The following is a 72,089-nucleotide window of genomic DNA, read 5'->3' as shown; positions in this document are numbered from 1 at the left end:
CTCTGGATTGGAGGCATTAACCAAGCAAGATGGTAAACACTTCACAATCTTACTGTACCCTTTTACTGCATTGTAAAGTGAGTATTGTGTTGGGGTAACTGCTATAGTGTTGAATGAGCATTGTGGGGCTTAATGTTCTCTTATTGTTAGGTGCTATTATAGGGCAAGCTTTGGATCCTTGTGTAACAGTGTTTAAGAATAGTGGACAAAAGATGCTTTAAGTACTTGTTTGTGTACCACTTTTCAAGGTACACCAATATTTGAGGGGTAGTTTATTGGCTTGGGCATAACTGTTGTAGGATTTCATTTTTTTTAATACCAGATTTACAGGTCATTTTAACAAGATGTTGACAACCACTGGGTTTAAATATGATTGATAAAGACCCATTTCATACTGATGATATTATCACAGTCAACCTGTACTTAATCTGCTCCCCATTCAAATAAAAAATGATGTTAATATTAATAATACCCTTTCATAATGCTTACTTCTATATTCTTCCATGCTTCTCTCCTACTTTTGCCCTCATTATCACATGCCCTATCAATACATGGCATAATATTTTCATTTATCATACAGGGATGTTTCTTATTGGCTGAATTTGAAAGTTATCGTGAGGTACAAATTGTGTCTTGACTGCCATTTCTTGATGCAAATTGAAAATTCTCCCATCTTTATTCAGATTTAAAAGGGAATGAAAGTGGTATATAGGTCGAATTAGACCCTGGGGGGGGGGGGGGGGGGGGGGGACGAAGGCTGGCTTTTCTCCCCACAAAGAAATTATGACAACTTAAATTAGGTGAGAGATCTTGAGACTCCTCTTTTATTGCTGAAATAGTTTGACTCCCCACCTTTGTCCACTTTCTTCATTGTTCCTGTACTCTTCTCCTATTCTCTGGGTCCCTTTCAATGTATTTCCCTAGATTCTCTTCCCCCCCCCCCCCCCTTTCCCTTTTGTCTCGTACATCCACTGCTCTTCTCTATTTAATTATTTATAAATTGCACTCTCCCCCTCCCTATCTCACTCCCTTCTCCCCTTCCCCTTGCTCCCTCACTCCCTCGTTCCCTTCTTCTCTCTCCCTTCCTCTCTCTCTCGCCACTTTATCTTTCTCTATTCTTTTTATATCCCTGACATCTACCTCTGTATCCATCCATCCATCCACCTTTATCTCTATCGCCATCTCCTATCCTATCTCTATTTAAAACAAAATTACTGTCTGTTTTTCTCCCTATCTCTCCAATGTTATGTCTCTCCCTCACTGTCCTCCCTCCATCCATGCACCCCCCCCCCTTCTCTCTCTCTCTCCCTCTCTCTCTCTCTCTCTCTCTCTCTCTCTCTCTTAGCCGATGAGTGATACTGTGATGGCATATAACAGTTGCTGTACAGTATACTGAGTCATATTTCACAGGGATTTAGATTTTCTTGTATTTTCTGCAAGTAATCAATTAGCTGATTTCCTGACAAACAATGCTTTATGCCATTGATTACGCCAATGTAGTAACAAAGTTGGCATGGTAACCAATCCAGTAACAGTTTTTCATGGAAATATCCAAGGTAACCCGATAAATATTTCTTATTTTGTTCATCATCATGGAAAGTGATGAATTGTTTGAAAGGTTTGATAATTACAATAATGATTTTGGGGAAACAACAACACAAAGATTCATGACAGCAAATTGTGATCTTTGAGTGATATAGTCTGCTGAGATCTATAGTGTGTTACATGATACATTCTAACACAGATGGAGTGCCCATGGTCACTTGATACTAATACTACTTGTGAGCCATGATTGGTCTATAGTTATCACGGGTGACTGCTATCATAGATGACCATGGTCACTTGATACTAATACTACTTGTGAGCCATGATTGGTCAATAGTTATCACAGGTGACCGCGGTCACTTGATACTAATACTACTTGTGAGCCATGATTGGTCAATAGTTATCACAGGTGACCGCGGTCACTTGATACTAATACTACTTGTGAGCCATGATTGGTCAATAGTTATCACAGGTGACTGTGGTCATTTGATATTAATACTACTTGTGAGCCATGATTGGTCAATAGTTATCACAGGTGACCGTGGTCACTTGATACTAATACTACTTGTGAGCCATGATTGGTCAATAGTTATCACAGGTGACCGTGGTCACTTGATACTAATACTACTTTTGAGCCATGATTGGTCAATAGTTATCACAGGTGACTGTGGTCATTTGATACTAATACTACTTGTGACCCATTATTGGTCAATAGTTATCACAGGTGACCACGGTCACTTGATACTAATACTACTTATGAGCCATGATTGGTCAATAGTTATAAGGGATGACCAATGGTCACAAGCTCATTGGTTAGTGCAAGCTGATAAATCCTATTGGAGGAGGTTCAGGTATCTGGGTATTTCTATCTTATTGAAATGTTATATAATTATTGAGATCTTTCACCTTTAATCAATTATGTAGATATTACAATTCTTTATGCTTTGTGATCAACAGAGTGATCAAATGTTCATATTTATTTACTATCAGATTCAAACAAATGTCCTCTCTCAATTCATCTATTCTTCCCATGCTTTCCTGTACATGCTCTGTCATAATTGTTCTGTTTTCTTATCATTCTTATCATTCCTTCTATCAGTGCTGTCATTTGAAACAAGCTTACTCTCCACATTGTTGAGGAGGACTCTCTCTCTCTCTCTTTCTCCCTATCTCTCTCTCTTTTTTTTCTCTCTCTCTCTATCTCTCTCTGTCTCTTTCTTTCTTTCTTTCTCTCTCTCTCTCTCTCTCTTTCTCTCTCTCTTCCCCTCTCTCCATATCAACCTCTTTCACATTCTCTCACTCTCTCCTTTCTTCCGTCCCCTCCTTCCCCTCTCTCACACGCTGTCTCTGTGTCAACTCTTTCCACTGTCACATCATCACTGTAATTACAAGAAACATTGCCTGCCATATATTTCATTTCCTTCACATGAAGAGTATATAGAATATTTAATAACAAAAGTTTTACATACAAAAGATTGCACAGCTGCCAAATGGTGAAGTAAAGACATCATGATTGTAAAGATACAATCAAGAAAACATTCATATACATGCTCAATAAATTATTCAACATTCAGAAAGAGATAATGAAATAATAAATAAGACACTCTTGCATAGAGAGAAAGACTATTTTCCTGTCCGTGAGTGAAGGTTGAAAGAGAAATTTGAATGTAAAATCTGCACACAAAAAAGTATATGAAACTTTAAATGGGTAGAAGCACTGACTTGGGAGCAAAAAGAAATTGTGTACAATATAAAGTTGTGTTTTTTCCTCTTGGTTAGTCATTATGAATTTTATATTATTTGTGTAGCACTCTTGAAGAAAACATTAGTATTTGCAATTGCATCAAAATAGACTTTAATGTCACAATCTTTTTTAAATTTTGAAGGGATGCGTTGTACATGCTATATATGACAACTATATCAAGTAATTTAATTATGTAATGATCATGTACACAATATAACAATCAACCTAGTTATCCTGGGTTATTTTGAAATAATATAAGTTTATTTTTCAGTTCTAGCACTTATTGCAGCATGTTTTGAACTGAGGTAAAAACCAATATTTACAAATCATAAAATCAAAGACCCTGTTTCGCAGCAATTTCCTTCAAAATAGTGAACATAATCTTGGTTTTTCACATTATTGAATACTGATAACTGTCTAAAATAATATTCTTTTTTTTCTTCAAAAATATTTTGCTAGGATTGGGGCAATCAATGACATTGCCCTTGATTAGTAATAAATACTTATTTTCTGAATACTTTGTGAATGTTCAGAGGTAGAAGTTTTTATATTGTCCAGTATAACAAACAATAATTTGACATAAATTCATATCATAAACAATAAACAAAAAAATTAAATAGAATGAAGTGAAATAAGATCATAGAACTATAAATACATAATTTTGAAGGTGGTAATTTTTACTAAAATGTATCATTAAATTTGACCAAAAAATATTACAGTGATAAAGATATATTTATCTCTGCCTGCAGGTATATCTCAATCACTGGAACCATTTCCTTTTAATCCAATGACTACTTAATTCTCATATAATATTAACCATTGTAAACAAATTCTTACATTTTATAGACAAGAATGTTGCAGTGAATGAGTCTACTCTAAGAATGAAAAGAGGACCATGGTTGCCACACACTTGATAAAAAAGTGAATACATCCAATAAAACCTTGACAATATCTAATCAAATAGGGCTGATAGCGCTGCTAAGATCTCCGGTGATTCAGTAGGAGGAACCTCATCTATGGTGTTAGGATCAACGGTTCGTACAGCCTCCAAGGCAGCTTCAGGCTCAAACTCTCTGACAGTGTCTCTTGAGTTGCAGGGTGGCATCTTCCTGGTGGCTTTCTTGCACTTGTACTTGAGTCTCCTAGGCGTGAGGTCCTTACATTGCTCAGGGCAGGTCCAGGCAGCGAGACCGATCTCTGCGAACTGCATCAGTTGCCAGTTGTACTCTCTCTGGCGGAAGCATTGCTCGTAGGCCTCTCCACCCTCCCATCCACAAACGCCATCTTTTTGATGGACGCAGTAGGCATGTTTGGTCTCGCACTCTTCGCTGCCATAAGTTACGGAAGCAAGAGGGTTATAGAAGCACTGTCGTTTGCTCCACAGTCCAGAGCTCATTTCGTCAATGATCTCGTCACCTCCATAGTAACGTTGGACTGCTGACCCAAAGACCTAATCAAGAAAGAGAACATAACAATTTGATTAGATATGTATGTACTTTACAATTGCTATTCACAAAGGTATATGATTATAGTTGAAGCGAAGGCTAAAAGTGAATTACATATTTATACTATATTGCTTATTCTAAAATCTAAAAACAACTTTTATGCAATATCGGAATCTACAATTTTGAAATGATTGATTAGGAATTTGAACACTTTTAAAAAACTGTGTCTTACTCTGTTTCCACCAATGCATCAACTTCCCCATCCAATAAGTTGCATAATTTCTCATTTTTGTATAAGATTTCCCTAAATAACAATATCTGTATGCAGAATAAATGTTTTATATTCATGCAATTTTGACAGGTATTCTTTATGGTTGCTTTTTGCTCTCTCCCTCCCCCCCCCCCCCTCTCTCTCTCTCTCTCTCTCTCTCTCTCTCTCTCTCTCTCTCTCTCTCTCTCTCTCTCTCTCTCTCTCTCTCTCTCTCTCTCCCTCTCCCTCTCTCTCTGTAAATTGTTAAGAATAAGAAGGAAATCAAGTTGTGCTCTTACCTTACAGCTGGAGCACTGTGACTGGTAGAAACCTCTCACTCCTCTCCTCTGTGATGGGGTGAGGTCAGACCACTTTTGAACAATTCCACAAGCTGTTACTTGTATAATCTCTCCTCGCATATCAGCTGTAAAGGAAAAGAAGAAAACAATATTTTGAATGTTTATGAAATACTATTTCTTTGTTGCATCAGTTTTAAAAGTCAGGCCAATGGGCAATGTTGTGAAATGTGGAATTTCATTTGTTCCTCATCTTATATAGCAGAATTAAGTATTTTGAAAATTTAAATTCTTTAAAGTCATCACTTAATCCGGCAATGTTTAATTTTGTTTTTCAGAATTTAAAGAAGTGCATTACTTGAATGTAGCTGTTATGTCGGTCTATATCATGCTTAATACTATACTTTCAACGTCTACTTTTACAAGGAAAAAGTCACACTCTTTTATTTCCTAGGTAAACATTATCCCATTTTTGTTCCTTTTCAGAATTTTCTATTATCTTTTGTTCTTTCTATTTACTGTATCAGAACTTATTATACTGCAATTTTGAAGGCAATGTCAACAAAAATTTTATCCAGTTGACCTTACAACAATTTAAATTAATAAAAAAGTGATATCTGTGAACTTACCACTGATGAGATATTTGATGCCCATCTCTAGCTTGTCAATGAGGCACAGGTTCTTGGGCGAGTGGAGAAAGATGATTGCCCCATCCTTTGCCAAACTTTCTTGCCCTTTAAAGACGTTCTCCACTTTGACTTTATACTGGACATCGTAGGCTTGTGATGCATAGAGTACAGGATTGCCCTCAATGTCAACATATTGCCATGAGATAGGTCTCACCTTGTAAACTGTAAAATGAGAGGAAAAAATCATTATAGTATTTAATACACATGATATAAATCTTTATATGAAAAGAAAATGATCAGAAATATATTGCCAGAACAAGATAACAGCTTTGGATTACTGTTATAAGGTGATATAATTGGACTTCGTTTCCAATTCAGGTAATTTACTTATTCAAAGAAACATTCAGAAAGTATTTCTTTCAAAAAATATTGTGCTGCTCTAAGTTTTACAAACAGGAATCATGATTGCAATAGATTATTATCTGTTTAAGAATTTGCTTCTTACTGCAGTGGAAAAGTTATAAATTGGTAGTATAGAAATCAGAATCAGCGAGAATAATAGCTTAATAAAAAAAAGTAATATACTATCAGCTAGACACAACAAGGGACATTGAAATTAATAAGTTTTGTTTGCTATGAATGTTTAGATTAAGGAAGATATAGGAATAGATCAACTCACCAAACTCAGCATTACAGAACTTCTGTTGAGGATGCGTGATGGGGCAAGAGGCACAACTTGCTTCAGACATATTGGCGATGTTCGCTACCTCTAAGAAGACGATCAAAGCACTCACAAGAAACACTGATGAGGATAAATAAGCCATGGCTTTAAAAATTGCTGAAAATACACCTGATCCAAGCTATGAAAAGTGAAAATATTGCAGGGAAATGAAGGCTGGTTGAAATAAGAATGGATATTGTCCACATAAGTATAGCAGAAGCTCTGTTGATGACAAGTTTAGAAATGGTCACTTGAGTTTGGCTGGCTGGAGTCAAGTTCTCTTCTTTCTCGCTCTCTCTCTCTCTCTCTCTCTCTGTGGTGCTCAGGTGTTATCTGGTTGGCTGCTAAGAGCTAACTGTTGACCAACGATAGCTCAGCTCTCCTATTTATGCACACATTTCTAGTCACACACTCACACCTCTCTGGCTCTTCTGCTCAGTGTGTTTACTCCCTTGTCAGGGCCGACACCTAAGGCTTGGCAATACGTCACCTGTTGCCCAAATTTTGGCTCCCACACTTCCTCCAGAGGGAGGAGTGCAGTAATTGACAGACAAAGCAGTGTGTGGGTTGCTCTCTGTTTAGACTGAAACCAGTGATACACACTGCTCTCAGCACTATCATAGTCTACCAGGCTATACTGAATGAAACTTCACAGAAAGTCATGCCTTTTATTCCTTCATGTTTACAACACAATTGGAAAGTCTTCCTGAAATTGTTTTGTGATGTAACTAATTTCTCATTATATAACACAATCACATTTATTCTCAATAACCTGTGATGAGAACAAAAAGTTGTAACTTCCGATTAAAGTATTTTAAGGTTTACTTTTTTAGACTAAGATACACCAGCATACTATTGGTCCAAGGGGGTTTCTGTCTACTTTCGGAAAGTCTCTAGTTGTATTTGCATTCTTCCTGTCACCAAGTCAACTCGCTTTTAGCAAGAAAAATAATTTGACCGGATCAAGCTAGGAGTAGGCTCTGTGATCAACTTTTATGGAATGCAATGCTTGTTTTAGTTCACTTACGTCTGGGTCGTATATTCATTAATTCTTTCATTTTGTACAGGCTAGCCATGTCTGAAACTTGACCTAGCCAAAGAGTTTATAGGTCAGAGTTATTGTCGTAAACTAACCTACCTCTACCCTTCTTCCCCTACAGCTCAAATTTTGTTATGAATTATCACAAGCTGCCAGTCACTTTCATCATCAACAGCATTCCAATTTGAGTCACCTTTTCAGCACCTTTTTTTAATGTGAAAATTTATTGTAGCTCAAATAGATTAGCTGATGAAAAACCTCTACACATTGACTCATGCTGTTTTCTATAAAGTTTTCTTATTCTCAAAGCAAAAAAAAATTAATATGTCCAAGAATTGGAAATGTAATGAGGTAAACATGATTCCAGGCTCCAGCTCTATAACTAAAGCCACAAAACTTTTATGGTGAATAAAAGATTATGTAGGGTCTACACATACATTCATTTTTGAGACATTTGAGCAATAATTTGTTTAACAAAAATTCAATTCATTTTGTCGTTGTGATTGCTGCCCCCTCTCTCTTTCTGTTTTTTTTTCCCCTTTTTTTCTCCCCTCTCCCCCCCCCCCCCCTTTCTCTCTTGCTCACTATTTTATTTTATTATTTGTTTCTTTGAGCTCTTTCATCATTATAAGGAATTCTCCCTTGCTGGACAAGCTTTTTAGTGGTTTATAATTATTGTCATCCATTTACAATTACAATTGATTATATTACAACTTTAAATAATTATCATATATAATCCATACCACATTAATGTTCATTCAAAGCATGAAAGCTCTAGGCTTATTACATTCAAAGCACCCCTACAGTACAGGTAGACAAGATTAATCTCATCTATGAATCAGCTGATCAGTGCTCTTCTTACTCATCTGTTTATGCTGAAAGTTCCATAGAAACTACAACAGAAAGTAATCAATTGTTTCCATAATTTCACCAACGGTGCTAAACCAAAGATACCACAGTGACAAATACAAAATCATGAGAGAATTTGTAGGGTCTTTTGGTTTGTTTTGAGGAGACGATTATCAAAAAGTCACATGACTTAAGCTGTATTTTCATTGAGAAAATAAGAGGTAATGTCAAGTTTAATCTGCAAGCCTAGGCCATTGACAAGTTGACAACTACATTAGCTTACACTTCTAAACCATTTAAAACAAAACTTAACCATTGAAATAATTGATTCTAAAAGGCATTTATAAAGTTGCGCAAGCTGCTATTATGTTCTTATAAAATCAAAGAAACTGGTAGTTTATCACATGAAATAATAAATATCTTAGATAACCACCGTCATGGTACTTTTGACATATATATTTTGTGTGTATATTGCATAGAGTTTAACTACAAACTTGCACTTTTTCTCAATTGATGCACCATCTTGCTATGGTTACTACAGCACTAGCTAGAATAGTTCATGGAGATAGACAGACACACAAATAGAGATAAATAGAGAGAGAGAGAGAGAGAGAGAGAGAGAGAGAGAGAGAGGGGGGGGGCAGAGGAGGTAATATTTGTGCTGAATGTTTACATATAAACATGTTCAGGATGTCATGCTTTTCCTATGTTTCCAGCACTTGTAACCACAGGATCCCTTGGCTTTCCTGTCCTATTCACATTCAGACCAGGCTAGCCAAACGTCTACTAAGGCAAGGCGTTGACTTATCGATCAGCTACCTCCCTGCTTCTACCATCAGGGAATGATGCCCACTCAAAATACTATTTTTAAGAATGCAACGAAAACTATATTTCCAAGATTTTGTAATCATTTCATGGGTTGGAAAATTGTTTTAACAGATATTCAGTCATGTTGATAATGAGTTTACCATCCATTTTCTGACTGTGGAGGCACATATCAAGCGATGTTCTCGGGCAAGATGCTGTGATTGGCCAATGATATCATAGCTTAGACTCCGCCTCTCTCAGCATGAGAAGGACCCTCCCACTATCAGAGGAATCACATCCCACTCCCTATTTCTGTTTATGATACTTTTTTTTACTTTCCTACATCTGTGGCTATTCTTATATCCTTTTGTCTGTAGTCGTTTCTCTCTGTCTGTTTTTCCGCCGTGTCTGTTTTTTTGTATGTTACCTACTAACTTTAGATTTGACTCATCCTCTTTACATGCTGCTGTCCACTTTCCTATTTCTGTGTGTGTCCCCCCCCCCCCCCCCCCCATCTGATTCTTTTTCTTTCTCCATATTTCCCTGACTTCCTCTCTTGCTTTTCCTTCTTTATCTAACTGTATCTTCTTCAACTATCTATCTATCTCTTGTACTCTCTTCCTTTCCTGTCCCCCCTTTCTCTCTCTCTCTCTCTCTCTCTCTCTCTCTCTCTCTCTCTCTCTATCTCACTCTCTCTCTCTCTATGTTTTCTGCTGTTATTTTCACTCCCCGCCTCTTTTTTTACTTTAATAAAATTTCTTTTTCAATTAAAATCTTTATTCAACCTTTAAAAAATTCTGCTTCTTGCTTTCATCCTTTTTTCTTTTTCTATAGATTAAAAAATCTGCTGACATGCGAACGATTGTTGGTTGATTTCTACCTCCACCCTCCTCCCTCTCTCTCTCTCTCTCTCTCTCTCTTTCTCTCTCCCCTTCTCTCTCTCTCTCTTTCTCTCCCTCAGTACATTTTCTATTCATCATCTTTGTTTTCATTCCTTCTTTTTTCCAGGCTCCAATTGTACCTTGTATGTTCTTCATGTTCCCTTCTTATATTTCTCTCCATCTTTTATATCTCACTCTTTGTTTCATTAAAGGGCAAGTCCATTCCAAAAAAAAGTTACTTTCAATAGAAGCAGAAAAATCAGACAAACCAATCAAAACAAGTTTGAGCAAAATCAGATGACTAGTGAATCTTCAATGACACAAAAAACTTTGGAAATCACAAGACAAAATGGCAACACACCCATGAGTCTGTAACGTCATTGCCTCACTATCCACCAATCGTTTTCTTTATATTGATAATATAAATTTCCCATGTTCCCCCTAAGAATCTTATTTCTTCACAACAGCATCCAAGTTATATTTATAGTAATATGTTTTTGTGTGGATGCACTATTTATAGAGCATTTTTTCATTTAAATCATGACAGATTTGAATTTTGATAAACTATTTATATAAAAATCAATAATTATGAATATACAATATATAGAAAATAGTATCAATCCTTTGATATTCATAAAATATTTTTTTAAATGTCATGCACAGAATATGATACAAATCATATAACCTGGGCAAAAGCCTGAGGAAATCAAGTTTTTGGGGATAAAAATGGAAATTAAGAGTGAGGCCATAACGTCACTAACTGAAAACCTAATTGGCAATTTCGTCGCTGTTTTCACGAAGTGACGGTAGTGAAAAAAAATTGCATTCACTTTGCGTGACGATTTTCCTCACTACCGTCACTTCGTGAAAATAGGGACGATTTGTGTAGTGATTTCCATTGTTCCATACTTTTTCATACTTTTTCAAAAATTCTAATATTGGAGCACTTTGAGCATCTTGCAGGGTGGATATGTGCGCTATGTAAATATCCAATATTATTATTAGTAGTAGTAGTTATCCAATTTTACTCTATTTGTTTTCTTTCTGTTTCTCTTGCTTTTTTGTAAAAGCAGATTGTTTTTGGAGTGGACTTGGCCTTTAATGGTTTTCATCTGTATATCTCCTCTCTCTATAAATATATATCTCTCTCTATTTCTTTCTATCACTCTCTCCTGATATACTCTTCTTTTACCTGTCTTTCTTTCATTTCCTTTTATATTTATCTCTCATCTCTCTTTCCCTCATCCTCTTTTCTCTCTCTCTCTCTCTCTCTCTCTCTCTCTGTTTTGTTCTTCAAGTTCTTATCTTCTATTGTATCATAATTCTTCGTGACCCCTCTGTCTTCCTCTTTTTTTTCCTTCTTTCTCTCTTTCTCTCTCTCTCTCTCTCTCTCTCTCTCTTTTCTCTCTTTTTTTTCTCTCTCTCTTTCTTTCTCTCTTTCACTTTGACATTGCTCATAATTTAGCCTTTCTATTTCTCGGCAAATTCAAGAGGTGTTTTCTCTGCAATTAGTTCACAGAATATATTGTCCCTAACTTTTGCAAATAAAGGAAAGCCCTGCACATAAATGATTTGCATTTCAAAACAAAAAAAATGTACATTTAATCACCTAATTGTATGATGGTTTTGTGAATTAAACCAACATATTACATACAGCTGCCAGTTGGTGAAGTCATAATGATCATAAATAGAACACAGATAAAGAAATATATGAAAAGTTCATGTCCAATGTTTCATTTGGTTAAGAATAACCAATATTTACAGTTTCACTCAAGTTTGAAAGAACACATTGTGTAAATAAACAAAGAAAGACACAAAGTATCGACCCTGAATATCATAGCTAGAGTTACAACATATCTTACAACATACCATTCTCAAACTGATACATATGACAAAGTCATGTGGTATTTGAATAGTGGTTATAACAACATATGAAGCATTCTAAAAATATACAGGTATCAGTGAAAAATCCTGTTTATCTAGTCTCCATTCTCAAAAGATTCATTCTTCCTTTTTTCTGCCATAACACTTTCAAAAGTCATTTAGATGTTAATGTAATATAAAAAAATTTAACAAATAATGTAAACAATTATAACAATTATATTATTTTGTATGCATAATTTTTCAATTTGTATAATATTATTGTTATAAATCCATTAAATATATATAATGTGCATTATAAAGTATCAATGGTGCACAAAATGGATAGATCATATTTACAGAGAGTAATCATTAAAAAATGCCTTGTTGCAGTTGTCCTGCTATTTCAGCTTCTTATACTAGGTTTACATAATGTTCCCCGGCAGCCATGACAATCACAGGATTTTTAAACTGTTAAAAAATTTGCCACGGCAGTCAGTCCGGATGAGAAACCTAGTAGCCCAAAGTTAACGCAACAAAACGTGACTGTAGGTAATATAAAAAACTTGGCAAGACCTAACAAACCTTGAATACAGAGAAAAAATGGCCCAAATCCCACGGCGCACTACGTTTCGGACAAACGTGGCCGCCGGGAACTAAATGTAAACCTAGCATCAACATTTTAGAAATGTCTCTCTTTGAAAGTCGTATCAATGTAATCTAATTCCCTTATCATATTTTACACTTTAGAATTACTCATATTGGGGGAAAATCATTTAAAGTTGGTAATTGATAATTTTCTTCTAAAATAGCGGTCTACCTGATCCAGATTGCTCATTCTAAGATCATGCTCAGAGCAGAATCCTTGAAATGTCAAATTTTTAGACAAATCCAATCGATAGCAACCACTTGATAAAAGATGCTACCAAGAGTTCCCAGGTCTGGTACCATTTGATCTGTTTATTTCAGAGAAGCTCTTCCTATTTAATCTTCATGGAGCAGAGCTGATAGGACATTGGCAACCGTTGGAGAACCTGTTGCAGGAACCTCCTGGATCATGTTGGGATGAACAGTCCTGGGGATCTCCTGCAGTGAGTTGGGTTGGACAGTGCGCACTTCAGACATTTCTGGAACCACAGTGCGTACAGCATCAGGAATAAACTCTCTGACTGTATCCCCTGAGTTGCAGGGTGGCATCTTCCTGGTGGCTTTCTTGCACTTGTACTTGAGTTTCCTGGTTGTGAGGGTCTTGCATTGCTCAGGGCAGGTCCAGGCAGCGAGTCCATTCTCGCCAAACTGCATCAGCTGCCAGTTGTACTCTCTCTGGCGGAAGCAGTTATCGTAGGCCTTTCCTCCCTCCCAAGTGCAGACTCCATTCTCCTGACGCATGCAGTAGGCGTGCTCTGTCTCGCAGTCTTCGCTACCGTAGGTCATGGAAGCAAGGGGGTTGAAGAAGCACTGCTGACGACTCCACAGACCAGAGCTCATGGAATCAACCATCTCTTTGCCTCCATAGAAAAGCTGGATTGATGTCCCAAATACCTGAAGAATGAATGCATTTATAGAGAAAACATTGGTTTAAATTCACGTAAAATATTTGTTCATATATATCTTTGCTCAAATTTAGAAAACTGTGATTATGATACAAAATGATAATTTAGTCAATCAAATTCCTTCTGGAATATTTATTGGTATTAATATACCATTTCGAGTAAATTAATTGCATGAAAAAAAATCTAAGGTGAATAGATTAAAAAAATCATCCCATTTTTATTTTTATTTGAAAATGATTACTTCCAACAAGAAAATCCATTTAATAAGCTCCCCTCTTAGATGTTATATTATCCAAAGTAAAGATTCTAAATCTTACCGTGCAGCTTTTGCACTGTGACTGGTAGAAACCTCTCACTCCTCTCCTCTGAGATGCGGAAATCTCAGACCACTTCTCAACGATGCCACAAGTTGTCACCTGCTTCTTGTCTCCTTTCATATTCCCTAAAAATGATGGAAAAGAGATGGCAATGATTATAATTTATGATATGAAACCCATCCAACTCAGCCTAATACAAAATAAATCAGTAGAATTAAGGATGTAATATGGAAACAAAAAGCTTGTCTTATGCATTTTTCTTTTTCACCCCTTTTTTGTACCAAGTAGTCAAGAGCATAAATCTAAAATTAGGTTGAATAAAGATATTTGTATGTCCATTTCAAGTAAAAAAAAAAATATAAAGTATAAGTTCAGATTCCATACTTTGTATTGTGGTTTTAGTCCTATAAGATTCATCATTGAAATTACTTGTCCGATAATCCTTTACACAAACGAAAAGTTGGTTGAATATTTTTTAAAGTAAAACTTGTATGTTGTGCATCTCCTCTTTAAATCAAAACATTTTCAGAGAATTCTGATAAAAATTAGTTAATGTTTTTTTCCAATAAAATCTCTTCTCTGAACTTACCACTGATGAGGTATCTGATGCCCATCTCCAACTTATCAATGTTACAAACATTCTTGGGTGAGTAGATGAAGACTGTTTTCCCTTCTTTCCCTAGGCTCCCCTCTCCTTTAAAGACATTCTCCACTTTGACCCTGTATTGGACATCATAGGCTTGGGATGAGTAGAGTACAGGCTGGTTATTGATGTCAACATACTGCATCGATATCGTCCTCACCTTGTATACTGTAGATAAAGACAAAAAAGAAAAAGAAATGTTAGCATTTGACTGAGTGAAATTTGGTGTAATTTACCCAAATTAGTATCATCTTGGTGTTTTTTATTTAAATAAATCATTAGTGCACTGCAGAAAAAACATTTCTGTAAACAGTTATTTTGAAATCATGAAATAGTAATGTCTTTCTCAAAATCTGAATCTATTGTGAATTCACTCCCGTTATTTTTTGTAACTAAACAGAGCTATTATTTTTTAACAAATAGACAAAAAACAAAAAACAATATGAGATTAACTCTAATGAATGCACAAAAAGAAAAAGAAAAGAAACACCATTCAAACAAAAGAGAGAAATCTTAAATATAGCAAATTTTGTCGAATAAAATTCTTAAAACCTCATATTATTTTGTTTACTTTAAAAGGAAATGAACTTACCAAATGCTGACTGACAGAACTTTTGTTGTGGATGAGTGATGGGGCAAGTGGCACAACTGGCAGAAACCATGGCGATATTTACAAGCCCCAAGAGCAAAACGACAGAGCTCACAAAAACGCTTGATGAAGCTAAAGAAGCCATAATTATTAAATCGTTGAGAAAAATATGCTAGATCCAAGTTTATAAGAAGTGACCTTGTTGAAGTACAATGCTGTGAGATGCTTAGAGCTGAATTGATCTGCTACCCTGATGACAAAAGTCCTTTATAGCCTCTTGTAAAAGTTGCGTGAGTAATGTTACTTCTGAATGAGTTTTCACTCTTGTGCTGAAAGCTGGTTGGCTGCTCCTAGCAAACTGTTGACCAACTGCAGACATGCTTCTCTATTTATCCTCATTTTCCAGTCACTGAGTTTGCCGTTCAACCACTGACACACCCTCCCCGTCTGTGTCCTCACCACAGACAGTTTTACCCTTTGGAGTATGCTCGAAGCGGTGCGTATGTATGTACTTCCTGCAGAGGGAGGGAAGACCGTTGAACGACCTTGTAATGTGTGGGCTGTGCTGTGTATAGACAGAGTCCATGGTCAAGGAGTAAAGCTATATCCCTATCTCTCCACCAAATCTGTCTCTTTCTCTCCGCATTGCTAACGAATGTTCCTTACGGATTGCCAAAAATCCCTCTCAGGCATCAAGAGAATTCCTGTAAAATGCACCGCCTACGATCCTATGGCAAGCAGTGGAGGAAGAGGGTGTACAAATTGTAATTAAAGGTTATGATCAGTATTATTACTTAAATTTTCAGAAATAGTCTTTATGTTGAGGAAAAAACATAGGCTTTGCTTTTTGGATGGATCTTAAAGTCTGCATGCCAAGACTAGTAGCATAATGTTCTGAAAGTCAAGAGAGGGTCCACCGACAACAAGCGGAAATGCTGGTGTAGTATGTGTACCTTTCCTGTGACAGCGATTCACACATGCTTTTAGCAAGACAAATAATTCTAACCAAAACGTGAACCAATAACATGAACAAGGTAGTCGGAATGTCGGGTCTGGTTGCTTACGATTGTCTGGTCCTAATCTGTGTATTTTTAGTGTCTTGGAGGATATTCGTGACTGGATGCTGACCCTCTCAATTTAATACGGAGGTCACAATGGATCTTGGTAGAACTATATTAGGAGGAGATGGAGCTCCAATGTCTAGTCCTGGTTTAGGGGTCTTGCAGGTGTTATCAATTGTCTCAAGCAAAAAAAAGGAGACGGAAAATAAATATGCCAGTTTTGCAAATTGGTATTGAATAACTATTTATGATATGATTAGAATAGGTCTGGGAGATAAATAGACATGGATGATTTTATTTTCAAACTTCAAAGAATTGACAAGCAATTTGTACTTGCAGTTGTCTAGACACTTTAAAAGTTTACTATCTAATGTTTACAATTCTCCAAAACATGCTCTACCTGCCTGCTAAAAATGCTTTTGGATGCATTCCAACCATGTGGAAATCGGCCAGGAAAATTTAATTTTGATTCTGCGGTTACTTTCTTGCGCAGTTCCTTCCAGTTTGTAACCCAAGGAAGCAGTAAAAAGCTGCTCTAAAACGTTGGGGTATGATGAAATATTCATTCAAAGTTTTCTTTTTTAATCAGCTGAAATTTTTAACTTGAAAACATTACATTTTAGGTGATTATATGGCATCATTCCTCAAGTTTCATATTCAGAACATGAAATCCAAATTCAAAGAAATACCCCAAAAACAACTAATTTCAGCTTTAAATCATTTCAGTAATATTGTTTTGATGACTAATACTTTCTGAAAATTTACTAAGAATACTAATTTCTGAAGAGTTTGAGAGAGAGAGAGATGAAGACGTAATTTGGATCATTTTGATTTTCTTCTTTTTTTTTTTCTTTTTTTTTCTTTTATGAAAGTAAAGACGATTGATCAAATATTCAAAGACATCAAGACAAACGAGCATTACTAAGCAATTTTAGTTTTACCTTTGATCTTTTATCCTTAGCCCTTTTAATCCTCCAATAAAAAATAACCTAATATAGGAATAAGTTTTCATAATCCATGGAATGTGGAAGTATAAGGTCCGTGCATAAACAAACAAAATGTGGTTGCAGGACATGCCCTTTTGGGTTTCATTTTTGCTGATGACAGGAAGCCAAAACTAACCTTAACCAGAAGAAACAACATTCTCCATTAGCAAAGATCTCTACAAATAGTCTCCATGGCCAGAATAACCTCAGATCACCTTAAAGAGTTGTCATTTGTGGCTTAAATTAATAACTGCAAGGAAGGAATGTGGACTTGAAGAAACATTTTTGTAACCCTGGCTGTGGTTTTATAACTTTGCTAGAGCCTTGTTGAGACAGCTCTAGTGTATCTGAGGTCTGCCCTTAGCCTTTGTCATGGACAGAGGCTAATTGGGATTTATGGCATCTCCCCGCGTTCTCGGAGGGGAGGATGGTCTACTCATACGTGCAGAAGTAAAATCACGGTTGCTAGGGCGACCAATGTCATCTTTTGGATACTGTTGGCAAAATATATTTCGGATGTGATTTTGCAAAATTACAAAATCACCAAGAAAAACAAACACCTAGGTGAAATTACTTCAGATTTCTCCAAATACTAATTCTTTGGCCTTTGGAGTATTGTAGTCATTTTGTATCTGTCAAATAGATGAAGAAAACAAATGAAAAAAGTAGAAAGTTAATATCTTAATATATACTTTGTGATAATCAGATTCCTTTAAACTTTCTTCTGTGACTTTTAAACAATGACTCAATCACTTTCTTTTCATAGTAAAAATAGATATTTCCTTCGAGCAAAGTTAGTGTTATTTATCTATTGAAAAATTGCAAGTTTCCAATATTATATTGACACTCTCTCTCTCTCTCTCTCTCTCTTCCAACATCCCTTTGATAACTGCACATTTTGTCATCCTCTCTCTCATCCACTCCCATTTGTCACATCGATGGATTGTTGATGGGGCATCTCATCTATTTTAAGCCACAAAAGTTCATGTTATACAAAATATCCCTAGTTCAACTCTTCATTGTGCCTTTTTCACAGTACTTTCAGTTTTGAAAATCAGAAGCACATAATTCCCCTTGTCTTTCTGATCATAAAAGTTCTTTGTTTTATGTATTGTTTTGTTCCGGTCCCTCCTGACTCAATGATAAAGATGGCTCCATTCCAAACACTATGATGTGACACAGATGCTCTTTTAAAGGTTAAGGAGCCCTGACCATAATGCAGGAAGGTTATAATAGTCACATTCATTGCCGAATCACGTCATCAGAGAATGTTCCAACATCTCGATCATCCCCTCTTCTTGAAGATAGTATGTAATTATTATGCAAGACAGCATGGCTCAGTGGAAGATTTAGGGTTATGACCACGTACCCTACCCCCCCCCCCCTTAAAACCCCATGAAACATAGCTTGGGTGTTCACCAAAGAAAAACATGCCCCTTATTTATGGTCTTGATGCCCCCCTTCAAATTTTTTACCCCAAATATTATCCTTTCTCATTTCTCTAAACACATATCTCTGAGCTGAAAGCAGGGTTTGGAAATAAATGTATATACAATAACTTTAATTTAGGGAAAAATAAGGTACTTCATTTTACGTACAATTTTTTTTAAAATCTGACAATAATGAAATCAGATTTACTTTCTATTGATGGCTCATATTATAAGAAGGGTTCTGAAAATTGTATAATGATTTTCAACAATTTAGGATTACAAAACACAGAATTATGTTTTACTCTAATTCATTATTCTCTCATAGAGACATGGGGATTTTGTCCCATTTATGTTAATTTACTATCATATATTTTTGTGAATGCGAGATATTCCCTCATTTGATTAGTTAATTCAGCAGGTTTTATGATGAAAAATAGCCAAATCATTTCAAAATTGATAGATAAGCATATTTGAGAAATATAGCTACAGATCTTTTATGGAAAGCTTGCTGACAGTTAGACTGAGACATGATTAATGTGCGGATGTGCGCAATCTATCGCTATATTGACACGCCTTTGACATCGGGATAAGAGAGATATTTGCTAACATCTTGAAAAGCCACATTCCTTCCATAAAGTAGTACTAGAATGAAATCAAAAAGTCATGTGGCAGGTAGAGACATTTTTTTCTCAACTAAAATGGTTTATCCATCCTAATGCTTTTTTTCAAAGTAAAGCACTATTTATTTATCACTTGTTGTGAGTCAAGGAGACATTGATTGATTAGTTGGAGTGAAAAGAGGTTATGATAATATTAAGGTTTAAAGTGCCATTGTGATGAAGTGAATCATGATTCTATATGTGTGCTTTGGTCATTAATTTGTGACTAAAGTGAATGGTTATTGACCCTAAAGAGATATCACATCTATTGCAGAATCATTTATAATTCTTCCCCAAGTAAAATTATATTTTTGTATTCATCTAAAAAGATTGAATTGTCAAAACTTGTGAATAATGAATTATCGTGTTCACAAACTTTCATGATTGATTATGTTTTGCGGACATTGCCAAGAAAAGGGTGTAGGCTTGTGTAAAGAAAAGATTTGGTATCAAGAAGTCATTCGTGTTTCAGGGGTCAAACAGTCAAAATTGTTATTTAGAGAAACAGTTGCTAAATTCTCCAGCAAGCCATTCATAATTTGGCTCTTTTTTTGTAAGAGAGAAGGAAAAATAAACTTTCTGAAGACGAACTTGTTACTTGCCAGCCAGGTCAGGTCAGACATTCTTGGCATTGTTGCTGTATTAAAACGTCCAAGCATTGTCTTTAAAAAGTGCATGGTCGTAAAAGAAACCCTCCACTTCCCCTTGACTTTTAGAGTTGCTTGGGGATTATAAAAGAAACAGAGAAATTGCCAAATACCAACTCTGAAAAATATTCTTTTGAATAATTGTCTGGAGGATACAGTTTATTTCCTAAATTTCTGTAAGGATGGAGACGGTAATATACATACCTTGTGAAGTGAAAGAGAATGCATTAACATATTTTGCATTCCCTGAATTCCAACTGATGTTTAAAATCATATTTTCATAGCAGGTGTTTAGAGATTGGTAAAACATTGTGTAACCACATGGACGTTGAAATATTCCATGTTATTTCATGAAATTAATTACAACACTATCAATTCAGATGAAAGGGGGGAAAAAGTGTGAAATACAAATAATCCTATAAATGTCACATCATTAATACAATGATTTATGATGAATTTTTTTTTTAAAAGGCAATAGTCTTATATGTTTTACATTATGTAGGGCAATGTCAATTTATAATTTTTTTTATTATGTGTCTAGAAAAGCTGCAAAAACATAAACTATGCTTAATTTTATTTCAAATAAATAATTATCATGTTACCTATTGTATATTTGATTTATTTCTTTTGTTGTAAGATTTGTTTTCATATCCATCAGTTTTTCATTGACCTCAGTGATTTATTTAGAAGTCATTTAGCAATTAACATTAAATGTTAAAACAAATGACAGAAAATTTATTTGAAATGACTTAGTTAATAAGCACATTTTGTCAATTACCAAGAAGGTTTTTTCTTTAGTGGATAGCAAAAATGTATTGAGGATTAGCTATTTGTTTTAAGACACACAATCAAATACAAGAAAATATACATATCAAAATCCAAATTATGTATTGATTCTAGATGAATATTCAAATAGAAGTTGAATGGCCGATCAATGAAGCAACCAAGGAAGTAAGTTTTTCAACCTTGAAAATGTTGATTTTTTTTCCATGAAACTTTGGAAGAGTGGGAGAGGGGGTGTCTGATTATACCCCTGCCTGATTATTAGTCACCTAGGGAAGGCGGCAAACAAGCCTTTTCACCGGTCACCTAACTCTCTGATCGGCGACACGACAGGAAGTCAGTCCATGAAAGCCAAAGACAAAGCCAAATACTGACCTCTCTCTCTCTCTCTCTCTCTCTCTCTCCATGCTTCCAGACCAGTCTGGGAAACTGGACAACAGCTCGGGCTACTTTTAGATATGAAACACGTTAAAAATACCACAGACATGATAAGATAGAATTGGTGGACAGAAATCAAATTATTTGCTTTTTATCTGCTTCCCTTGTTTTGCATGCTGATTGTCTTGTTCGGGAGACTACAAATAACTCACAGCATGCTGAATTTCCCCCGTTGAGATGGAGTAAAGAGATAAGTTGTGCGTGCGACGGTAAGAAAGTGATCCCTACATTGGTTAATTCAGTCGGATCGGTTAGTAGGTAATACGTGGGCTATGTCTGGGTTGCTCATAGAGGGTTTTCCTTTTAATCTTGTATAGCGCATCCTCTGTGATGAAAGTTGCTTTAATCATGAGGTATCCTGAAGGTATGTGACTTCTGACATAGCGGCATGCAAGGTTTTCCTTTACTATCAATCATGAATCAATCGCATGACTAAAACAACAAACATATGGCTTCCCATTCCTGCCCACCTAAATGAGAAGAGCCCAAAATCCCCAAATGATCACTTTTATTTTTTAGTGTTTCTGAAAAAGTACAATGATGATATGATATTTTTGTTCTTTGTTTTAGTGGGTTTTTTACAGTGATTTATTATCCATACAAATAAACACAGGCAAAGTATATACTGTTTAGGGAATGTAACTTCATAAAGCTGCAAATTTATGCTTTTATGATTTTTGTTTGTTATTCTTTGTGACACAGTTGAGACACAATAATGTATGCAGTCTCTGTAGATTTATGCCAGCCTCTGTTTAAAAAAAAAGGACATTTACGATGTTTCTTATGTCTGGACCTCTTGATTTATCAGTAGTTTCATTTCTGCTACCTCAAGGTTAAAAAACGACAAAACAAAAAGCGACAAAAGTCTCCCCCAATTTCCTTAATAAGTCATTGACAGGTACTAATAGAGGATGTTGATGACAATGTTCCTTATCAATGCTACTCTTAGTGGTAGTAAAGATAACATAAATCTTTCATCCAGGAAGTGGGTTACATGGATTTAGTCCTGAAAACACAAAAACTATCCATGAATGAGAGAGATTTATAAACATTGTGGTCGGGTGTTATGATCATGTTTTACTCACGGAAAAAGCACAATCCCTTGTCTTACACTGCCCTGTTGCTTCAGAGCACATTAGTATAATCTGCAGCTATTAATTTGAATTCCATAATTCATTTCATATGATTTCTATCGATTGCTATTATAAGCAGGGAGATTTAAGAAAGACCAATCTAATTCATCATTAACAGTGTAAAATTGGTTATGTCAGTCAGCTATATGATATCTGTTCATTAAAGGTCATTTTGATTTAAAAAAATATGGGTGTAAACATAGTTACTGATAACATTGGTTTTATAAAGTGCCTGCATGGTGACATGATAACACAATGCATAACAAAAAACATGTCATTTTACAAAGAAATGGGTAAAAAGTGTTGCTTAGTTTCTTTCAATTAACTACAAATACAGAAGCTGCTGAGCAGAGTAGCAATAACATTTTTGTTTTACCAGTGTGTTAGAAACACAATGTTGTTTAATTTGTTCCTTTTAAATAAACAAATTCTGTCCAAAAAGGGGAAATAATCTTTCCTGTATCATCACTGGTACTAAAGTCAGCTGACGTCACAAATGTGTAGCTGACTAGTCATGCTGTCCTTGAGAATAACCTGGAAAAAATGCCCAGGTCCAAATAAATTTTCACAACAGCAAAAATTCCTTTTCTTTATTAGGTCCTTTGGACATTCTTACCCCGAAATTTTATGGGCAGTGAACAGGGACAAGAGTTGAGACTGAATTATGGATATGCAGCCAGTTTAAGAAGTCGCTGTCCGTGGTTTTGGCTCTGTGACGTCACACCTACGTCACACCCACGCTAGCCAATTTGGATTAGGACGTCAGTAACTCATATGGCCCAGAGTAAGAATTTTGGGTGAAAATCCTGCTATTTCCGCAAGAGATTTTCCTAGATTTGTCAAGCAGGTGTCAAGTTCAAAGCAGGTTCATGTGTATGTCTGAGGATTCGGGACAAGGATTAGGAATAACCTAGAAAGTCTATTTTGAAATTCTTGTTCCTTCTTTCTGGACTAGGTGGAGTTTAATGTTGCAAAAATAAAGGATTGAAATTTGTCTGAATGTAATCCAGACAAATTAAATTAAAGCATTTTTCTGTGCAATCTCTGAGCCATCTATCTATTTGATTATCCCTTAAGCAAAGTCTAACTCCAAATGCACATGGGGGGGGGGGGTGACTACAACAGTTCTTACAATTATTGTCAGCATGCTAAAATGAGTGTCAGATTGTGAGAGTTATATGAAAAGGAAATATCTAAGATTTCTGTCTGCACTGAAATTAACTTATTTTATATTAGTTGTGAAGTTGAAAAATTCTCCAGATTGTCTGATATTCTTGGCCTCATTTTTCCACTTCATGTCCAAAAAAGAAAGAAAAGTGAACTAGTATTGAAGTGTATATCTGATATTAACTTTCAATTGAACTCAAATGAAGTGGTCAAAATAATTTTCTTTTCTTTTTTTTCTTCTCTCAGTATGAGCGATTCCGAAAAATAATGAGAGATTGAGAGATTTAATTAAAAAGGTGTTTTGTTGTAATCTAGCTACTTGACCTTAAGAAAAGTCTGACACAAAACATAAAACTTCATTAACTACTGAAATGGGTATGGTGTCAAAAAGGTGAGCCATTTTCATGAGCGGCTTGAGCATTTGAATGCTTACCGGTAAATACAAAATATTCCCTCCTATTCCACTCTAATGGAGGAGCACAATGTCTCCTGTAATTACAATTGGCACCAGACCTGGAATGAGAGTATCGTATGAAGTGTGAAATAATTTTCATTACGATCAACTTCTGTTAACAACTAAATTTGTTGATATCCACAGGCCATCAGAACGCAGGTCAAGTCAAGATTTTTTTTCTCCCAAGTGCCTTGGAGTTCTTACACCATGTTTACACAGGACCACCAACGTTTCAAACTTTTAGTTTGCGAAACTTTGAAGTTATAAACAATAATTCACTAAGAACGACAAGGGATCATACCAGAATGACATAATGAGTATTCAGAGTTTAAAACTGCAAGCCGGGCACGCAGTCATTTGTTATCATTTTATCATTGTAGTTATCATGCAAACCGTAATATCACTCTCGGTTTATAACTTTTAGTAAACTAAAACTTTCATGACCAGGAATGCATCCACACGATCAGTACCGGTAACTACAAGATAACTTGAAGTTTAAAACCATGACCTAAACTTAAACTTAAAAACTGTCAAGTGAACCTTACTATATAGTGGGAAGGGGGTCAAGCAGAAGAATTTTTTAATGAATCTTTAAAGAGACCACCTGGAACTTTAGAAATTTGATAATGAACACAAACTGTCAGATTTGTGCACAGGGGCCATTTTTCAGTTGTTTGGGATAGTTTGAGAAACAGCAGGGATAAGCAATCAGGTCTTGTGTCATTTGAAAATTGCTGAAGGATAAAAACAGGGCATGAAGAAATATGATACTTTCTTTCTTCTTTCTCAATAATCATGAACTTTAAGTGACCTTCTATATACCATTTCAGTTGAAGGTAACCTTGTCATTGTAGCTACTCAAGATTATATTAAAATATATTAAAATAATGGTGAGTTATTGTGAAACTATTTGGAGTGCTTGGTTGTAACTGAACAGGAAACAAGTGGATGAATATTAATACACAGATCAACATCAAAATGAATTGCTCAATTTTATTCTTTATTGTGTACTTCCTTCATTGTCATTTCCATCACCTCTTTCTCTTTCCTTGCAACTTGCATCCATTTTCTCTCTACTTCTATCCCACATCTCTCTGTACGTCTCTCTCTCTCTCTCTCTCTCTCTCTCTCTCTGGAAAATGTGCACGAAATGTGTGCAGTAAGCCTGAATCTGACCAGGATAATAATATTTATAAAACAATAGAGGTCATCTAAGATTGTTTATGTTGTTTGTCTTCTTCTTCTTAATACTGCAACTTCTACTACCTAACTACATGCAATTACTTCTGCTTTCTTCTAATGTTGTTATTGTTGTTGTTGCAGTTGATGTTTCTCTCTTCTCCTTACTACTTATCTTCTCTCTGTCTATGTTTTATCATGGGAACCATGCAGGATGGTCATTGTCTGACCTTTATAGTAAGAGGATGCCACTGATTATTTCAAATTGTTTACAAACTAATTTTTATGAATGATGCATCAGAATATACTTCCATATCCACCCTTCAGTCCAGTATGATTTCGTAAAAAAATTATTGCATTGTTTGTAAGTTGAAAATGCAAGTAATCTTTGGGCAGACTTCTAGCTGTCACACTTAATTGTAATAAACAGAACTGCAGGGGTCTTTGTGGCTTTTTAACTATTTGAGCAATTATGATTTAGTTGGTGACAGAAGATCCTTTTGTTTCCAGTTACACCAGTATGGTTGTCTATATTCTTTTCCTTTCATTTTCAAAAAAGCAGCTGGAAATATGAATTCAAAGAAATTTAATATATAAATTAGAAAAACATATTTAGAAAACAATTAAAACAAAAAATATATATAAATTGCCAAATACATCTGCATGTTGAATTGTTGGTTTTGATTTGTTATGCTAATGATTTACAAAAAAAATCATCATAATGGTGTAAAATATTATTAAACCCTTTGCTTCTCAAAGGTATAACTCATTAGGTGTGCTGTCACTCAGTTTTCTACCCACACTTCTAGGGGTGGGTGCCGGAAGGGGCACAGCATGTACCCTGAATGAAAGAAGCATCTTCCCCCTTCCACCCGCTGCGACCAGGGCGTTGTGACGTTAGAGGTGAAAGGAATAGCCTCCCGGTATCTTTTCTTACGAAAGAGAGACTAATGAAAGGATAAAGATAAGGAAAGGGATGGATATATTTTCCTGTTGCCTTTTTTATGATAATTTTAAGTAGCTTAACCCTTTCCTACAAGATCTGGATTGATCAAGTAATAAGCCTACAGGATTGATAAAATTCATTTATCAACAGTTTCATGACAATGTATGCATCCAATATTGACTGTTATGTTTCTTCCTCAGCAAAAAAATAAAAACCATTAGCAACATGTTTATATACCAGACGAACTGAGTCTTTACCTGTCATACCTATTATATTTGATGTAAATACAAGTGCTGCAGAATTATGTTTTTAAACTGGGGTGCTTTATTCCTATGGATCAATTTTAAAGGGTGGGGCAGCTCAAAGTGAGCCCATCCCTCCTACTGGCCCTTGCATAGAGAGGTGTTAATGACCTTGTTAGCTTTCTTGTATCCATAACCCAAAGGTATTCCATTCACCGGCAAACCAGCAGGAGCATCCGAACATTACCCTGGCGTTCTGATGGGACCTGATGGGATGTTAGATACCAAAGCATCCTGTCTAGTATTTCTCATGATTTAGTTTCAATTAGTTAAGATTCTCAGGTGTTTATTTCAGGAAAAACAAGATTGAAATTTGCAGGTGATACATTTCATGCTGAGGCTTACAATGACTATATACAAAGGTTATAATTTTCTAAACTAGATGATTGTGAGATGTTTTACTTCTTTTGTTAAGTTTATACTGGTGACGTACATACAGACATTTTCTGTCTTTATTTGTTCTATAACTTTAACAAACAAAGATACTAGGATGTCTACTTAACAAAAGATTAAATCTTTGATAAGATAAGATAAGATAAGATAAGATAAGATAAGATAAGATAAGATAAGATAAGATAAGATTTTATTGACTCTATCGACCCACTTCCGGGGTATGAGAGCACAACATATTTACAACACAATATAGAAAGATATATAAAAAACAAAGTAAAATATGATAATAAAATACATAGACATGATACATACATTTTTATATTTCTAAAACACAATAAACATGAGCTAAAGACTAAGTATACACTATACAGTTTAAAGTTATAAGTCTAAAATATCACGTGGTTTGGTTTGTCTACCACAACGAGTTACTACACTTTTATTAACAAAAATAGGACCATGCCTTTCAGCCTTAGGAACCAATGAAAAGAATTGTATTATTACTCTTATGAATTTTACGAGTTTTCTTAATTGTTTAATGCTAGATCTATTAAATAATTTGTCCATGTGAAATGTGCTAGGGTTACTCACAACAAACTGTCTATCTAGGTATAACTGCCTTTCTTTCTTGAAAAAAGGGCAGACAAAAATATAGTGAAATTCATCTCCAAAAACCTTTAAATTACAACAAGGACATTCAATTTTACTTTCTTCAGGATTATTTTCAAACCTTCCATTATTAATTGGTAAGCGGTGTGACCTGCATCGGAATCGACACAAAGTGATTGCACCTCTTCTATTCAACTTTACCAGATACTTTTCAAATAAAATTTCGTTCTTGATAATTCGGTAGTTAACACAAATGCGATTTGACCAAACATTTGACATAATTTCTTGCTTTGACATGTCAGTCAACCTGAGCTTAAGAGCATGAAGAATCCATGTATTACTGAATCCATCTCCTTGCATTTGCCACACATTTCCTAGCCCAGCATTATTTAATGTATTCTCTACACATGAAAACCATTTAGATAATTGAGACTGGGAACCTCTTTCCATAAGTAACTTTAAAAGATTATAGAATCTAAATGTATATTTACAATGACTTCCTTTGACTACTTTTAGCCAAAAACCTACCATTCTACATTTAACCTGAACATCAATTTTAGAACGGCCTGTCTCACCATAAATCATACAGTCAGGTGTATATTTATTGACATTCAGTATGGCCCTTAAGAATTTGCGATGAAAAATTTCAATCTGGCTTAAATCCTCAAAACCCCACACCTCACAGCCATATAACAGTATTGGCAGGATTAACTGATCAAATAACTCACACTGTATATCCAATGATAATCTTAACCTTTGCATCTTTAAGGTCATTGCAAATGAGGCTTTTCTTGCCTGAATCACCTGTTTTGATATTGCCTTTTTAAAATTACCATTGTAATTAAATTTAACCCCAAGATACACAAAATCATGTACCACATTGATAATACCGTTCCCATACTTAAAAACTGGGTACTTGCGTACCTTTCCTCTAGAGAATATCATTATCTTTGTTTTTTCAGTATTCACACGCAATTTCCATTTCTCACAGTAGTTAGACAGAGCATCCAAAGCCGTTTGGAGTTCCTCTGGGTTTTCTGCCAAGATAATTGTATCATCTGCATATAGCAATGAATGTAAATTAATAAATAAGTCTTCATCAGTAATTTTATCAAGAACATCAGAACACACTTCATCATATAAATACTGTAAACCTTTAAATTTGGTTCGGATATATCCAACAAAATCATTAAGATAAATTGCGAAAAGTAAGGGGGATAAATTATCACCCTGCCTTACCCCAATATTACAAGCAAATGTTTCAGAGGTTTGACCACATGTCGTAACACACGACTTAGCAGAGGCATACATATTCTTAATGGCTCTAAATACCTTGCCGTTTACTCCTGACAATAATAATTTATACCAAAGGGATGCTCGATCTATCATATCAAAGGCTTTTCTAAAATCCACAAAGGCGCAATAAATCCTCCTTCCCTTTGACAAATAAATATCCAGTAAAGATTTCAACACAAATGCATGATCCATTGTGGAATAACCTTCACGAAAACCTGCCTGTTCTTCTCCAAGTACAGATTCACTTTCAAAATATAAAGTAATTCTATGATTTAATATTGAAGTGAACAACTTTCCTATACAGCTTAAAAGGGTAATACCACGATAGTTGTCTGGATCTTTTTCCAACCCTTTGTTTTTAAATATTGGAACAATCAAACCAACACACCAATCATGAGGCACTATTCCACTTTCTAGAACTATATTAAAAACAATTGTTATCACTTCCAGAACCTTACCGGTTGCATGTTTCAAAAATTCATTTCTAATTTGATCAATACCGCATGCCTTATTGTTTTTCAATTTCTTAATCATCAAAATAACCTCCTCAACAGTGATAGGAGCATTCAATTCATCATTTATGACCAAGTCTGCCACCATTTCAGTTTGGTGTAGTGCACCAGTTTCATCTTGAGCAACATTCAGATTACGAAAGTGATGTAGAAAATCATTCAGCGAGACCATATTTTTGTTTCGCTTTCCAGAGTTACCACTCAAAATTTTCCAATACTCCTGTGGATTTGTCTTCTTTGTTGATCTGAGATTATCATTTAGAGATTTGCTGTATAGAAACATCTTTCTACGAAGCAACCGTTTGTATTCCTTCGCTGCTTTACAAATGTCACCATTCATTTCTTCTATTATATCAGATGGCTCACCCTTCTTTTTACGCTTCAATTTATTCTTGAAATTAAAATACGAATCCCTTGCCTGTTTACATTCATTATCGAACCATGGTTTATTTATTTGCACACCAATTTTCGCCTGAGATTTTCTCCGAACTTTCTTCTCACAGATCCCAACTTCTAGGGCAGCATTTACAAAAGAATCACAAAGAAGTGTACAAAAACCATCCACATTTAACTGGGATGTTGATCTTTCAATTGTACTTAGTTCACTTTTCATTTTATCTGCGTAGTTATCCAGATTTGATTTAAAGCTAGCTACTTTTTCAGCAGACCATTTAAAGGCCATATACGTTTCTCGCTCAGAGGATATAAATAAATCTTTATCTGACCTTGAGATATTACTGGGTTCATCTATAGAAGTATCATTACATAATGTTAAAACGATTGGACAGTGGACATCTGACATGCATTTATCAAATACATCGATCTCAAAATTTAAAATATGCTGAAAAAAACTAGCTGAAGCAATCACATAGTCAACTACACTCTTTCCCCCATTTTTATTGTAACAAGTATAATTGCCCACTCCTTTGTCACCACCAATCCTTCCATTTACAATCTTCAAATCAAAGCTCTGACAAATTTCTAGAATTTGTCTTCCATTATTATTCACACATTCATCTTTATTATATCGTTTAGTATCTATACCATTATCTTTAAGGTAACTCTGAAAATCGTTATTGTCATTAGAGGCAACAAATCCAGTCAAATCTGATATAACATCCTCAATCACCATAAAATCATCAAGTAGACCTGTTCTTGCATTAAAGTCCCCAGTTAAACAAAACGGGACATCATATTTGCCTTTCAAATGTACCAGGTCCTGAGCCAAGAGGTCAAAAACCTCATTAGTGTGATGGATAGAACCTTCACATGGCAGGTAAACAGCACCTAATATAAAATCAAATCCTAAATATTTCTTATCAATATGAATCCACAAGACAGACTCGGAAGTAGTACCAATAATTTTTGTTGTGTATGGGAATAAGTCATCACGCACCAAAACGCAAAGACCGTGAAAACCACCTAACCTACCATTATCACTTTCCTTTACATAACTATGGAAATTAGAAAGATGAGTACAGTATAAATCAGGAGAGTTTGTTTTAGTTTCTGTTAAACAAATGATGCCGTTCCAATTATTAAATATATTTGTGGCATTCCACCCAGTAAATAAGATCGATTGATCGATCTGTATCAATAAGGTCGATTGATCGACCTGTATTGAAAAAACACAAGTCAGAAAAAATCTTGGAACCAGCGGGATTTGAACCTGCCATCTACTGCTTGCCGGGCAGCGACTCTACCACCAGGCCATCACTGGTCCATGGCACAGTCACGATGAACTAGAAACAAATACCTAAGCTCTCCTGATTAATTCTGACTCATTAATATTCATTAGCCCGCCATAGGACAGTAACTTTTATAAATGTAATGCTTCCTGGGAGAAGTTTCAATTATTAAATATATTTGTGGCATTCCACCCAGTAAATAAGATCGATTGATCGATCTGTATCAATAAGGTCGATTGATCGACCTGTATTGAAAAAACACAAGTCAGAAAAAATCTTGGAACCAGCGGGATTTGAACCTGCCATCTACTGCTTGCCGGGCAGCGACTCTACCACCAGGCCATCACTGGTCCATGGCACAGTCACGATGAACTAGAAACAAATACCTAAGCTCTCCTGATTAATTCTGACTCATTAATATTCATTAGCCCGCCATAGGACAGTAACTTTTATAAATGTAATGCTTCCTGGGAGAAGTTTCAATTATTAAATATATTTGTGGCATTCCACCCAGTAAATAAGATCGATTGATCGATCTGTATCAATAAGGTCGATTGATCGACCTGTATTGAAAAAACACAAGTCAGAAAAAATCTTGGAACCAGCGGGATTTGAACCTGCCATCTACTGCTTGCCGGGCAGCGACTCTACCACCAGGCCATCACTGGTCCATGGCACAGTCACGATGAACTAGAAACAAATACCTAAGCTCTCCTGATTAATTCTGACTCATTAATATTCATTAGCCCGCCATAGGACAGTAACTTTTATAAATGTAATGCTTCCTGGGAGAAGTTTCAATTATTAAATATATTTGTGGCATTCCACCCAGTAAATAAGATCGATTGATCGATCTGTATCAATAAGGTCGATTGATCGACCTGTATTGAAAAAACACAAGTCAGAAAAAATCTTGGAACCAGCGGGATTTGAACCTGCCATCTACTGCTTGCCGGGCAGCGACTCTACCACCAGGCCATCACTGGTCCATGGCACAGTCACGATGAACTAGAAACAAATACCTAAGCTCTCCTGATTAATTCTGACTCATTAATATTCATTAGCCCGCCATAGGACAGTAACTTTTATAAATGTAATGCTTCCTGGGAGAAGTTTCAATTATTAAATATATTTGTGGCATTCCACCCAGTAAATAAGATCGATTGATCGATCTGTATCAATAAGGTCGATTGATCGACCTGTATTGAAAAAACACAAGTCAGAAAAAATCTTGGAACCAGCGGGATTTGAACCTGCCATCTACTGCTTGCCGGGCAGCGACTCTACCACCAGGCCATCACTGGTCCATGGCACAGTCACGATGAACTAGAAACAAATACCTAAGCTCTCCTGATTAATTCTGACTCATTAATATTCATTAGCCCGCCATAGGACAGTAACTTTTATAAATGTAATGCTTCCTGGGAGAAGTTTCAATTATTAAATATATTTGTGGCATTCCACCCAGTAAATAAGATCGATTGATCGATCTGTATCAATAAGGTCGATTGATCGACCTGTATTGAAAAAACACAAGTCAGAAAAAAAATCTTGGAACCAGCGGGATTTGAACCTGCCATCTACTGCTTGCCGGGCAGCGACTCTACCACCAGGCCATCACTGGTCCATGGCACAGTCACGATGAACTAGAAACAAATACCTAAGCTCTCCTGATTAATTCTGACTCATTAATATTCATTAGCCCGCCATAGGACAGTAACTTTTATAAATGTAATGCTTCCTGGGAGAAGTTTCAATTATTAAATATATTTGTGGCATTCCACCCAGTAAATAAGATCGATTGATCGATCTGTATCAATAAGGTCGATTGATCGACCTGTATTGAAAAAACACAAGTCAGAAAAAATCTTGGAACCAGCGGGATTTGAACCTGCCATCTACTGCTTGCCGGGCAGCGACTCTACCACCAGGCCATCACTGGTCCATGGCACAGTCACGATGAACTAGAAACAAATACCTAAGCTCTCCTGATTAATTCTGACTCATTAATATTCATTAGCCCGCCATAGGACAGTAACTTTTATAAATGTAATGCTTCCTGGGAGAAGTTTCAATTATTAAATATATTTGTGGCATTCCACCCAGTAAATAAGATCGATTGATCGATCTGTATCAATAAGGTCGATTGATCGACCTGTATTGAAAAAACACAAGTCAGAAAAAATCTTGGAACCAGCGGGATTTGAACCTGCCATCTACTGCTTGCCGGGCAGCGACTCTACCACCAGGCCATCACTGGTCCATGGCACAGTCACGATGAACTAGAAACAAATACCTAAGCTCTCCTGATTAATTCTGACTCATTAATATTCATTAGCCCGCCATAGGACAGTAAATGATGCCGTTATTTCTCAAAAAGAAGTCCAAAATGCCAGCATTAAGTTTACTCTGAAGTCCATTGACGTTCAGGCTACAGATAGATAGCGTTGACAAGCATTCTTTCCGAAGAGGGTCGACACTGTCCTATGCCTCCAACTCAAGGAAAAGGCCAGAATTCACCAGTTTGTCCTCATCCCATCCTAGCACCCGGAAGAGGTCATCCGGGGAGGATAAGGCATGTTTCCTTCCTTGGGGCCCGTCCTTCTTGAGAGTGCACATCACTCTGCCTTCAATGATCCAGGCATTGTTAGTACCGCTGTCCTCTTTTACAACTCGGAGAAGCCTCGCACGGCCTGGCGCCAGGTGCTCCCCCACCATTACTTTATCAAATTTTGTGTTCTTGAGCTTCTTCTTACTGCGAAGAAGCCGGACCCTGTCGTCGTGCCTGACAAACCTTGCCAAGATAGGGCGGGGTTTGCCTTGCTGCTGCCGACCAATTCGGAAGCTGGTGCTCAGGTCACCCTCGTGGAACCCGACTCCAGCCTCTGCAGCAACCTCCACCACCAGCTTCCCAGTCGATTCATCTGGGCTCTCAGGGACCCCCCGAACAATGATGTTGTCCCGCCTCTGCTCCTGTTCCATATCAACAAGTTTGTCATCATGACGTTGCATTGCCTCCTTCACCTTGGGGGAGATTTGCCCAGGATTGTGCTTAAGTTGAGAGTTAATTCCCTGCAACAGCGGCAGAAAAGCCGCAACCACCGCCTTTACAATATCTCCCACCAGCTCTCTGTCCTTTTTCCCCTGCCGAGGAGGAAGAAGATGAAGTGCTCCATCCACAATATCATCAACTGACAAATTGAATGCTCCGACTTCCTCCGATACATCCGTACTCAGTGCTGCATACTTATTACTGGTACTTCCACTGGTGGCCATGTTGTGAAATTGACAACGCAAAAACAAGTATATGGGACAATGATGACAAAAAGGTGTAGAGCATGTGATACAAGTTACCTAAATGAATGTTCCTTTTAAGCAGACAAAACTCTCATTGACATGTCCAAAGTAGCATTTCTTGTAGAAAACCTCACTCTCGAACGTACTGTAGCCACAATAGCACTAGTAGATAGGTAAAAGTAGAAAATTAACATGTTCCCCATCCCTGACCCGGTATGACCCATGAAATAATACAATTACTACTGTAATAGGGAAATAGAATTACGGCTGGTTTAACAATCGTTTTATCAATCGTTTTATCAAAGTAGCATTTCTTGTAGAAAACCTCACTCTCGAACGTACTGTAGCCACAATAGCACTAGTAGATAGGTAAAAGTAGAAAATTAACATGTTCCCCATCCCTGACCCGGTATGACCCATGAAATAATACAATTACTACTGTAATAGGGAAATAGAATTACGGCTGGTTTAACAATCGTTTTATCAACTTGGTACAATACTTCTTCATATTTAAAAACATCCTCTTAAATGAAGAGATATGCTTACTTTTCAAAATTATTCCTGTAAAAGAACTGGGTCACAATTATTGTTTTACATGTTTTATTTCAATGTTATTCATTTTAATATTTTGTCTCTGAACAATAACAGATTATTTCAACAGTGAGATGGATCACATGAGACTTTATTTTATTGTATTCTAGACAGTAAAAAAAAGAATGAATCATGAATTCAATTTTGATAGCTCATCAACAATTTACGTCCCACCCATTTCTCTCAAAGTCATATGTGTCATTTATTGATAACCTGCTCAAACAATTATACAGCGGTTAAGGCCCACGTGCGCTCCGTGGTGGTTTGCTAGAGACCATTCAACCAGCAGGACAGGTCTAAGTGAAAGTCACCCCCTAAGGTCTCTGGACTGGTGGGTTTTCTGACGTAAAATAATAATTAAGGGATGAACTTGAGGTTTTAATGGTTTTGAGGTAAACTAGTGTGGTGTTAGCCTGCAGAGTGAGTGTGTTTGCTCAATGTCAGAAAGTGAAATCATGCTTTGCATTGTTGTTAAGTTGTTTTTGAAAATGAGAGAAATGGTAGGAATGTGGGGTTTGGACAGAAGAATCAAGATTCTTTGTTGAATTATTATTGTGTTATTAAATGAAAGAAAAAAGGCTTTCATTAACCTTTTCAATCGAAGCCACAAATACATATAAGATTGACAATTGTATTGCTTTTGTTATCTTCCAATCAATTGTTTGTGTAATTTGCCATGTTTGAAATCATCTTTTCATGGATTTTTTTCCTCTTTACCTGGGAATTGCATATTTTCACAAGTATTTATATAGGTCATTATATTTCCATAATAGATGCCATTGGCTATTGTTGGCTTTAGACGATGATAGTCTGGACAGGCTAAATTTTAGTCAATTTCAAATCAATTTATCTGATTTGTTTTCCATTTTGATTAAGAAACAAGCAAACTACAACAGTGACTCTAAAATTGAAGGCTTTGACGTTTCTTCTCTCTCTCTCTTCCCCTTAAGATGTACCTTCAACTGTTTTCAATTTGCTCTTGATGTGGCCTCATTTTCAGGAGAATGAAAGACGGTACAGTTGAAGTCAAGCGAATCTGAGACAAAAAGCATTGCTCCATATAGATTAGGGTGTCAAGGTGTTAGTTCCTATCTAGGCAACCAAGCGGAATAAAGAGGTTTCCCAGTGGAAACACAATAATGAAATCTATTAGGAAATGGGTCGCATAAAAAAGGAATTTATTAATTAAACTAAGGTCAGCTTGCTCGTAAAATCCTAATTGTTTCCTAAAGGAAATTATTTGTGCTTCGGGCAAATATTGTGAATCACTGGATTTCATCTCTTTCAGTTACGCTTCGGCTAATAATCAAGTCAGTGATAATATAATTTAAATTCTAGATGAGGTGAAGATATTCATGTTTATTAAGCTTTGTTCAAGAAGAAATTGAACATGTGAAACTAAGCCTGATATAACTCAAACTAGAGTTCATTGAAAATTCATGTTATAACGGAAACAAATGGTATCCATTTTGAAGTGATACAAAGGTTACTTCCTTTTGAAATAAAATACCAAAGACAAATTTTGCTTTACTTGACAGAGTTAAGAATGAACATATATGGTGTGGGGTATAAGGGCTCGTCAAGTGGGCCTTTTGAGGCGACTACACGTTTTGTTTAGAATCGTAGGAAGAGCGAAATCACGTACTCGACATCAACGCGAGACAAACAGGAAGGTGTATCCTACCAGATATGAAGGAAATGCATTCAGGAAACCGCTTCTCACCTCTCTCGTCCACCCCAAATTTTAATGTAAAAATCAGATTTTTGGTCCCAAAAAAGATACCAATATGTGTTGTTTAGAACTGTCATGAAATAAACAGGAAGGAGAACGTGCAAGGAGAACATGTCTGTTGAGAGCCAGAAGGGCATTACTTCCTATCATTTAAATAGGGATAATGCCTTTTTTAACACTCAGCAGATAAGGAATGTATAGTATAGGAAGGAGCCAGTCAGATTACTCAACCAATATGTGGTATACTTGTCAAGGTTTTTGCATCTCTTTTCTTTTTTTCTTTTTTTCTTTTTTCTGAAAATATGTTTAGAAGCATTTTATTTATTTGCTGATTTTGTATTTATTTGTTTTCTCATTTCCTAATTTCTCCATTAACTATTTCTCAGTCTCACCCATTCTCTCTCTCTCTCTCTCTCTCTTTCAAATTTTCTCTTTTGTGTATTTTTAAAATTGTCTGAATTTCTTTCATTCTCCCTCTTTATTATTGGTATAAGAGAATAGAATATGCTCATATTTATTTTTATTTTTTTTTTAATAATTATTAGTTTGTGTGTCTTAGATATTATTGGTCTAAACCAGAAAATCGTTTTACTGATAACCAATATCAGTATTAAAAATATATATAATACATAGGCCATGAAATACCCTTTTTGACAATTTACCATGGTTTTCAAGGACTAGTACTTTACAGAGATTTTAGTTGTTCTCACAAATAATGATGGACACAGGTCAAGATCAGTAACAATCATTGATCATCGGCACTTCAATAGTTAATAATACTTAAATAAAAAATAAAAAATGAGCACATGTAGAAAGCTTGTTTTGCCTTGTATCCATTACCTGTCCAAAATTAAAAATGGGAATTAAATGATAGATTTGAATCCTCATTATCTATTATAATTCTAGTCTTTCAGAAGTGAAATGTAGGTCACTTCTCTACTGTCAGACGTGTTGGAAGGGGGGGGGGGGCGCAGCTAGAGGTGAGCCTTGGGACTATAGGGGAGACAGTCTATTAGCAGAGATGACACAATCGCTACCTCATAGGCATTGAACCTTCCCCCACATGGGGCATTATTCTAGAAAATCAGTTTACCTTTTATAAACTTCTCTGAATTCTGGATTGGAAATGAAGAAAAAGTGTTAATGGGTGTCTCCCTGTAAGTCTGTGACATACATCATAAAAAGTTCTAGTCTTAGTTATTAACATGATCGCAACTATTTTCGACAATCAACTCGAGGGCAATTTCAATACCATGTTGTATGTCCCATACCCGCCCCCCCCCCCACTCCTAGAACGGACGGACCCCATGCGTGTTGCCAAAATGTCCTTTTCGTAACAAAAGAAAAAGGTCGACCTGTATTGACTTTACACACCGGACTTTTGCTGAAAAGGGGGGGGGTGCTGAAAAAGGCTCGAAAACAAAAGAAAAAGGTCGAGCCGTATTGACTTTACACACCGGACTTTTGCTGAAAAGGGGGGGGGGTCGATTGGAACACGCATATGCGTACCCTAAATAACACTGAGTGGGGGGGCCGGGGTCCCATATAATATAATACCTCATTGTCATGTTTGCATATTAAATAATAATTAATTAAATAATCAATGATTCAAAAGGTGGCCCACGATACTTTTAGAATTCCCGTAGGTAGATTATTTTAAGGTAGTTGCAGTTGTGTTTATTTTACATGTCAATATTGCAGGTTATTTGGTAAAAGATTGAAAGCTGAAAATGTAGTCTTTAAGTCAGTTATTCCACATTTTCTTAAAAATCAAACTGACATGGTCATTTGAAAATAAACTCCAACAAATTTATACATTGTCTAATAGCATTATGAGATATCAATGACAATGTCACTTTTTGCCCCATTAAGTTCGATGTTGTTTGTCTCAATATTTGAGCATTTTGAATAATATATATATTTTGTTAGACAAATTCTCATTTATTTTTCTTCTATTAAACGTATATGTAAACATTTGTGCTTCTCACATTAAAGTGCTTGAAATGGATTTATTTTTGATAATAATGATGAAAAAACGACACCTGCATTTTCCAATTCATCCTGTTATCCAATCTAATAAAACCACACATAAACAAAGGCTCTGTTCAAATCTAGAACAAATACAAACTTTAAAGAATAGACTATTTGGGTCCCACCAAAGAGCACTAGAAGTTCATGAGCAGACAACTTTTCATCAAAGGGAGCTGGGGGTACAGGGGAGACAGCCAATTACAAGTCTTTCTCCGAAAGTGAGAGATGGATACCTCACGGGATGTGGAGAGGATGATGAGTTGGGTAAGATAAAGAATAAAGAAGATTGTTGCTATTAACTGATAGCAGATAATTATCAGTTAATGTGAATGCACTTGCTGAAACTATCGTTGTCTTTTAAAAATATTAAATATTCAGTTTATAGAATAGTTTATAGAATAGTTTGTAAGAATATAACAGAGTGTATAATGTGAATATTTGCACGCCATGATAATTATCACCAATGTTTCCTGTCCTCTTATAGGCTGTTAACCATCTTAGAATTTCAGATTAGATAGAGATTTGTTTACATGAATGTGGCAGAATGAGGATGTTTGATCTTAAAACTGCTACAGAGTGCCTTCCTGTATAAACATAAGAGACTATAAGCAAATTGGTATATTTTGCAGTGTAAGGGCGTGTTTATGCTTCACTTTTTCTCTCCAGAATCAGGCATCTGTTACGCGTTTAGTTTAAAACATGGTTGCGTCCATGCTCACTTTTGTAGAATCACCGAAAAATGGCGATCACGATCGCCGATCGCCAATTTGTAAACGCGTTTAAATGGGGTCAACGCACTGACCTCTAGTGGGTCTACGTAGCATGCACAGTGAAGGTTTGCGAATCCAGCTGGAAGACCAATTAAGGCCATACAGGGAGAATTGCCTGGAGGAGCCTGAGAAGTGAGCATAAACAGTACACCGTGGAACTGCGATTACGATGAGCGTTTACGATGAGCATTACAAATCGCTCATTCTGCCTTCAAAAGTGAAGCATAAACACGCCCTTAGACTTAAAACCCCTAAATTTAAAGACATTTTGTAATGGCTTCTTTAATATTTTGACAATGCATGAGTTGACCTTTGTTCCTCTAATAGAAATGGAGGAGGGGGAAACACAGGTGCGTGTTAGTGGAAGAAGCTTTGTAAACCATATCTGGTTTATGGAAATAAAACAATTGCCCATGTGGGTTGGTCTTACAACAGAGGGGGTCCTCTTGGGGATAAGACGGAAGGAGGCACTTTGGAGTGAGGTGGGCAAAGTTTCACTTTGTGCCAGAAACTGTGGATTTGGGACTAGATCTTTCCTTGAATCAGATTAACCAGAAAGTTCAGTGGAATTATACAATTGTCAAACAAATATAGATTATGACAATGCCACTTTCATTTGGATGCTTTCTATATTATAATATTACTAGCATTTGGGTAATACTTTTGAATTTTGATTTTTCTTTTTCTCTCAATTATTTTATTCATTTATTTGTTGGTGTTGTGTGTTTTTTTGTACATAAAACAATAAAAACATTGTTGTGGAGTTTAAATGATTTGTCAAAATGATTTGCACAATAATGATTATCAAAATAAATTACTTTTTGATCAACATTGATTATGCTGTAGTGGGTACTCGATCAGCTTGATGAAGAACTTTCATAAAATTGACAAAGTCCTTGTCTAAATAGTGACATTGCATTTTTGTTGGCATTTTACATCTTATGAAAGTTGCAATTTGTTGCTCATACATTCAAATACAATTCTTCTTTTTTTCCCCGTCATTGTTATACTGGTAATAATAATAATAATAATAAATTATATTTCTATAGCGCATTATACAAGGTATGTCTCTATGCGCTTAGGATAGGATATGATGTAGGATATGATGTTGGATGTAAAATCTTTTCTTGTGTGATATGGCCATGTTCATCTTGCCTTTTTTTTCTTCCCAAATTTCAAATCATGTCAAATAACAATGAATAAGCCAAGTCCGAACAGGAATTCTGGAAGTGTGAATCCTTTTTAATCAATGCCATTGTCTTGTATGATTAAACCCTTGTGCTAAGGAGTGTTAAGACAAGAATATACTTGTCTGTCTTGACTCAACTTCTCCAATCAGGGATGAAGAGACAAGTAGAGGAAACAGAGGAGGAAGCAGGTGGGACTAAGCGATGAGAGAAGGGGGTAGGAAGGCATGAGTATTGGTCACAAAGGGGTGGAAGAAATGCAAATAATAAAGAATAGATCGAGGAAGGAATTCATCAAGAAGTCCATAAAAATGGCCTTGTATTGCTTAAAATAACTTCCAAATTGTCTTCAAGTCTGTGGTCATGTCCTTAGTCCTTCATTGCTAATTGTTGATATCTTACTTTAAAAATACGGCAAATGTGCTTGTTATTGAAAATAATTAAAGGAGGCATACTAAGGGCGTGTTTATGCTTAACTTTTTCTGGCCAGAATCAGGCTTCTGCTAGGCGTTTAGTTTAAAACACGGTTGCGTACTTTCTCACTTTTGTAGAATCACCGAAAAACGGCAATCACGATCACCGATCGTAAACTCACAAAAAGATGCGTTTACAATTTGTAAACGCGTTTAAATGGGGTCAACGCACTGACCTCTAGTGGGTCTACGTAGCATGCACAGTGCAGGTTTGCGAATCCAGCTGCAATGCCAATTAGGGCTACCCAGGGAGAATTGCCTGGAGGAGCCAGAGAAGTGAGCATAAACAGTACACCGTGGAACTGCGATTACGATGAGCGTTTACGATGAGCGTTACAAAATTGCTCATTCTGCCTTCAAAATTTAAGCTTAAACGCACCCTAAGAGACTACAAAGTTGCATGCAAAATTTGAAGGCCTGGGCAGCAGCTTTCAAATTAAAGGTAATACAAAGTTTTGGTATGGGGTCATGAATCTGGTTCAAATGAACATATTGGAAACATATACGATCCTACAATATTCAGTGATCGTTGTCGCGGTCGAAATCGACTCTAAAGTTATGAAATTGTAAATAATAAACACTTTATGTTGAATAGCTCCCTCTCAAGGTCAAGATAATAATTAAGCTATTAAACAATGTTTATTGACTAAAATTGACAGATTAGCTATTCTTGTTTGGAAATTATATACCACAACTACATACTCTGAGATTTTCATGGTCGCAGCTACTATTGTACGGCCGTAGGAGCTATTTGAAATTTATCAAAATTTACCGGGAGCACCGGTAAATCTTTATATTCAATTTTTCTCGAAAGCAGAAGTGTTTTAGGGGCTAAAATTTCTGGTGTTTTTAATACATACATACATACATTTTAATCCAAATATATTAAAATTGGAAAGAATCACTATCCATCCATTTTTCAAAATTTCCCAAAACTTTGTAATACCTTTAACTTGTTCAAACCTTTTATTCTGAACATAATACTGAATTGCTCATGTGACGAATTAGGAGCTGGTTCCATTTTCAATTCTAGTGAGTTCAATATCTAACTCTAAAAATCACAGCAAATGTGTATTTTATGGAAAATAATTATAGGAGGCAGATTAAAAAACCACAAAGTTGCATGCAAAGTTTTAAGGCCTGGGCAGCAGCTTTTCAATTAACTTGTCCAACTCCATCACTACTGTAAAAGAAATTGAACTGTTCATTTGACATGTTCATTTGACATGTTGGGAGCTGCATGTTCCATTTTTATTTCTGGTGGGTTAATTCGATGAAGGAGTAACCAAACCTTCTTGGATTGATTATCAGTTTTCTTGCACACAGTCACATTCATAGGTTAAAACAATGGTTAAATTAGTTTCCAGTTACAGAAAGTCAAAATAAATGATGTACCACAAATGATGAGAATTTTTATGGTAATGCATTATCGGCTATCATTTTTAGGTGAAATGTTTATCTGGCCACAGCCTATAAGACCGACACGGACAGGGCCTCTGTATAATTTTATAAAGATTTAGGAGGCAGAAATTTTTTGTCAACCTGCTCATTTTTCTACCCTAGTTTGCCTCTAACATGATCACAAAGATTTGTTTTTTGATGAACTCAATGTCAATTTCAATACCTATAGTATATCCCACAGAAATCATGTTTCTTTGGATCGTTTGATGTGTCATTGCAATGTTCAAACATTTTTTAAAAATGCCAGAGAAGACTATTGAAAATATTTGAGTTGATTTTTGTTCTTTGGAAATGTATGGAAAGCAAAGATTTTATTTGCTGCCTCTGAATGATAGAATCTAAGGAAATCAAGAATCATTCAGTTTTGTTATTTAAAGTGTTCTTTAGGAAACAGTAAAATAGCTGCCACACATTATATTCTGGATAATATTACTGTAAACATTTTGGTCAGATACTTTCAACTGGTAAGGCTATAAAAACACATTATCATTATAGTCATTGTTATATTATTTTAGAGTCCATTTATTTTTGAGCAAAAGACCAGAGGGGACCAGACGCTGATGGCTGAAGACTGCTTTCGATTTAGAGATGATGACAAAGGACTTGGTCATTAACCATCACAGGAGGAGTTGATTTGTCTTGGGATGAGGAAGGAAACGCTCACAAAAGACTTTGATATGAAAGGATATTTACCCTTTGATGATGGGGATGAATGAACTAAGGAAAGTTTGAAAGAAATGCCATGGTCCAAGAAAGTCTCAGGATTTTTTATCTTGGCACATGTGTATATCATGAAATTCATCTTTTTTATCATTAAAAAACAATCTTTCAATTACATGGTATTTACTGGTTCCATTCCTTACAGTATTGAAACTTCTTCTTTCTTTTTTTCTCTCCTCGTTCAAACCCTCAATTTTCATCTTTAATCTGGTCAACCCCTTCTTTTAATTCACATCTTTATTGATTTTTCTTTAATTGTAATTTATTCTTATTTAGAATTATCTTTAAAAATATATAACTTTGTTCCATCTCAGTGCCCCTGCCATGATGGAGGGGTGGGGTATTATTCCAAGAATTTATGGAGGGGCTTTCAGCTCCTTATAACCTCTCCAATACATCATCGGCAAAAGTTCCAAATTTTTGTGTCAGCCAATGTTTCTAACCACCAACATAATTTTTTTGAAAACAGTTACCCAAAGGTGTGAAGTCAATTTGGAGGATTATTAAAAGCTGTTAAATTTTAAGAATCTTTGCCCTTGGTATTTAGGTAGGTGAACTCACTCATACTATGACATGCTTCTGGTCATGTTCACACAAGTGACTTAACTGCAGTCAACATTCTTATTTATAAAGTTTTTAAAAAATTGTTTCTTAGTAACATCTGAACATTGCAATTATAGAATTTAATTGCTCCTCCTCATGTTCATTGATAGAACTTTATTTAGGGTACTTTCAAGCAAAACAATTCAAATAGGCTTATAGGCATCCAGAATAGTGATTTGTTTGTACTGTATTGTTAGCATAGATATATGATCATGCAGATTTATTAAGACTGCAATATCCATGTTAGGATAGTGTTTTCTGAATGTAGTCTGTGCATAATTGTTGTAGATATTACAAAGAATATGACATCAGAATTAAATTTAATCTGGATTAAATCTAATAATGGGGAGGGAAATATGAAAAAGTGAGAACAAGGTTTTGTTGTAAGGGAGGGAACATAGGAAGTGGCTCCCAGACATAGGGCAATCATTACAGAGGATGAGTTTCTTAAAGTTTGAGCAGAGGAACAATCGGCTAGGGAGATCAAGACAAATTAACTCAAACTGTCCAATTTTCTGACTGAAATCAGTCACAAGTGTGTCAAAGAGTCAGCTCTAGGAGTTTTCTATATATATAGAAGATGGTGTACTTGTGCTATGACTTATTTAATCCAAGTTTACTTTTTCTTGCTTCAAAGTCTGACTTGAGTAAATTTTGGGTCTGATCTGCTTCTAGAAGTTTTCAGTTGTTTGTTTTTCATTTTCTTTTTTAAAGAAATTTAATGTGAACAGCAAACTGCTAAAGATAATTATTATTATGATATATTATTTTGATTATGTAAGATATACTGTGTAAATGTACAGTGTATTGCAATACTAATACTGTTTCATTTTGAACAAGTTGCCATAGATTACCTAAATAGCAAAAGGTTGGTCTCTTTTCTCTATCTATAAATCCATAATCAAATCTATGTTAAATTAAATGCATTTTAAGACAAATGTCCACCTTACACTTCTCACTACTATACGCCCAAAATGTAACTGGTGTCATACACAGTATATGTTTATATCGTGATGACAGGTTAAACAGACTTTTCAATAGTGTCTTGATCAGTATATGGCTATCATCCAAGTAAACTTGTCATCAGTAATGTGGAAAAAAAAGAAAGGAGTATCTAAGATATCTTCCTGGAAAATTCTTTATCAGACAGTCTGCAGGCTGGTCAGTGACTGCACAATCACACAAGATGTAAACCTCCCAGATTGGACAGTTGGGGTGAACATTGAACATACATCAGATCAGTATTCAGTTACATAAAATGATCAAAGTGTTGCTGTATGATTGTAACCTCTTAAGGGCATCATTTAACAATGTTAAATCTGAGATGCACGGCCCTACCTGTTATCAGTGTCTGTGGTATGGTGTTATACTGAAGCCCTAAAAAAATTGTGCTTCAAAATGATCAAGAAGTGCCTCAAAAAAGTAAAAACCTTTGAGTGATCAGTTTTTGCCATACTTGTTTTCCCCAATAAACTGTAGTGTTATGAAAACCGTTTGGCAAATGCAAAATTTGATTTCGATTTTCAGTCATAAATATCATGATAATCAGACAGGCGATCGGCTTGTAAAAGTCATGGGGTTCCTGACTGACCTGAAGGTTTATAATTATCATTGCAGCGTGAGCTAAATCAAGGATTTTTTTTAAAGGATCAAAGACAAAGTTACCGGATCCCTTTAAGGCAGATTTTTGTTTCCTGATAGTTGCTTCCCTATGTTTTATTGGTCAGATTGGTTTTATTGGTCAGATTGATTTTATGGGTCTGCAAGATTTAAAATCAAAAGTCTAGACTCTTATGACACATCCTTGATTTCTCTTTATTGTTTTCCAGAAATATCTTTACTCTGAAGTTTTGTCACCATGTGCACCAATTTGTAAACCTGGGAGATTTAAGACAATACTTGAGAGGGCAGGCTTGTATCAGTTTGTAACAGAGGAAGTAGAAAAGAAAGAACGAGTCAAAATTGAAATTATTGTGACAGCCAGGTCATTAGAGATTATTCAATATCAAGAGTGCATAAAATACTTATAGTTTCAGTAATTATTCAATATTAAAAAATGAGGCATAACAAACAAATTACTTATTGTAAATTTATCAGCTGTTTCTTCTTTAACAGACATATGAGAGGTTTTGCGAAGAAATCTGAGGTTTATCACATCTCTTACGTATTTTCCTTGGTCGGGTGAGGCCATTGAACCAATTGGCAATTTCCAACATTACATAACCCCTCCAAACTTGATGCTAAATGTGTAATGTTCATTCCCCTCCCACCTTCATTTCTTGATCTGTTTTTATCCATTGAAGGTGAGGAAATTACCCAAAATTACCTCAAATGGCATGGAGTGACCGCTCATTTAGTCTGGACAGTAGAGATTAAGGAAATATCCTCAAGTGGTTCTTCTCTGATTGATCTGTGGTAAACCCCTGACGTAGGAAGGTGTCCTTCTGTCCTTTCCTGTATGCCTGCCTGGCAGGGAAGGAGGCAGGGAAGCTGGGGTTACTCAATGAGTCCTTGCTGGTAGAGGGGTTTGTGAGATGTCAGTTAGATGCCTTCACCCACCCATCCCATCCAATCCAAACTGTATGCCAACCATAAGATGGCGAGTCCATATCCACATCCACTCCTGGATCTTTTTGTCAATTAAAGGTCTTGAAATTATTTTAAATTGATTGAAGAGATTAATGAAATGTTGAGAGGGGTTCTTCTTTGAATGACCTCTAATGAACCCTTGACTTACGTAGGTGTCCTCTGGTCCTTTCCTGTATATCAGCCCGGCTGCCAGGGGAAGGCCAGGGGAAGGAGGCAGAGAAGGTTGGGTAACCCTGTGGTTCTTGCCAATAGTTGGTGCGGAGTGGACGCCTGAAGGGTATCAGAAAGAGCTACAGTTTTAGTTACAAGCACCAAAAAGCTATCTTGACATTTTTCTCATTTCTATGTTATGCACGAACTTAAAAAAATTAATCAGGTCTGCATCATTCATAGAAGAACAAAATTTTGTGAAAAACATTTTGCTATTAATTTATCCATATGATTCTATTCATCCTGTTCGATTGTACATTCTTTTCTTTTTACATGCATACTTTTCCCCATTATATTTACATGTATATCATGTCTATCTTTTCAATCTTACAAGACTCGGTCTATTCATAAAATACCTCGTAACTTAAAGTTAAACAACCGGTAAAACAATAGGCAAGATATACAATTTCCCCAAAGTACTTTATTTTAAAGAGCTACTGTTGTTAATATATAGTTTATCACACTACTGGCTGTACTATATAGCTTTGAAATTCTTAGTTTTTGTTTTGTTACGTTTTTGCTTGTTTATTCATTAAAAAATCTTCCTTGCTATTTGATGTAACTTTTGGTACCTTGAACAATAACTTCTCCTAATTCATTTGTCTGGGTCATGGTAATTGGTTTTCAGCTGCTTTTCATTTTTAGGACTTTAATGACGTATACAATTTGAACATCAAGCACGCACAGACCAACGATACTCTCTTGTCATGGCTTCCCTTTCTCTTTCTCTCTCTCTCTCTCTCTCTCTCTCTCTCTCTCTCTCTCTCTCTCTCTCCATCTCTCTCTCTCTCTCTCTCTCTCTCTCTCTCTCTCTCTCTCTCTCAATCTCTATCGCTCTCTCTCTCTGTTTCAACTTTTTTTCCTCCAATGTGGGGGATATTTTCTTGTCTCTCATCTCTCTTATTCTGAAGTTTCAATATTTTCCCAGCTTCTCAAGGTTTGTGGGAGAAATAGAAAAATCAACATATTTTATGTGTATAACTTGAAAATTGCTTTTATATGTGGACCTTTCAACATCCATTTAGTAGATCGTAATTTTCAGACTCACTCTGGTTTCTATGGCCCATTAAAAATGCTTTTATAACTTCAGACCATGTCACAGTCAGATTCCTACAAAAGTGTAAATCTAACAATATGTAGAACTTGAAAAACTTTTATGACATCTTCCATTAAAACATTTTTGTTCATGCACTTGTACCAAAACGTGGTTGCGTATCAATCAGTTAACATTCCAGCATCTGTTGCTCATAAAAAATATTTATATTTTGTTGAATGACTGGACACTCAGGGTTTTATGAGCCATGCAGTAGCTTGAATGCCTGCCAGTGAAACACCCAATTTACAAGGCTATTGATTCAGTGGACACTAGATGGCGCTGTTTACTTACCAGGTCTTAACTTTGAGCCAATCATGCAGGAGCACTAAGAAATGTGTATCAAAATATAGAACTATGTTGTAGATTGAATAAATTCTAGCAATTTTCTTTTCTTTTTGAAATATTCATGACAAACCTCATATAATATTTTATTTTTGTGAACCATACTAAATCTTTAAATTGCAAATTACTTGTTTGGGCAAAAATCAAACATGTCAACATTTTATTATTTTTTAAAACATTTCTAAAAGCCATTTTTTTCACTTTGTCGTTGATATAATGAACCTTTCCAGTTTCATTTGTAGTTGTTCATTATCAACCTTATCTGTAACATGAAATGAACTTATGTTTGAATTCAGTGTTATATTCCATTTGTGTGTGATATGATATCATGTAATGAATCTGATCAGTGCTTTGATTTTTCTTTTCAAACAAAAGAGGGCAGCAGACCATGAATTGGAAAGGTGTTGTTGAATTATGAGCCAGAGCAGGACTAGATATCGACTAACAAATTATAATATTAGGCACTGACCCTATTTCTCACTCTCTCCCTCGTTATTGCATTTTGATTCCACATTCTTAACAAGATAAAGTTTTGTTAGACTATTAATAAGGGGTACATTTATTTGTTAATGTCTTAGCCAGTTAAATTAGTGAGGAATTCTGAATCTTTAGACAATAGAATCTCAGAGACGAATTTTATTTGTTGTTTTTGGATAAGTAGATATTTTGTTCTAATGGTGACACTAAAGTTTCACACTGATTCAGTTAATCTTGTGGTCATGTGAATACTCAAATGTGCCCTCTATTGATAACATCCCTACAGGGATGATGGTGAGCTTTGCTTCGCACCAGACCCATTGGTTATAAAAAATATTTTTTTAAAATAACTAATGTACCTGAGTGCGAGTCATTTTGTTTAATTAAATTAAGCAGCATTGGGCTGTTTATTGAATAATGTCTTTTGAGAGCTTTACACTTTTCTTTTTCCTCTTCTTTCTTCCATCCTGTTCCATGTTATACATTGCTCTCCTTTATGCTCTGTTCTTATATTCCCTGTCCTTATATGTGAATTAACTTTCTTACTATAGTACTATGTTTTTCTTTAATACTACATTCTTAATGTTTCTTTTGCTAATCTTCTTTTGTTTTGTTATTCTCGTCATGTCCTATTTGTTGTCTCTTATGTTTAAAACAGTATTATTGTTGCTTGTATCACAACATTCTCTGTTTCCATTCCACATATTTTGTATTCTCTCTGTTTATATTTGTTATACATTTGTATTTCTGTTTATGTACTTACTGTATATCCCTCCCCTCTCTCTCTGTTTCTCCTCTCCCCCTCCCCCCCCCCCCCCCCTCTCCCTCCCCCTCTCTCTCTCTCTCTCTCTCTCTCTCTCTCTCTCTCTCCAAACTCCTTCTCTATACCCTTCACTTTTTTTCCACTCTCTCCCCACTAATCTCTCTCTCTATTTCCCCCACTATCTCCCTCTTTCTCTCGCTTCATTCCCTTGTACATATCCATCTCCCCTCTCTCTGTCTCTCTGTCTCTCTCTCTTTCTCTCCAACTCTTTCTCTTTTGCTTTCTCTTTCTTTCTCACTATTCTCTTCCCCCTTTCTCTCTCTCTCTCTCTCTCTCTCTCTCTCTCTCTCTCTCTCTCTCTTTACATCTTTCTTTATGATTCTTAAATTTACTTTGTTGTTCAGAATTTATAATACTGCTTAGCATTGTGCATTAAATACACCATTTTTAATTATCAGTCTATGAAATGAAAAAAATTAAAGAACCAAGTAGATGTTTATTCAACCATTTATTTACAAAATATATAAACACTGTGCAAAAATGTGCACTTTCCTATTTACATTGTATACATCTGTACAGCAGTCAGATAAAGAAAATAATATTTAGTACATATTTACACATTTCCATTTGCAAAACAAGCAAAAATAGTGCAGAAGAAATAGCCAGGAAATGTTAATGATGGTCATTTTTGTTCTTAGAAATATAGAACTTTTCTCTTCTAGTCCTGCCTTTAGTATATCTGAATACATTCTTTATGAAAAAGGGCAAACACATTGTTTTTACTTATTTGAATCTTATTTGATTAAACACATATCATTTACACTACATAATTATGGTTACCTTTTTAAGAGGAACAAAAAATCAATATGAAGTTGTTTGCTTTTTCGTTTCCATTCATGAACAATACATTTTGAAGTCTGATGCATCGATTAATACACTTGGATAAGTTAACATTAACACGTCCCTTGGAGATGACTTCAAGCTGTCGGTCCCCTGGTTGCTTAGTTACAAGCATACACATGCTTTCTTAGCTATCAGGTGAAACAAACACACCAACAGACCAAAACAAATATAATCTTAGAAGAAACATGATTATCAATATTGTAGTGTTGTTTAATGTGTTTTGCATTTTCTGCTATTGCCCATAAAACATTCAATTAAATTTTCAGTACACTAAAAGGTAGATTTTTTTCAACGTTTAATTTTCTTTAAAAGATGACAGGAGTGAACTACACAACTTTGAATTTGTCATAAATGAAAAGTTATTAATGACTTCAATAAGGTGCTATTGATCCATTGTCTAGATCAAATGGAAGAATAGCAGAAGAATGACTGAAGCTGATCTGCAGAATTGTATAAATTTCGATTTTCTTTTTTTCCTCTTTTAATAATTTGATGGAAAAGGTTGAAACAACTCTAGTAGCTGAGCTTACAATATTTACTTTTTGAAAGAAAGGTTTTACTGCAAGAAAAAAAAAAAACTAAAATGCATGATACACATGGATTTTGTTTAAATACCGGTACACCTCTTATTAAATTATGATATGAATCTAAGCATACATAATGCCTTGCTTGCTCTTGAAAGGGCTACATTGTGGAATAAACATTTGCTAAAAGCTCAAGCTACATGGATATAAATGCTAAGGATATACTTTATTTCAGTTTCAATACTGGAATGGTCAAACATTTTGTGGTTAACTAGGAATATATGATTTGGTTTCAATTCAATACAGGATTTCATTTACTTATTTGTTGACTATAGTGCAAATGTAAAAACTGACATTAAACAAATCTTTTAAAAATAGAAGTTATAGTCTTTTATTTTTTGTTTTTATTCAAATCGTACAATTTTATCTGAATCAAACATGAGAAGGAGATGTGAATATTAATTATTGTTAATTCTTGTATTAATTATATCAGTATGTGGGTAACAGTATTTAATTTTACATTTTCAAATCTAAACATTGATCACACACTTAACAGCACAATTAGATTTTTCATTAACATCAATCTTATACAGGCCAGGGCATCAAACACGGGGAAAATAAAATCTAATTGCATAACCCGGCCGCTCATCTTGCCTTTTTTTTTCCTCCTTCAAATTTATTATTCTCCTTCGCATTTTCATAACTGCTTTGATCTCTTACAGCGAGTACAATATCACAACATAGATCAACTTTTCACTCATAGTAGACAGTGTTCTTCTGTGTTTTGTAGTCCTGTATAATGTTATTTCACTCTGTTATGTTGTGATAATGCGCGATTCCTGTAGCACCCCTTGAAGCCAAAAGAATTGAACCAGCCACAATTTCCATTCCCCAGCCTGATACATCTTGAATGTTTGGCCTCACAATGGTTATCTCCGTAGCCAATCCTTGCAACATCCCACATGCATGATGTGGGACTACGCTGCTTGCAGCTCCCACTGAAACACAGGTTGATCTGAGTTGGAAAGAGAAGGAGATGAGACGGGATTAAATATTGTTTGAAAAGTTAGCTCTAAATCAAAGGATGAAAGATCAATTTGATTGATCACTATAGGCCTGTTATCAGTGATAGTACTAGAGAGTTCAAGAACAGAAATGATAATACTTGATAATACTTAATTAATGTAATTTGTCATCTTTTCTACCCTTACCTCATCCAAGTAGTTGTTGTTATCTCTGTATCTTTCCTGTACTCTAATACATCAATCTATCTTTTTGTTTATTCTATTCATCCCTTTACTCCCTTTTTACTTGACCATGCCCAACAATGGTCTGTAGGTATACCCCAATCCCCTTTTAGCCAATGCGACACCCTTCTCCCAAATCCACCTTACCACACCCATTATCCTTAAAGGAAGTTGAGATATACCATTCCTTCTTTAGCTCATTTATATCTTACCTCGCCCTCCTACCCAGCCCATCTAGCTACACCCATTTCTATGTTCTTACCTCACATGTGTTGCAGTATTGCCTGTAGAGGTACCTTACTCCCTGTTTCTGCATTTTGGTGAGATCTGAGTACTCGATCACCCAATCACATGTTCCAATGTTATACAATCCTGTTTCGTCATGGTTACCTGAGTGGAATTGAGATAAACAAGAAACATTTTAACCAATTATTGGTGTTCATTTCACTGTGGGTGTTCAGAAATACATGTATGACTTATGCTTATGCTTTTATCCTGTCATATTTTTTTCAAAATGAGAAATCAAAATGGTGTTGTGGTCCAGTGGATATATTACTAGATGGTTAGTAGAGGTTATACAGGTGTTGTTTTCGAGTGGTTCAAGCACTTGACTTGAAATGCAAAGGTTGTGGGTTTGATCCCGACATTGCATTGTTTTCCTTTAGCAAGGCATTAATCTACATTTGCCACTCCATACCCAGGAGAGGAATGGGGACTTGATAGGATGACGAACACCTTTGTGTAAGCAATTGCAATGTGCCTTTACGGTGATGGTAGGCATACTCCCCAGGGAGTGGAGATGGTGCACATTGTGCATGAATGAATCTGATGACTGGGGAATTAATATCTGTGAAGCACTTAGAGATGTTTTTTTTTATTTATCGCTATGTATATCCAGATTATCATTATTATTATTAGTAGTAGTAGTAGTAGTAGTAGTGCGGCAGCTGTAGTGTGCTTTGACAAGTCATTAATATACATTTATCACTCTTCACCCATGGGCAGCCTAAGCCATGGTAGTGGTTCTTTTTATGTTCCTTGAGCATCTCCTTGTAGTTATATAACTGTAGCTACATCCTACATGACATTAGGATGCGCTTTTCAGGTTCAGTTGCAAACATAAGCCATGGAACAATGGATGATAGAATCGAGCCATGTATGTGCATGGATGTTACCCCTAATTTTTTATTCTCTCATTTGTTAATACTTTGATCAGTCCTTGCGTTGGAATTGTCAGGACGATTCAGAATCAATCCATCTAAAAATAAAACAATACAACAGGATTTGAGTGTCAACTGTAGTGAACAGCTGACACATAATGCATTCATTTCCTGCTTAAAATTCATCCTACCCCAAATTTTGAGGAGGTGTGTTTTCATGACCATATCATATTAGGGGGCAAATGTTTTTGTTTTTAGTAAAAAAAATGTGAAAAAAAGTGGTCTTTGCTTTGCAGTGTGTATGATCCCTATATTTGTCTCTTTATTCAATTTCCCTTAGACCTCACTCCTAACATCGTAAACCAAATAAAGAAAAGATACTGCAGCAAAAGAATGATTTTGTGTGTGCATAACAGAGGAGGGGAGGCCAAAAGTCTTTGTTTTAAGATGTGGAAATGTGAAGCCCACAATGATTGCTTCATTTTAATTTGCAGTAGTATTTTTATTATGTGTGTAAATAAGACTCTATGTTGAAAGGTAATTATTAATCATTTAAAGTCTTTGGATTAAGTTACCTCTAATCATGCACAGTAATATAGCTGGAAAGCTCTGTAGGGATTCATTTTTGTCAGTGGGAACTTATCATCACCCTTCCAAACTGAATTGGCATGATTTGTTACACATTCTAACATGATGTGTAAGATATGAGATCACAGAGGCTCTGAGGTGATAATTGAGCAGAAAATGTGTGACAGTCTCATCAAGTTATTTCTGTCTTTTGTAGAAGGCACCATGCAGTGTCCAATTATATGGTGAGATAAATAGCCATAACCTTTTGTGCTGTCGCATTTTTTTCCAACTACATTATAAAGCATTAAATTGGCAACACAGAATATTGACATATTCTCCGCTGCAAGTTAGAAGACTAGTTTTGAATGTAATAAAACTTGAGTGTAAAATTAATTAAATATTTTCAGTTGCTAGGGAGAAAACTAGCTTTGAAGTGAATACAAAAAACTCTTGTGGTGGACTCCAAGTAAATTTATTTTCTTCAATGAAATTCAGTTCTCTAGAAAAACATAGGTTTTCAAAAATTGTTGAGACTCTCAATTTTTATTTGGAGCACTGAGGCACTGTTTCAAAGGTCAGGGCTTTGTGTTTTGAACAGGGCGACTCTGAGAAAGGTGTTGATGACATCATGATGAAACCTACCTGTAAAAATGTAGACGTGGCCTTTCCTTAGCCTTTTCAAGGCACATTCCTTGTCTCTCCTCATCATCATCACCTCAACGTGTCGCTGAAGACCCATCACGCCCTCCCCCTTGTAGATTCTCTCCACCTTCACCACGTAAGCTGTCGTGCCCTCGTCGATGTCCACTGGCGCGACGTCCATCGTCGTCCTTCCGTTATCTCGGTCGGAGTGTGCAACCTTGCCAATGATTCTACCGCGGACCACTGAATAGAATAGGATGAAGAAAACAAAGGAAAAAATGACAGATTTTCAGGGAATTTATTGACAATAATGGTAATGATTTTTAAAACAGAAAGTCATCAAACTTGAAGCCCAATTTTGACTTTCATGATCTTTGATTGGTTTAAATTGTTATTATAATATATATTTTACATGCCATGTGATTATAATGTCATATTTGTCAGTATTTGTAATTATAACCCACTTTTACATTGTTTTAAAGATTTGTTAAAGATTTTAGAGGCTTTTACAAATGTCTTCATACATTTATTTCTTCTATCCTATATTTCAAAACAATAAGTACTGGTAACATGAAATAGTGAAGTGACAGAATTTAAAAGATTGTGATGTAATGAGTTTTCCACAGGAATGATTTTGTAAACATGACAATCAAACAAATGAGAAGGCTCTCCATTGTGAAAAGTGGAGGGTGGTGTTCCACCCCCCCCCCCCCTCTAATCCTCATTTAGTGTGGAACAGTCTGAACCTCTAGCATAAAAGGGAACAATTCAGACAATTCAGAAAGATTACTATTAAGAAAAAACCTCTGGCTTTTATTTAATATATTAATGAGTATATAAATAGACAAACAGATGATGTGTTGCCTCAACTACGTCATAACTTCCTCATACAAAATTCTGATATGTGGGTTCAAAGAGGGTTTGGGGGGCTAATTTGCCCTATTCCAGACCTTAAAGGTCACAAGTTGAAGGATGAGAGACATCAGGAAAGGGGTCCCATGTTCAAGGCAGAAAGGAGAGGGGGAGAGAGAGAGAGAGAGAGAGAGAGAGGGAGGGGGGGGGGAGGGGGAGGGAAAGAGAGAGAGAGAGAGAGATGGGGTAAGAGGTTGCAAAATTTTTTATTAAGATTAGAAATGATGTGCAATGGATTTTTAAATTTTCATCACTTGGATCTGTGAATGACTTCCTCAGGGTTGTAAAGTGACTAGATAGGAGATATTATATACCTTCTTCAGTCGACCTACTCGCACAAGAATTTTAATCCTTGAAAATAGTTGTTTGCAACAAGTGTTTTGTATTCATACCGCCCTAATAAAATTCTACTAACCATGTTTGTTATGCTTGCAAAACATTTGTATTTATATTAACCAGCATGTGAAACTTCTTGGCAGATCTAATTGATTAAATATAAGACCTACTGAAATTATTCACTTTGATAGCTATTTTTTAAGTATTCAATTTTTCTCGGTCAGACTTCCACCTTTCAGTAACATAAAATGCCAACCAGTATTTGTATCAAGGTATTATAAATAGTTCATGGTGCTAAACAGCTAACATGAAGTGATCATAAAATAGAGTGCACATGTTCATTTTCCTGCCTGAAACCATGACTGGTTAAATCCCTAAGAGACAGGATTTGATCTTGAATGTGAAGGGGATTATAATGGGGGCGATCATGTACCCCATTCAAGGGCTTAGTAATGCTGGATGCCTCTAGAGCCAAAAATACTTGCACTTTATCCCTCAAGATTAAGTGAGGAGATAAAGAAAATGTTAAAACACTTTGCTTCTTGATCCTGATACATTGAAAATCTTTAAATTCTTTCCTGCCCCTTTTTGTGGGGGATAGATAATCCAATCTCCCCCTTCCTCAATGATGTGCGTTAAAATCATCATATTTCATTATCTCTCTCAACCATATAACAGACGGTAACAAGAGACACTGCTTAAGAGATACAAACAAATTCAACTGGGAGATAAGATTTGTAGAAACATTTGTGATCAAGATCAGAACAATGGGGATAGAGAGGGAGAGATTGCATGGCAGGAAATACTAGAGACAGAACTAATTTAGTTTTTGTCAATTTACATAATTTGCCTAATTAATCTCTGTAGGTGCGTTTCCCTTGTGCCATGGATTGATGGAAGTTTATATAAATGCTAAATCTTGCAGGTCCTTATGTGGTTTTCTTATCCTTTACACAGATGGAGATGTAACATTTATTGTTTGTATGCGTAGTATACAATTTGTTCTCAAATGTGACTTTAATAGTTGTACATATTATGTTTCAAAAGTATGTTTATTGATCTGAAAGGAATTTAGATGATTATTGCTGGTACAAAACAAAACTTTAATGATAATGATAGTCACATTTGTACAGCGCGAAATATCATGTTTCCAATAGCTTTAATTTGTTTTTCAAATTGAGATTGATGTTAATTTTATTTCTGCAGTCATTGCATTCAATTCCTCTGTCTGTCTGTCTCTGTTTCTCTCTCTCTGTCCCCCTCTCTCTTTCTCTCTCTCTTTTTCTTTTTCTCTCTTTCTCTTTCTCTCTCCCTCTCCTTCCTCCCTCCCTCCCTCCCTCCCATGCCAGTTGGTCTCTCTCATTTCATCTTTTCTTTTCATTCTTTGTTCATCTTCTCCTATTGTTTCTACCTCATCTTCATCATGACATACACTTTTCAATCTCAAGATTGTGTTGAATGTGTAGTGATTGACACTTGCTAATATGTTATAAGTGATATGGCTTCATATTTTAACCATCTTTCTCCCTGATTAAACATGGAGATGCAAACATTTTAAATGTTCATCTAATCTAGTTGCTTATCACTGCAACTTGATATGTTTATTATTAAGTATCTGCAAAAATATTCTCTAAATGATGATAGCAAATTCCATTTATGTCTGATTGAACAGATACCATTGTAAAATGCATATTTAATGGGTGTGTTCTTCCACATGAGTAATAGTCGGCTGTATTTTATGATTTCAATGATCCAATATATAGACTTTAAATCCTGTGATAATGCCCGGTATTCATCATAATATATTAAAAGGCTCCTGACCTTCTACAAACAAAAACAATGGAAAATAAAAAATCTCTTTAATCTCTTGCATTCCATTTGTTCATCAATAGGATAATTGAGTGAATATGATCCATCAGAAACTTCTACCCAACTTCATATACCAGGCACCCTCCCTAGCTCCCTGCACCCATCCACCACTCTATCAGTACCCAAAACATGTTCCTCCTCCATTAGAGAGACATCCTGTTGTACCCATGGTGGACGTACCATCTGTCCTGGGCTCACAATTAGGTCTAATTTTAGAGTTCCTGTCCATGCTTAAGAGCACGCCAACCCACCCCTCACAGATAAAACAGAATACAAATAGAATTATTATAGCTTTGCATCTGTTATTATGAAATATAGATGATATAGATAGCTCAATGTCATCTCTAGTTCTTGGGATCATCTTGCCCAGAGCAAGTAAAATATACCAGATTGCAAAGATTTTTAGTTTTACTAGCCATTTTGGCAAGCATATACTTTTAAAGATGAATTTAGGCAAATTAATTTGTATTTGTGCAAATTCTGCACAGATTCTGTTGTCTCTACTCTGTAGTCACAAACAACTTTGAAATGGTATTTAAAAAGGACTTTCATCATTGGAAGTAAACCGAATTTGTAATAGTAGAGAAAAGTCTATCCACATGAATGATTTTTGGTTAAATTTAGTTAGACCGGAACCTACTGCATTTACTATCCCAATGATTAATTTTCTTAATTTCTACTTATTTAAATCAATCTTGTTAGTAGAATTCTCTGGGATTTGTTTAGGCTCATCACATTCCCCAATACATAAATGTGAATCTTTCATTTAATCATGTATTGTATTCATTCTCACTTGGCAATGCTATGGAGCATCTTGCCAAAAAATCATTTTTAAAATATTTTGTTTTCCTTGCTTTTTCTTTTGGCCCAGGTTTGCTCAGGCACAAATGCAAGGGCAAGTTGTCTCATTTTGTGCACCTTTTTTGCAGCCAAGTACCTGTCGAAAAATAACCTCTTCAAAAACAACAGTGCATGGAATGACTAATCCATTCTTTGGGCAACTGACATTAGGAATCAAATCGTATCAGTAACGAGAGAAAAATAAAAAGGGGGCTGGGGTAATGGGATGAGTCATGGAGGGGTACCTCCAGGGGTTCACTTCCGGTAGTACATGCACCCCTCTCCTGACTGCCTCGCTTGCTCCTAGACTGTTTAATCTTGTCTATATCTCAGAGGTTTTTTGCGTCGGCGGAGAGCGGTTTATTTCAAGTGGATGATTAAGTTTGTTTGGGTTGAGTATGATGTTGCATTGGCCTGTGTAACATATGCAAACATAACATGAAAGCAAATATCCCAACCAGCAAAGTAACATCATGCACTTTTTGCTTTGGTAATATATTTTCCCCCGATATTATGACACAAATTATTTATACCATATGATTTCATTTAAATTATATCTAGAGGTCTATTAAGAATGGAAAATAATTAGGCATAGATCAAAAGGCATGACTAGAAGATTTTCAATAGCGGCATTGCACCAAAAGAAATTCCCTAGAGGGATTTTGTTTATATAATGATATTATAGTATGGTTCAAAAGAAACATAAATTTAAAACAGAAGGATATATTATCATTAGCCCAACACTTTAGCCAGCATATTATTTATCTAAAAAGTGCATTGGCTTGCAGAGGGAGATTTAATCCAACGTTGTCAAAGCTAATAGGGGGAAATGCAGACTACATACGGATGTTTTGCACACAACTTCAGAATACTTGGGTAGGGGCCAATAGAATGCATCGTAGCCCTGTACTCCTATTGTAAATAGATGATGGGCCAGACGAACACATGTCACAACAACAACCTGTCATTCAAGTCTTGTTTTACATAAATATAATAATATATATATGCTTTTTTTTTCTTTCTTTTTCTTTGGCATAAAGAAATAATATTCTTCTTGCCCTTGATTTTTTGAAGTTTTGGAAAAGTTCCAGCCCCCCCCCCCCCAAAAAAAGATATATGAATAAATAAATTAACTCATTTAATCATTTATTGTACTACTTCTAGATATTGTGTTATATGGCAAGAGATGGTATTGTAAGTTAAGCAAATAATGCAACCCATTGTATGAAATTAACCTGTGTATACATTTTAGCAGATGGTAGATAAAATACAATTTGAGTGAAAGCAATAGAAACATTTGTCATTCATTGATCATAATTTTAAGAGCCAGTAGGATATTAACACAATTTTTTTTATGTACAACTATTTCCTTTCTGGCTCTTAACAGAACATTCATGAAGCATATTTAAGTTTTAATTAAACTCTGCTTTAATATGTTTTAGATCTCATGAATATCAACATAAATGCCTTTAAATAAACATAGATAATAAACCCTCTAGGGTTAAATCGTTGATCCTTTTTAAATTGTTTCATCTACACTATTTGTCAAGGAGCTTACAATGATTTCACTCTTCCTAAACATTCATGTATCTTAGAAATTATTTGTATTATTCATGTCTCAAGTAGCAAAAGGAAAGAAGGTACGGCTGTTTGAATCATTCATGACTAGCTGCTTACTAATAGCAGTGACAACAGTTTTCCTGTAATCATGATCATACTTCAAATTACTCTGTTTTGGAAACTAAAACGGTTGAGAGTTCCAAGAAATTTAAGACTTCAAATATTTTATTTCCATTCCTGTCACTCAAGTTTTTCAAGTGATGTAGGCTAAAGCAGGGGGAGGGGAGAATTCACAGATCAGAATAGGGCAAGGCCTTTGAGAGGGAGAGCTGGGAAAGAAAATGCTATTTCCATAATCACGATTTTACTACTAATTAGTAAGTTTGGGCGTCTAAACTGCTGATAGATCCAAGAATACCCTTCAAACATGAAACAATAACATCCTTTTCATACAATAGAGTTAGTATCACATAAATAAACAGTGTATGAAGAAACATATGCAATACGAGTGAAAGTGTTGTATTATATCCTGTAAACATGACCTACATATTTGTCTTTTGAGAGTCAAAATGGCATTAACTCATATAAACGTATACATGATTTGATCATTTTTCGGATGGAAATTTTTTTTTTCCCCCTCATTTGCATTTACTCTATCAATAACTCTGGTTGAAATGCCATTGAAGCATTTGACTGTAGTAAATCCTTTTCCCTTCTAGTTCAGGTGTGTTTGTCTCATCTCATCCATAGCACTAATTGTAGGTCGGGTGATACTAGAAAGGAACTTGCTGCTTTATAGGGCAAGGCCTTAGAGATGGGGAGGGGGAAGACAGGAGATATAGTGGAAATGATTGTGCACGATTTCTTAGGATACCTCTCATATCATACTCCCATCAGCATACAGACAGTTCCAGTGACTTTGGGAAATTTGGAGTTTCGGTTGTGACTTTATGACGTATTGTTCATGTTTAAACGTTATATTCAGAAAAGATAGGAACTTAAGGGAAATTTGTGTTGTTGTGATGACTCATGAGATTATTTTTATCTTCAGATTCAATATCCAAGTATCTCATTGTATTTTAAGTTCTCACTGTTCTTTCTATAAACCTTCCTCTGACTTTCTAATAAATATCTCCTTCTCTCACTTAAAAACCCACTCAACTCCAGTCATATGTGTTTGAGTTTAGGGTTAGGATTAGAAGTATTGGATCCAGGGTTGGGAGTATAATGGCTATAGTGTAGGATATTGTCTGCTGAGCGATTGTTGCTGTAACATATGTTGTGAAACTTGTATCCTCCTCATGGCACCTACGTAAGGTTGTAGAATGTGCATTTTCAGCATGATTACTAACCATCAATCCTTGTCTATGGATTGGAGTCACATTAACAACTTCCTGGCAGGTGTTGGAAGTTTACCAAAATAAAATCTTACATATTTAATCAAAATTTTGTTTTATATTGAAATAGTCGAATGAGCTTTAAGTGAAATCTATTTATTAACTTGTAGGATAATCCCCACTAGCGTAATAGTAGTAGTGAATGGATTTGAAACATATCTTTCAAAGAAGTCATGATTTATTAATTTTCTGTATATGATTTGTGGGAATTGTCAGTTTGGAGTGAATGTAAGGCGTATGTATCATAATAAATCATACGAGGAGAATAACAACTAGAGTATCTCTTGTATTCTAGGAGAGTACTATTAATAACTTTTTTAAATGTTTTGTACCAATTACGCCAAGATTGTACCAGCATCCCCCGCCCATGTGACGTACATAAGTCTACTAGCTTCAGAAGATTTGACCTTTTGCGAGGAAGGGTGTCTGTGATTGAAGGTTATGCTATAATCTTCTTAACTAACCCCAATGTGTAATTATTTATTCATTCTTTTAATTACTCTTCCTTCCATGTTCTCCCCTTGGAAATATCAAAATCATATTTTCTCTTACCCCTTACCAAAGGCATGCAGGCCATAGTTTTTGCCATGAGGCTTTGTGGCTTGCCTGAATACCAACTTCATATTTTCAAGACCTAATAACGATTTTTCACCGTAAATGTGTATTTTTTCATGACAGTATACTAGATATGCGATATCAAAACTAAAAGTAATTGTAGACCATCTCAGTACTCAAGTATTAGGTTCTGGATGCCTGAATATTCAATCATTTCAAAATTCTCAGGGAGGGCTGCAATCCTGCCTCTTACAATAAATACCTAATGAACAAGATCTACCTTAGGGTTTATGAAATGATAGATTATGTGATAATCTCTTCATATATGCAAATACTGCAATGTTGTCGATGTGCTCCAATTGACATTCTACTTCTTGACATCACTTATTTTACCCTTGTCAGCATATATGAAAATATGGATTTGATTGTGGCCGCTATTACGGGTTTATGATATTTACTTCCATTTCATGTTAGATTGCTGTTTGCCCGTTCTAGATGTTCACCGATAATTCTCATTGATTTATTTACTGCTGCGGTAGTAAACATTGAATTCCTTCCTCAAAAGTTCAATCAAGTTCAACAAGAGACAAGCAGCTCTCTTCATACCCAGCGTGTAGTCATGACCTTGTCACTCTAGTGGTAAACAAACTACATCAACTGCAACTAATTCTATCATGTGCTACTATAAAAATAGAAAGAAAAAAAAATCACAAATGTGAAAGAAGCTCATTTTTCATGACAAGAATAGCAAACATTCAGTGTTGTAATTCAATAATCTCACAGCATGAACTTTTGCAAATCTGGGCCACTTATGAAATTCGAGCAAGTACCTGGGTCAAAGTATTTGTGAAACAACATTACTTTAACATTCAAACAATAAACCTCACATATCAATCTTGGAGTTCGCAGAGACACCTGCTGACATTCATAGAACACATAGAATATAAACATTTCTTTAAAAAATATATATAATGGAGGTTTCACCCTCAAAGGGAGGAGGCTTGATGGTAGAGCAATGGTCTCATAACCAGGAAATCCTAGGTTCAAAACCAAGTAAAGGCATTAGTAACCTTTGGTAAGGCATTTATCCTTATTACCAAGACCCCCAGAGAGCTAGACTTAGAGCTTGTCCCTTTTTGTAGGTCATATTAAGACCAACACATTAATATTCATATTTGGACTGTGGACCAGCAAAAAAAATTGCAAATGCTGAAATAATCAAAGCTTTATGAACTTTATATGATTTCTAAAGGATGTGTTCTAGTTTGCAAATACTGAGGAGATTTTCTGAAGATTTATTCAACCGTACATATCATGTATTATACACAGCTTAAAGGGCATGTTATTAAATTTGGTGTATTATCACAAGCGAGGAAATATGATGAACATTGAAAACTACATGAATATTTTGTACATTCGTGTGGTTTACTTCCTTTTCAAATTATGATGGAAGCTCTTGACCATGACTTTTTTGTAGATATTTAGAATAGCTGCTTATGCAAGAGTACATATATGTGTCTCTTGTATGTATGTATGTATGTATGTATGTAGCCCTCTATATGATGTGCTAATTGCTTTGCCCTGATCCGCCAGAAAACAAGAGGGGTAATACTGAGGTGCTGATACCAGTCATGTTACCCCCTTCTTAATCAATTACCTCCTGAGCACTGCCCCTCCCATGTATTTACCCTGGTGTTAGTGGGCCCTTGTCCAAAATTGGTTAATAATTTTTGCTCAGCTTGGTACTTTTTCTCACAGGAAATCGATCATTGCTTGTTGGGATTATCTCTGCGACATCATCTACAAGGCTTGTGGATGTGAAAGAGAAAACCATAATTAGATTTACTGAAATAAGCAGCCTTTTTCAAACTTATACTGTGGAGCTATGATAACAATTCTGTAAGTAAGTCCAACACATGTACTTTTAATATTGAATGATTATCATATTTTCCCCATTGTTAAAGAACATAGACAGCTTTCAAGCACATGCCCATGGAAGCTTCCTCACATTATATTTTTACTTGAATTTTCCTTCACAGAACTAAATCACAATTGTCATGATTAACCAACAAGGACACATTCTTCAAAACTCTTATAAAGTTCAGAAGAGGGGATTATTTGTGCACTTTATTTTATGCAGGTCCTTATTTATGATATGACTAATCATATTTGAAGTGATGTTAACCTTTATATGGCCTGCTAAACACATATGAGAAGCGTATATCCATATACCCTTCTTCTGACCCCAGCCTGTACAAAGTATTAAGTAGGAAACAGTAAAGTATATTGTTGACACACCTATAATTATGTTCAAAATGGGGTATGATATGATGAATCATATAAACAGAACCACCCATTAAATCTAAAAAAGAAGCTACATTTATGTCTATTCGAACTGATGCACCTATCTTGTGTGAAACACTATTTGTATGTTCATCTAAGTCATATCATCATTATTTATATCGTCTGTTTGGAGTAAGAAGGGAATGAACTCTTTGTAAAACTATATTAGTTAACACCCTTCTGGCTCCATTAGTATATGTAATAAAATATAAACCAGAACGTTAAACTAACATCTAATTGACATAGGGATGAACTTTGCATAGTACAAAGATGAAAATAATTCCTCCTATTTACTAACATGGACATTTTTGTTGTTTTGGTGGATGCCTTATACAAGTGTATATACTTGGATTTAGTTATAAATCTAAATAGATTACTGTTTTATAGATGAATATCATTCTGTGATAGAAACAAAGAATTTATTCTGAGCACCGGTATTCAAAATAGTTTGTCACTTGGTATTTAAACATATGCTACTTCTGCAAAGTTTATTTGTATTTGCTTTAGAATGGTCTCAAAGAGATATGGAACAAGACCATGAATACTTCTATAATTTAGTTTAAACTGATGTGAGGCCTAAATCATATTTAACAAAGGTAAATTTGTAATTCTTGATCCAGCTTCTATTATCAATCTTGACTTCAGATTGAGCTTAAACCGAGCAGCAGGTTGAGATCTTAGTAGAATATGGAACAAATAGTTTTGTGACTTAAATTTAAAGCTGACTTACTTACCAAAACTGGATCTGCAGAACTGTTGCTGTGGATGTTCTGGCATGCACATACATTGTGCCGTTCCTTTGACATCATCACAGAGCGCAAACACCAGAAACCACAAAAACATAAGTGACCGTGCCATCAGTCTACTTAAATCCCTCATCAATTCCATCCCGAGACTCCACAACGCTCCTCAAAAGTTATATCCCCTTTCTGCCCCTGACACCAAAACTATTCAAGTAGTTGCTTCACAGTGAATTAACTGGGATTAATTCCCTAATCCTATGTCCAATAAGATCTCTTATGATGGTCAGCTGTTTAGATAATCCGCTTTGGAATATTTTCGGTAGATGCGTAGTTTAGATCCGAATGGAGTCTGGATCAATGATGATGCAGAAGGAGAAGTAGGAAGAGAGAAACTTGGAGTTGTGCTTGCTGCGAGGCAGGCTTGTGTTTACTACGATCGACTACGTCAAGTTGGCAAGACTTATTGCCAATGAGTGAAGAACATCGGTAAAGCCCCCTTTGTATTTATATGGACTTCCCCTACAGGAAATACTCCAGTGGTGTGTGCTCCCCCTGGAAATACAGGATATGTCTACTTCAAAACTCTTTGTACGCTGATACCAATTATGTCCTGTACCCCCTCCCCCCCCCCCCCCCTTTCCCCCTCTCTCTCTGTCTCTCTCTCTCTCTCTCTCTCTCTCTCTCTCTCTCTCTCTCTCTCTCTCTCTCTCTCTCTCTCTCTCTCTCTCTCTTTGTCACATACACACATATCTCCCCACCTTCCTCTTTCTCTCTCATTTCTGTATGTTCTGTTTTTAATAATTTGAGATCTATCCCAATCTTTCTCCCATCCCATCTTTCTTCCCTCTTTCTCTCCTTCTAAGTCTTTCTCTATTCATTTTTCTCTCTTAATTTTCAATGCTTATGATATTTCTTTATATGAATCATTATACCAAAATGACAAAATTATAATAATATTAATAATAATAATAATAAAGTGGTGCTTGAACATTTGATTTTAAGATATTGCATTTGCATTTGAAATGCTTCAAAACCAAGATAGTCTCATGCTGCCAATAATTATCAGAATTAATCAGACTGTTGAAAATACATGTCTGGCATTTGGTGATGATCAACGATATCTAAATAGCTTTTAAGGTAACGTTTTAACTGATTTATTTTATTTGTAAATATATTTCTTTACAACTGCAGTTTAAAATTTGTTTCTTTCTAACTCTTTATCACTTGCTCTTTTTATACATTTTGTGCAAAACTTTGCAAACATCTTTTATCTCTCCAAAACTTTGAATTCAAATAAAGGAAGTAATGTAATTCAATATTTGACATTTTATGAAATGTTTCCTTTTCACTTCCTGCCTCATTTCCTCTGCATTTGTTTGTATTAAAAAGTATTTTGAGCTATATTTAGATCACTCCATGTGCCCCCTTGACTACGTCACATAAAATTTAGATGCACCCCTGGTGGACTGGTAGAGACTCCCTAACAGGAAGTTATTAAGGTGCCATTCAGAGATTACTATCAACGGATCCCAGATTTTGGGGTCAAAATCATTTGATATCAAAGTGGTCATTACTTTATGAACCCTTGCCCTTCTATGTTAATGCTTGTCTCTTTCTCTGCCTCTCTCTCTCCCTCTCTCTCTCTCTCTCTCTCTTTCTTCCTCCTTCTATTTCTCTACCTCCTCCCTCCCCTCCCCTAGCTCCTCCCTCCCTTCAGCCTCCTTCCCTTTGCCTCTCTTTATTTGTATACCTTCCAAGTGTGTTCTTGTTCATATATCTCTCCCTTCCCCCTCCCCTATATAATTTTCTTTACCTCTTTCTTTCTTTCTTCCCCTCTCTCTCTCTCTCTCTCTCTGTCTTTCTATCTCTCACTCTCACTCTCACTCTTTCTTTGTATCATTACTGGTATCTGTCTTTCCCTTCCTGACCTGTCTATATTTATCTCTTTTCCATTCTCCCTCTTTCTCTATACCACCAATCTGTGCGTTTTTCTTCTCTCCTTTTCTCTCCTTTTCTCCTTCACCACCATCCTCTGTCATCATAGCTGTTTGTGTTATATTAGCAGTATTGCTAGGCTGATTTGACTTGTAAGGATTTCATGACATATATTAGACTCTATAGATATTTTCTTTAACATTTACCTGTGTTTACAACAATGGCCCAAAAATAGATATTTACTGAAAGCTAAACACCTGTTTTTTACCAATGGTTGCTCTTTATAAGTGATTGAAGGCTACTTAGAATAGAAGACATGTGTTCTTGGTTAAAATATCACACTTATGCAGTATTGAGATCACCTCCCCCATGCTGTCTCTCAAAGCCAAACACAATGGGAGAGCTGGAAGGAAGTACCACATTCATTCTGTATGTTGAGAAACAGGCACCAAGCAGGCAGAACAAGTATACATACAAACATTATTTTTCATATCCTGTTTTTCTTTAAATCTTGTTCATCTTGCAAGAAATCATGTAAAACATGACCACACACTCTGAGAATCCAATGGCTTTTATTGGTAAATCAATAATGATCAATCAAAATCGATTTTAGCAACTGTCCACCAAAAAAAAGTATATTCCAATCTCATTGCATTATCTCCTTTCTTCTCTCTCTCTCTCTCTCTCTCTCTCTCTCTCTGCCTCTCTCTGTCTCTGTGTGTGTCTCTCTCTCACTTTGTTAACAGTTAGACTTTAGATTTTTATTAATTAATGTTAATTATGATACATGTAGTAGCCACAGTTATACTGTATATACTAGTGCTTATATCCATCCTAGGGATGATCAAGGCACCTGCAAAGTATTGCTTTTACACTGGCTTTAGCCAAGCTGCCCTGCAGCGCTGAAAGTAACCAGGAATCAAGATGATTGTTATGCCTTTAAAACAAAAACGAATATATTTTGGTTAGCGATAAACAGAGTAGCAAGACTAAAATAAAAGACGCACAATTAAAGAGGATAGGTACAACAATTGTATTCCCCAAAGTTTGGAATTTATATCAATCATATGATACTATCATCCCGATTTAAAAAAAAAATTTAATAACAGCTACTCTAAAAAAAAGATACTTTATCAAAAAGGTGTCACTTTCTTGGCTGCCATGCCAAGCGCCAGGTGTATGTAAGGTAAATGGAAGAGCCTTGATAACAAGAAAGTGACTCATCTACGATACAATACGCATCTTCAGCCACGCTCTACCCAGCAAAACATTCCCGCCAATACTCGCAAGTATTAACGACCACCCTGGATATATTCATTAGCTTATCTGCTACCAAACTGTTTCAAGTTGTATTACTATCGTAGTACGGGTAATGTTTTTTGCAGGGGTAGGGGTTCACATTTGGTATCCAATTTTGAAAGGATATTGTGCAGTTTTATTTTGTTGAAAAGCATGAGAAATGTAGTTTTCTGTGACATGTGCCTTTCTATTAACAAAAAAGGATTTTTCTTTACCTTCTATAGCAAAATGAGACTTTTGTTTGAAGTAAAAAAAGACAATCAAGTAGTTCGGGAGCCACTTTTATGGCCAAAACTAACCTGCTGCTAATCTCTGAGACTGGAGATTTTTTTATATGCACATGGAATAGACTTCTATTGTATCCAACTTGCCAATTCATACCCTTAATAAAACATCCCTACTGGAGAGTCAATCATTCTAAAGTTCTCCAGATACCTGCAATGACACTGTGAGCTGTGAACAACTATGTTTTAGACTGCTCCATTATGGTAAACAAGGGGTTCTGAAGCTCCAGGAACTAGGAGGGAACTTTCATTAATGCATATTGTTTTCTGCAGCCTGCAAATGGTTCAGTAGCTAACATACAAAAGTGTAAGAAAATATTCTTTTATAATCATATAAAGGGTTTAGATATTGTGAAAGTGATTGAACACATAGTTTGTAGCAATGTGCAGTTTAGAAACAATTGATATTGATTTGGAAGGAAAGTGACCCAAGCAAAGTTAGTCACAAGATTTTGTTTCTCTTAACATGAACATCAGCCAATCACAACAGTAATCCAATATGTTTAGTTACATTGGAAGGGTTTATTTATCCAACCATTGCTTTTTTCAATAAAAACTGGGAAGTTTGTTTACTCTTTTCATTGAGGTTAAGTATGACCAGTAAGATCTAGGTGTAGTTCAACATTTGCTCTCTGTTTGAATCCTTTAGGTAGCTGATGATTCATGGCCTAAAGTGTAAGGAAGAGGGCTAGAAGTCAAAGTGATTTTCAATGACTCATGTTCATATTTACGTTTGAAGCAGCTGTCCCATAGGCTCATTAGTGTGAAATGGCCTCTGTGCGATAATTTGCAGTATTTTGTCATGTGCAATTTAGTACTACCAGGTGTTGATTTGCAATCATAGGCCAACAAGTCCCATCTCACAACCTTCCCTTCTACCACCTCCCCCCTATCACGTCCCTCCCCTCTCCCACCCATCTACTCTCCCACCTTTCCCTCTACTATTCATCCTCTCTTCTCTCACCCCTTCCATATCCCACCCTCTCCTCTCCATCCCCTTCCCTCTCACATCCCTCCCCTCTCCTACCCTTCCAAATCCCATCCTCCCCTGTCCCTCCCCTTCCCTCTCCCCCTCTCACATTCATCCCCTCTACCCCCCCCCCCCCTCCCCTCTCCTACCCCTTCTATATCCCACACTCCCCTTTCCCACTCCTCCTCTCTCTTTTCTCTCCCCACGATCCTCTATCCCGCCCATCCCCTCTCCTCTCCTCTCCTCCCCCACCTCTCCCCTCTCCCACCCATCCCCTATCCTACTCTCCTCTCGTACCCATCCCCTTCCCCATCCAACCTTGCACCATAGCCCCCCCCCCCCCCCCCAGAAAGTCAGAAGTTGCTAAGCAACTAAAGGTAATAACAAGAAGATACCTTTGGAGTATTGCTTTTTTAAACGCTGGCAGAAATTTCAATGGTTTTTGCAGTGTAAATGCTCACTCTCAAAACAATGGTGAATGTTTATGGGTTTTGGTCTTGTGATTCCCCTCACTTTCGTGCGATCACATGCAAGCTGATCGCATGCAGAGCAGCGACAAATCGTGCATGCGCACTAGCCACCCCCAAATCACAATGAGCAAACAAAAATGTTTTTTAATGTTTTTTTTCTCCAGTAGTGTAAATTGGCATTAGGCCAAGATGATAACAAACCAGCAACTAAACACCAAAATACCCCTCATCAACCAATTGTTGGAAACAAACTTTTGTCCAATGATGTTTTCTCTGTAGAAAGGAAACTTTACAGAATACCCAGACAAAGGCATTGGTTTTATCCATCTCTCATTGCCCCATTATAATTGGATGTGACAAAGAAACAGCATATGTGACGAACCTGTCTGCCATGAGTATAATTTAAAAACAATGATGACATTTCTCTTGAAAATAATACATTTTTTGTCATTCTTTCACAGAAAGAGTTAAATTATTAAATGCTTCACATCCTAAGTAAACTTTCAGACTTTTACTGAACTTTATTTTTGTGTGTGTTTTCAAATTTTCTAACTCACAAATTACTTACCACAATGACACAACGTCAAAAGCTTTGACTCAAGTTCCAGTGGAATGTTATTAGCAGATCGATTCTTAGAAATTCAGCATTTTGGCTTTTGATGAAATTAACTAAAGCAAAGAAGAGACTAATGATCAGGTTTCCTCATGATGACTACTAAGTCTCGATTTTGTTTCAATCGAGGCATTTGGCTCGGTTTTCTTTATCAATTTATTTGATGCCAGCACCCGTGGGGCCTAGATTACAAACAAAAGGGCGCTGAGGGGTGCCTACCACCCCCTCCTTGTTTTGATGCCGTTTATCATCACCTTGATCATGAGCAAAAATCAGAATACATGACCAGCGCTTGCCAGCCCTCTTTATGCGCTTTATTAGACTTAATTAGCTCACGTAGTTCATTTCTGACAGGTACTACGTGAGGAGGGATGAACGCGAATCGATCTCCTCTAGCCAGTGTTGTTTGGAGAATTAAACCAACCACCTGTTTACATGAAAAAGATGATTATTATCAGAATGAGATTACATACCATATTCTTAAAAGACTAAATCCTGCTTCAGAGTGCTGGTTTCACTGTTGAAAGCTGTATTTTCCAGCTTTTTCCCTTTGATCTTCCCAACATAATCATCAGAGGAAATATAGAAGTCATATGAAGACTGATGCTTTAAAACAGTGTATAAAAGAAAATACATTGATTAAGATATTCAAATCATTGTACAACAAAGTACACAATTTCTAAGGAATTCTTTAGCAACCCTAATTATGCCATGTTACAAGTAAAACTTTAACAATTTCTAAGGAATTTTTTGAAAAACATGGAGAAAGGTTGAGACTTCAAAGATTTCTGTTATGTTCTTGTATTCAAAGTTCGTCAAGAACTATCGAATACAGTTTCTCACTCCTAGCCCTGTTCACCCATTAACCTAGTGAATGCTCTCATTCCTATATGCATTCTACACGCTTCTTTGGTTTTAAATCCCTAACAGCATGCATACGCTGGTTACTCATCTCATCACCAGTGAGTTAACTCCTTCACATTTGACAAAATAAAATGAATTTAAATCTCTGGTGTGAAGAGAATGATTTTACAAGGTTTTGGTCTTGAGCCAAGAGGACTCGTAGTAAAGCATTGGACAGGGAGGGAAATTGGCTAATTCCTGCAAACTTGAGTTTGGTGGACCTGAGGGAGATCTGTCAAGGGTAGACCAGATATATTTATTGTTGGATCGTATGCCTCCTAATAAAAAGAGACAATGAATTGTAATGGAATGCCTTGCGGAGCGCTTGTTTCTCAAATGTGCGAGACATGTTCGGCTGAAATTGTTCTGTCATATCCAAGGTCCTTTTTTATGAGAAGAAGGGATCATCTTCATGTGTCAAATTGGAATTATCATCTGTATATTAGATTTTAGAAATTCACTGAGAGTTAGAAGGGAATTAACTGTATTTTGAAGAATATGAGATTGTGTCCCTTCAGCTCTTACGTGAAGATAAATCTTGGATGAAAGGGTGGGATAAAAATCTTTTTCACTCTTGTTCTCTTTTTTTCTTCTCAATCTCTACTCATTGAATGTGAATCATAGAATGTTAAAGAGGGAGCTCTCAATTTATAATTGTGCACATATCAATAATGTAGCTTAAGTATAATGTTATTGATGCATAAAGATGTGCATGGACCAGAAAGTGTATGGTTGCTGAAGATGCTATTACATCTAAAGTGTAACCCGATGTGCAGTTTTGATATTGCTGAGCCTAATCTAGCTGTTAATCCTAATAGTAATAA

At 35.8% G+C, this 72,089-nt stretch overlaps 4 protein-coding genes across 5 annotated transcripts in view; all 4 read right to left on the bottom strand.

Annotated features, from left to right (window-relative positions):
* Positions 1 to 31, bottom strand: part of LOC115918312 (metalloproteinase inhibitor 2-like) — an 8,128-nt gene extending 8,097 nt beyond the window's left edge. Inside the window, exon 1 of the mRNA XM_030973083.1 lies at positions 1 to 31. This exon is cut by the window's left edge and continues 99 nt beyond it. The gene's annotated coding sequence lies outside the window, so the exon portion shown is untranslated.
* A 2,930-nt stretch (positions 32 to 2,961) lies between these two features.
* LOC115919543 (metalloproteinase inhibitor 1-like) lies at positions 2,962 to 6,955 on the bottom strand. Its single transcript, XM_030973631.1, has 4 exons — positions 6,589 to 6,955; positions 5,910 to 6,131; positions 5,284 to 5,408; positions 2,962 to 4,739 (listed from the first exon to the last, which is right to left on the bottom strand). The coding sequence occupies exons 1-4, from the start codon at positions 6,731 to 6,733 to the stop codon at positions 4,242 to 4,244; spliced, it is 990 nt and encodes a 329-aa protein (XP_030829491.1). The 5' UTR covers positions 6,734 to 6,955; the 3' UTR covers positions 2,962 to 4,241.
* A 4,822-nt stretch (positions 6,956 to 11,777) lies between these two features.
* Positions 11,778 to 15,533, bottom strand: LOC100889219 (metalloproteinase inhibitor 1). The gene is made up of 4 exons (XM_003725476.3): positions 15,172 to 15,533; positions 14,526 to 14,747; positions 13,937 to 14,061; positions 11,778 to 13,608 (listed from the first exon to the last, which is right to left on the bottom strand). Exons 1-4 carry the CDS (start codon positions 15,311 to 15,313, stop codon positions 13,051 to 13,053), a joined length of 1,047 nt encoding a protein of 348 aa, XP_003725524.1. The 5' UTR covers positions 15,314 to 15,533; the 3' UTR covers positions 11,778 to 13,050.
* A 34,136-nt stretch (positions 15,534 to 49,669) lies between these two features.
* On the bottom strand, positions 49,670 to 65,274 carry LOC115919351 (metalloproteinase inhibitor 3-like). 2 transcript variants are annotated; one of them, XM_030972885.1, is made up of 4 exons: positions 64,779 to 65,274; positions 54,237 to 54,479; positions 52,127 to 52,254; positions 49,670 to 51,632 (listed from the first exon to the last, which is right to left on the bottom strand). In XM_030972885.1, exons 1-4 carry the CDS (start codon positions 64,855 to 64,857, stop codon positions 51,420 to 51,422), a joined length of 663 nt encoding a protein of 220 aa, XP_030828745.1. In that variant the 5' UTR covers positions 64,858 to 65,274; the 3' UTR covers positions 49,670 to 51,419. The 2 variants fall into 2 exon arrangements, with proteins under 2 accessions (XP_030828745.1, XP_030828744.1); XM_030972884.1 differs by having other exon boundaries at positions 64,783 to 65,274.
* Positions 65,275 to 72,089: the final 6,815 nt, after the last annotated feature.

The sequence above is a fragment of the Strongylocentrotus purpuratus genome, unplaced genomic scaffold (assembly GCF_000002235.5).
Source record: "Strongylocentrotus purpuratus isolate Spur 01 unplaced genomic scaffold, Spur_5.0 spur5_scaffold_6, whole genome shotgun sequence".
Taxonomy (NCBI): Eukaryota; Metazoa; Echinodermata; class Echinoidea; order Camarodonta; family Strongylocentrotidae; genus Strongylocentrotus; species Strongylocentrotus purpuratus.
The sequence above is the reverse complement of the archived record's forward strand: the minus strand, read 5'-3'. Positions and strand labels throughout refer to the sequence as shown.

What these genes read in the sequence shown, in the direction of transcription:
- LOC100889219 (XM_003725476.3), bottom strand. Translation starts at nt 15,313, where the DNA reads ATGGCTTCTTTAGCTTCATCAAGCGTTTTTGTGAGCTCTGTCGTTTTG. An exon ending in GTTCTGTCAGTCAGCATTTG is followed by an intron (nt 14,748 to 15,171) that starts GTAAGTTCATTT and finishes CTTTATCTACAG; the next exon opens with TATACAAGGTGAGGACGATA. An exon ending in CATCAGATACCTCATCAGTG is followed by an intron (nt 14,062 to 14,525) that starts GTAAGTTCAGAG and finishes CATCATTTTTAG; the next exon opens with GGAATATGAAAGGAGACAAG.
- LOC115919351 (XM_030972884.1), bottom strand. Translation starts at nt 64,936, where the DNA reads ATGGAATTGATGAGGGATTTAAGTAGACTGATGGCACGGTCACTTATG. An exon ending in GTTCTGCAGATCCAGTTTTG is followed by an intron (nt 54,480 to 64,782) that starts GTAAGTAAGTCA and finishes TATTCTATTCAG; the next exon opens with TGGTCCGCGGTAGAATCATT. An exon ending in AATACTGCAACACATGTGAG is followed by an intron (nt 51,633 to 52,126) that starts GTAAGAACATAG and finishes TTTCCAACTCAG; the next exon opens with ATCAACCTGTGTTTCAGTGG.
- LOC115919543 (XM_030973631.1), bottom strand. Translation starts at nt 6,733, where the DNA reads ATGGCTTATTTATCCTCATCAGTGTTTCTTGTGAGTGCTTTGATCGTC. An exon ending in GTTCTGTAATGCTGAGTTTG is followed by an intron (nt 6,132 to 6,588) that starts GTGAGTTGATCT and finishes CTCATTTTACAG; the next exon opens with TTTACAAGGTGAGACCTATC. An exon ending in CACAGTGCTCCAGCTGTAAG is followed by an intron (nt 4,740 to 5,283) that starts GTAAGAGCACAA and finishes TTTCTTGATTAG; the next exon opens with GTCTTTGGGTCAGCAGTCCA.